The sequence below is a fragment of the Zingiber officinale genome, chromosome 1A, assembly GCF_018446385.1.
Source record: "Zingiber officinale cultivar Zhangliang chromosome 1A, Zo_v1.1, whole genome shotgun sequence".
NCBI lineage: Eukaryota > Viridiplantae > Streptophyta > Magnoliopsida > Zingiberales > Zingiberaceae > Zingiber > Zingiber officinale.
In genome coordinates, this window is record NC_055987.1 from 169,025,156 (window position 1) to 169,097,244 (window position 72,089).

General features: G+C 39.0%; 3 protein-coding genes across 4 annotated transcripts; all 3 read right to left on the reverse strand.

Moving 5' to 3' along the window:
- Nucleotides 1-14,087: 14,087 nt before the first annotated feature.
- LOC122038372 (enoyl-CoA hydratase 2, peroxisomal-like) lies at nucleotides 14,088-38,711 on the reverse strand. Its single transcript, XM_042598092.1, has 11 exons — nucleotides 38,554-38,711; nucleotides 38,445-38,467; nucleotides 38,233-38,338; nucleotides 34,951-35,021; nucleotides 34,764-34,836; nucleotides 31,092-31,131; nucleotides 30,820-30,892; nucleotides 30,598-30,748; nucleotides 15,503-15,573; nucleotides 14,428-14,601; nucleotides 14,088-14,337 (listed from the first exon to the last, which is right to left on the reverse strand). The coding sequence occupies exons 1-11, from the start codon at nucleotides 38,620-38,622 to the stop codon at nucleotides 14,253-14,255; spliced, it is 936 nt and encodes a 311-aa protein (XP_042454026.1). The 5' UTR covers nucleotides 38,623-38,711; the 3' UTR covers nucleotides 14,088-14,252.
- A 1,247-nt stretch (nucleotides 38,712-39,958) lies between these two features.
- On the reverse strand, nucleotides 39,959-43,318 carry LOC122038373 (protein ELC-like). Of its 2 annotated transcripts, none has more exons than XM_042598094.1 (2): nucleotides 42,000-43,318; nucleotides 39,959-39,975 (listed from the first exon to the last, which is right to left on the reverse strand). In XM_042598094.1, the coding sequence occupies exon 1, from the start codon at nucleotides 43,202-43,204 to the stop codon at nucleotides 42,002-42,004; it is 1,203 nt and encodes a 400-aa protein (XP_042454028.1). In that variant the 5' UTR covers nucleotides 43,205-43,318; the 3' UTR covers nucleotides 39,959-39,975; nucleotides 42,000-42,001. The 2 variants fall into 2 exon arrangements, with proteins under 2 accessions (XP_042454028.1, XP_042454027.1); XM_042598093.1 differs by lacking the exon at nucleotides 39,959-39,975 and adding an exon at nucleotides 41,548-41,905.
- A 1,090-nt stretch (nucleotides 43,319-44,408) lies between these two features.
- Nucleotides 44,409-58,577, reverse strand: LOC122038374. The gene is made up of 7 exons (XM_042598095.1): nucleotides 58,252-58,577; nucleotides 56,335-56,424; nucleotides 56,104-56,184; nucleotides 55,729-55,860; nucleotides 49,744-49,962; nucleotides 46,390-46,482; nucleotides 44,409-44,779 (listed from the first exon to the last, which is right to left on the reverse strand). The coding sequence occupies exons 1-7, from the start codon at nucleotides 58,468-58,470 to the stop codon at nucleotides 44,618-44,620; spliced, it is 996 nt and encodes a 331-aa protein (XP_042454029.1). The 5' UTR covers nucleotides 58,471-58,577; the 3' UTR covers nucleotides 44,409-44,617.
- Between the last annotated feature and the right edge of the window lie 13,512 nt (nucleotides 58,578-72,089).

Here is a 72,089-nt window from a genome sequence, read left to right on the forward strand (position 1 = left end):
GGCACCTGGACCAGCTCCGGGCGCCCGAACCAACTTTTCAACCTTCTTTTTTTCTATAAAACAAAGTTAGTTCAGACAATAAACAATATACAATATGAATTTGAAAGCATCTGACTGTCTAGTTTTGACTTTGAGTTTCACTGAAACTCTAGGTCGAATTGACGCTTACTGTTCCCTCTTCGGGGGACGCGTCCTCACCTACACCTCTCAGGAGAGTTTACCTTTTGCCAGATTGGTCCTCCACGACCGTTTGGACTTTTGCTCATCGTCCGAGACTTTAGGTCTTCATGTTGAACGTTCTCTCCAAGACCCGTCCAGACTTTCACCTGGTCCGCGACCACTGGGATTTTCACTTAGAGTTCTCGACTCTAGGATTTCACCCAAAGTACTCGACCCGCCAAGACTTCACCTTGCCTAACCGCAGTTAGTGTTGGATTAAAAAGAACGCTAGAGGGGGGTGAATAGTGATCATTGAAAATCAAGAATTAAATCAAGTACGCAGCGGAAAGATAACAATGAAAACAACTCTAATAAACCAAATTTTACTTGGTTCGGAGCCTTCGTCGACTCCTACTCCAAGACTCACACGTGAGAATGCCTTCGGTGGGCAATTCACTAATAGTTTGCAAATATTTTACAAAAGTAATACAATGAATGTATAATTGTAAGTGCAGAAGTAAATAAGTATACCAACAACCTCTCAAAGATCTGGAAGACTATGCTTTCAGTTGTTGGAGTTGTGTCACTCTATCATTGGAGTTGTGTTGCTTAGTCATCGGAGCAGCATCACTTGGCCTTCAGAGCTGCGTTGTAGAGTCGCAGGAGTATCTTTGGAGCAGCGTGCAAGAAAGTAATTACAGAAGAAACTTGTTATCCTGTGCTCCTGGTGGAAGGCTCCTTATATAGGCAGTTCTGAGCGCCTGGATCCCTTTCGAACGTCTGACCATGATGTCAGCCTATTCAATCAGTGCACTCTAAGCTGGCAATGAGATAACTTTTGGCATTCCGGGCGCCCGGACCAGTTCTGGGCGCCCAGACTAGCTCCGGGTGCCTGACCCCAATTTTCCAGTAGACTTGTTTTCCTGCAAGTTAGTCCTGTTGGAGGATCGGTGGCCGGCTTGAAGGGGGGTTGGATAGACGGCACCCCCAAATCGATTTCTTCTCTACAATACGTTAGTTGGCGCAAGCGGAAATATAGAAACTAAAACAATGAAACACAAAACGAGAATACAAACGCTAACACGCTCGATGTAACGTGGTTCGGAGATTGCTTGCTCCTACTCCACGACGTGTCCTTGAGGTGGACGAGCCCTTGATCCTTTGGTGGATCAGTCCCCGGCAATCTCCGGCTAAAGCTTCTCCTTCTCGGTGGAGCGAACCTCTCACAAGAGCACTCTTCCTCTTTACAAGATGGAGTTAGAATTAGGAGGAAGAGAATTGTCTTGGGAGCTTTGGGCACAGAATCAGAAGGTTTACAATGAGTATTAGTAACCCCTTCAATGCCCCAAAGCTCCCCTTAAATAAGAGGAAAGAGTTGATCATCAATCAACTCAAACCCTGACACCGGTCATTGGTCCATGCACCGGTCGGTGACTCTTAGATAGCAACACCAACTCTCTTTAGAGCCCATTTTCATAGCGGTCATGTACCGGTCGGTGGTCTTAGAACCGATCGGTGGTCCTAGTCAGCACGAATCATACATGCGTTACGTATTTGGATCGGTCGGTGGTCCCATGACCAGTCGACTGGTCCCAGTACATTCACTCATCTCATCCTTTCCAGAGTCGCCTTTGAAGTCCTCTTCCTCGGCCTTCGTCCCTCAGATGCACCCGAGCCCGCGGCTCCTCTCCGTGCCATCCTTCACGCTGTCTTGAAGTCCACTTCCTTCGGCTCCACTCCATTGCTCCTCGTCCGCGCGGTCCCTCGGATGTCTTCCACACCATCCTTCACCGACTCAACGATCCGAGCCCTTGGATGAGCTTCCCGAACTTGGTCACACCAAGTCCTTATGTGTTCCACCAAGTCCTGCAAGACTCAAACACATATCAAATACATATGAAAGTCTAACTTAAACTCTTTGACACACACATCAAAACCTAGGTCGATTGCACCAACAATCTCCCCCTTTTTGATGTGTGGCAATATGTTTAAGTTAGGCACCAATAACAACTTTGAAAAGTACAAGCAATATGTAAATATGAAGTATAAAACCTAAGCTCCCCCTTAACACATGCTCTTAATCTTAATTTTCAAAGATTTGTACCCAAGTAGATTGGTAACTTAAACCTACCCATTTCTCCCCCTTTGACACCATCAAAATATTGTACCAGACACGTACACATACTATGGTATCAGTTCCAACCAAATATGAACCAAAAATTTGATTTTAAAGACCAACAGAATGCTGAAAGGCTGGTACCAGTCGACTGGTATCTGCACCAGTCGACTGGCACAAACTGAACATCAATTTCAGCCTACGGCAGCCAACTTCAGAAATCCATAAAAAATTCTAGAAAATTCGAAAAATCATGAAATTTTGAACACTTATTTCTTATAATGTTCTTTAACTAAGAAAAATATGTTTTCATGAAAAGTCAACCTATTTTCAAAATTTTGACCAAGTTTCAAAAATATCGAAAACATGCAAGTTTGTATCAATTTCAAGCTCAGTTTTGCAATCATATGTTTTAAAATAGCTAGACCACAGTAAATAAAACATAGAATTGTTTTCAAAAACATTTGAAATGTCCAACTATGATCTATGGGCAAGATGTCCATTAATTAAACATTTGCTTTCCCCATAGTTGGCCTATGATCACTAAACATTGATACACTTCATAACTCATCAAAATGCCATAAGCATAAGTGAATTACTTGTATCATCCTAATATCTCACATTCATAGTTAGAAAATAATACAAATCATTGTGAGATAAAAGTAACATCTACTTAGCCCTCTTGATCATAAATCTCTATCAAGGCTAAGTCCTTCCCCTTAAGGTCTCAAGTCAACCATATAGGAAAAATTTGAATTATTGACTTCCATGGTTGACTTGCCATAAAATCCTCTAACCCTTGAGGATTGATTTTGGTACCCAATAGAAATTCTTTCTAATTGGGTTGACCAAGTACTCTTTGGGGATCCATTTCCTATCTATGGTTTTTGTCTTGGATTGCCCCCTAGCAAGTAGACAATGATAGGTCTTTTCATTATTTTGTTCATTGTATCCTATCCCATTTTTCTTAAAACTTGCCCTTTGGCTCCCAATGATCATATATAGGGTTTTAGAACCAATTTCAAATTTTCGAAGGGCTATGGTGAGGTATTCTACCTTTTCCCTTAATTTCCTATTTTCCTCTTCTAAACATGAATCCTTTGAACTTGTAGAGGAAGCATGCAAATCATTATCCCTAATAGGCATGGATTCTAATTTTTCTTTAAGCATGCAAATGTCATTTTTCAAAGATTTGTTCTTTCTTTTTGCCTTAAACAAATCATCATTTGTGCTTGAAATAATTTTAATTAAAATATGGGGAGGAAGATTATGTACCTCACTTACCGAGAAGTCCGAATCCGATGATTGACCTCCCCCTTCACTTGAGCTCCCCTCTTCATCTTCACTTGAGCTCCTTCCTTCTTCTTGTTCGGATGAGGTGGAGGCTACATCATCAATCCCCATGAGAGCAAAATTGACTATGTGATGCTCTTCTTCCTCCGATGATGATGAAGGATCATCCCATGTTGCTTTTAGGTTTTGAGCCTTCTTCCCTTTTTCTTTTGTCTTCTCCTTCTTCTTCTTCTTCCCTTCCTTCTTTTTCAAGAGAGGACAATCATCTCTTATGTGTCATTCTCCTTGGCAATTGTAGCAAATTATCTTCCTTGTCTTACTTTTGCTTCTTGAGCTTTTCCTAGCATGAGATTTGTTAGATGAAAAATTTCTAAAAGCTCTTCTCATTTTCCTTACCATATACGCCTCTTGGTCACTATCCATTGAGGCACTTGACTCCTCGGAATCAGAAGATGATGGAGATGGAGCTTTCTTCTTCCCCTTTCCCTTGTTTGCCACAAGGGCTACTCCTCTTGATTTATGAGCTTCTCCATCCAATCCCTCAACTCTTGTTTCATGAAGCTCCATTGTTGAGAAGAGTTCATCTAGAGAGGATTTCTCTAGGTCCTTTGATATGTAGTATGTATCTACAATGGAACTCCAAGTTGTGGATCTTGGAAAAGCATTTAGGGCTTTTGTAATCACGTCTCGATTTGAGAGTGTCTCACCTACACTTGTTAGTCCACTAATAATCTCCTTAATTTTACAATGTAAAATTGATACCTTTTCTCCTTTCTCAAGCTTGATATTATTGAGTTGAGTTCGAAGGAGGTCTCTTCTTGCTAATTTCGCTTCCGATGTTCCTTCATGAAGCTCCACTAGCTTTTCCCATAACTCCTTAGCGCTTGAGTAGGTTCCAACCCTTGTTATTTCTTGTTGAGGAAGGACACTTTGTAGATGATGTATGGCTTTAGCATTTGCTAAATGTTCTTCCCTTTGCTTCTTGGTCCACCTTGTTTTCTCAAGTATCTTATTGTCTTGATCTCTAGGCACTTCGAAACCATTTTCCATGATTAGCATTATGTCAAAATCGGTTTCGAAGAATACCTCCATTCTCCTCTTCCACCAAGAGAAGTCTCCTTCGAATTTGGGGGGATGAATGTTTGAGCCGGCCATTTGATGATGTTGTTCTTCTTGGCGATTAGTCCGTTGAAGAGCTTCCTCGCTCTGATACCAATTGTTGGAGGATCGGTGGCCGGCTTGAAGGGGGGTTGGATAGACGGCACCCCCAAATCGATTTCTTCTCTACAATACGTTAGTTGGCGCAAGCGGAAATATAGAAACTAAAACAATGAAACACAAAACGAGAATACAAACGCTAACACGCTCGATGTAACGTGGTTCGGAGATTGCTTGCTCCTACTCCACGACGTGTCCTTGAGATGGACGAGCCCTTGATCCTTTGGTGGATCAGTCCCCGGCAATCTCCGGCTAAAGCTTCTCCTTCTCGGTGGAGCGAACCTCTCACAAGAGCACTCTTCCTCTTTACAAGATGGAGTTAGAATTAGGAGGAAGAGAATTGTCTTGGGAGCTTTGGGCACAGAATCAGAAGGTTTACAATGAGTATTAGTAACCCCTTCAATGCCCCAAAGCTCCCCTTAAATAAGAGGAAAGAGTTGATCATCAATCAACTCAAACCCTGACACCAGTCGACTGGTCCATGCACCAGTCGACTGGTGCTAGCCGTTAGGCAACACCAACGACTCTCTTTAGAGCCCGTTTTCTGCCAACGGTCTTAGAACCAGTCGACTGGTCCCCGTAGCCGACAAGCACAGAAGCATTCTGTGAATTTGGATCAGTCGACTGGTCCTATGACCAGTCGACTGGTCCCAGTACATTCACTCCTCTCATCCTTTCCGGAGTCGCCTTTGAAGTCCTCTTCCTCGGCCTTCGTCCCTCAGATGCACCCGAGCCCGCGGCTCCTCTCCGTGCCATCCTTCACGCTGCCTTGAAGTCCACTTCCTTCGGCTCCACTCCATTGCTCCTCGTCCGTGCGGTCCCTCGGATGTCTTCCACACCATCCTTCACCGACTCAACGATCCGAGCCCTTGGATGAGCTTCCCGAACTTGGTCACACCAAGTCCTTATGTGTTCCACCAAGTCCTGCATGACTCAAACACATATCAAATACATATGAAAGCCTAACTTAAACTCTTTGACACACACATCAAAACCTAGGTCGATTGCACCAACAAGTCCGAGGTGATAAAAAAAATTATACTACCCTGCAAAACAAAGTTAGCATAGTATAACAAGTAGAGTATTAATTAGATTCTGTCTCTTCAAGACTAGAATCTAGTCAAGATCTCAACTTAGATTTCCCAAATGAATCTAAGTTGGATCAACACCGACTGTTCCCTCAAACGAGGAACACGTCCTCACAAAGTCACTCTCCTCCAATGACTTACCTTAACTTACCATCTTGTCAGACATTCGGTCAGCTCATCGAATTGTCTAGACTTTATGCCAGCTATTCGATCGACCCGTTGACTTAGCTGGACTTTCCTGCAGCACTGAGTTAGTACAATAGATAAAACAGTAAAGTAAGACAGTGTTAACAGATTTCAAGATTCGTTGGTTCGGTCAACCACGTGCGATCAATCGGAAACCAGTCAATCACATATAACATAGGGTTACCTCCCCTAGGGCTACCCAACTTCACTCACTAGGACTTTCATTGCCTGGCTTCACTCACTAAGACTTCCACCACCTAGCTTCACTCACTAGGGCCTGACTTCACTCACCAGGACTTTCACTACCTAGCTTCACTCACCAGGACTTCCACCACCTAGCTTCACTCACTAGGGCCTGACTTCACTCACTAGGACTTTCACTTCCTAGCTTCACGCACTAGGGCCCGGCTTCACTCACCAGGACTTTCACCACCTAGTTTTACTCACTAGGGTCTGGCTTCACTCACCAGGACTTCCACTTTGTCTAACATCCAGTTAGGACTAGTCACTCAGTAGACTTCTCACCTGCCTATCCTTTGGTTAGGACTTATCTTTGCTAGTCATCTAGTCCTGACTAGACTTCTCTCTTCTAAACATCAAGTCGTGTTTGAATCAACCCTTGGTCAAATTGACTAAACTTAGGTATATTATCAAACGTCGAAACTCTAGAGGTCGATTACACCAACAATTAGGACTTTCCATCACCTAGGGTTACCTCCCAAGGACCTAGGGTTATCTCCCTCTAGGATTTTTCACCTTCCTAGAATCCATTAGGATTTTTACTTAAGAACACTTAGGACTTTTCTATAAGCTCATTCAACCTTGTTAGACAACAAGTAACCTTAACTTTGGACCCTTTATCATAATCAAAACTTATGTTTGATCATCTGGTGCTCCCTGCACCAACATCCATGACGTGACTCCGACGATCGAGCGATATGACTCCGACAACCAAAAGCACTACCCTCCAGATCCTTAAAAGTCGTCGGTATTATAGCACTTAAATTACTTGTACTTGTCATTTCTATATTCAATATTTGTAAAGATTTTTGAAACTATAGTGATTGCCCAACGACAGCAATCAACGATCGCGGATCTTGGAGTAGGAGTCGTCACAGGCTCCGAACCAAGTAAAACTCGGTGGTGTTAGCTTGGTTGTTTTCTCCTTCCTTATTTCTTTTCCGTTGCACGTACTCTTTACGCGAACATTTTATGAAAGTATGAAAAGTCACGAGTGTTATTCACCCCCCCCCCCCTCTAGCACGTCTCGATCCTATAGTTTGGATACCGGTGTTGAGGAGGCGCTAGACTTTGGTCTTCTTGTGCACCTCATCGATGTGATCCTTGCGATGAGGATTAGATCTGTATTGACAGAGACGACGATGAAGAACCTACAATGTCTCGGCCAGAGAGAAGAAAGTGAAAGGGATTTGTCGCTGATTGAGGTTTGAGCGGAGAGAAAAAAGTGAAAGGGCTCAGGGGGATCACGATGAGATATGAATCCCTAAATTTTATAAGACTATTAATGGTGTGCTCTTCTACTTTGTTAGTATTAAGTTTTAATAGTGCACGTCGTACGCCACAAAAAGTCAGTGAAGAGAAAAAGAGGAGAATGTGATCGGGTGCGATATCCGATAAAAAAAGACTTTTCATAGCATAGTTTTGAGCCTTGTTAACATTTTATTTTTAAAGACATTTTTAATAGTGCATTTTTACACATCATTAATGTTTAATCTTAATAGTGTACATTGCATTTCGTCAAAAGTATATTTGACAGCATATTTTTTTGCACGCTGTTGTTTAAAAAAATATAATATTATTCGTAGTGCACTTAATTGGGTGCGTCGTAATAACTATTATTAACAATGACCCTAATAGTGCGTCATTGATAATGCATTGAGAAAAATCATATTTATTGTAGTGAATGTTTTTCTCAAATGATATTTCCCTAATTTTATAACTCCCACCATCCTCAATGAATTTAGCATTATACGTCTCGAAAAAGATTTTACTTATGGGGTTGAAACTTAAAGCCTCTTGAGTTTTTAGAGTATCCAAAAAAATAATAGCTAACAATTCTTGAGTCTATTTTCTTTTGTTAAGCTTATAAGGTCTAGCCTTAGCTAGACAATCCCAGACATAATAGATGTCTAACACTAGGAGTTCAATCTATCCACAACTTGTGTGAGATTTTTGTTGTCGCCTTACTAGCAAATTTATTGAGTAAGTAAACCGTAGTTTTTGCCAAACTGGCACAAGTGACTCCTCGTTCATGACATGATACATCACATCATCCATAAGATAAAGCCTAATTGTTGCCACTACCTCCGTATGAAGTTCTTCCCAATCCGATCTCTCCATGCTTTTCAGTTTCCTTTCTCCTAGCGTCTTCACCATGTCTTTTTGCACTAACAAGTTCTTGACTCTTCTCTGCCATAATCCAAAGTTTTTGGTTCCATTAAACTTCAATATATCAAACTTCACAGAAGTCGTCCTTGACATATTGAAGAAATATGCTAAAACAGGAAGTGTCAACTACAATATTATCATAAATATTTTATCCAATTACTTTCTAACAATATTGCAAAGAAAGTCCAGAAATTTTCTTATTATGTAATCTTTTTTGAAACACAAATAGGAATTACTATGACTAGGAAGAAGTCAAAAAAGTCATACAAGGATGTGAAAAATCATCCTATAAAGGCTTTACTCCTTAGATGAAGCATTTACTTCTGCTAAGGCAACTATATGCTCTAATTTCTTTATAAGTACTTTACTTAAGGCAGACGAAAATTTTTAGTGAGACAAAACTTATGATCAGGCAACTATTGAGCCGGAAAAACAAAACATACAATCATCAAACCTAATCCATAGGCCCAATAACTTGACTTTTCCCAACTTAAAGAAAAGGGCTAGTACTTTATACCAACGAATTTCAGAAGCAGTACTTCTAGGTTTCCCCAATAGTATTCCAGAAGACATTTCTATATATGTACGCAGTATGGTAGAAAAATTAACTTTTCAAACATAATTATCTCAATTTGCTCAATCGATTAAATGATTGACACAGAAAAGTTAAGAAGCCATCATATTTTTATGTCAACATCAATGATTACTCTACTATTATTGGGAATAAATTACAAGGCAAATCATATATCATTGGAACATGGATGTCTAGTTTCCAATAAATGAAATGGTGCTCAAAAATAATATTCCTACAAAAAATTATGGACATTTTGATTGAAGCCTATTAGGCTGGAAATGTTGTTCGAGAAAGACTAATAATAGTACTCACGACAAAATAAATTGCTCGGGAAAGACATATTGTTCGGAAAAGACAAACTGCTCGGAAAACAAATTGCTCGAGAAAGATATTGCTCGGTATGTTGTTTAGGAAAGACATATTGCTCCGGAAAAGCTGGAAATCTACCCGGGAATTCAAAGATTAACATACTACTCAGGAATTGGAAAGAATCAACTAGTTTTGGTATTCTTGAAGATTTTCTTGGTACTCACAAGAAAAAAAGTTTTTAATGTCTTGCATGTTTTGTTTCATTATTAAACACATTTTTAATTTTCGAGGCTTTAGGAAATATAAATCGCATTTAAAACAATTTAACCCATTTTGGAGGGTTGTTCTAATTCTCCCTTATAAACAACCATCATTTGTATTATTGGGCAGATGATTGTTTTTCAGATTAAAATGTATTTGAGATTTTAAGCTTGTTAGAAGATTTATCTTCTTGTTATCTCTCTAAACTCTTGTTCTTAGAGTGGTGAGTATTGAGTGAGTTTTGTGTTATCTCCTATTTCTCCTACACTTTCCGGTGTCAAGTTAGTATCAGAGCTTTGGTTCCCAATGGTTGGTCGTAGAAGACAAAGGCAAAATGGTGATGATCCTGTAGCTCATCAAAGAGACCTTCATGATATCGAGTTGGATGACTTGAGGAGACAAGTGCAACAACTCGAGCAATGTCTCGCACTTGGCGAACCTTTGAAACATGATGTTGAGGGTCATGGTTCAGAGGCGGGTTATGCTAATCAAGAAATGAGTTTTAATCCATTTCATAGTTACAGAAATGATGATTCCAGTGATAATGCATCTCGGAGTCGAAGGTATCGAAGGAACAATGTTCATGAGAAATCTTTTGATTTTAAAGTTGACATCCTAGGTTTTGATGGAAGAAATGATCCTAATGAATTCATTGATAGGATCAACTCTGTTGAAAGAGTCCTTGAATTCAAAGAAATTTTAAAAGATTGTAAAGTGAAGTTTGTTGCCATTAAGTTGAAGAAATATGCCTCTATTTTATAGGAGCATCTAAAGAAGCAGCGAGCTCGTGATGACAAGCAAAAGATTCAAACGTGGGACAAAATGAAAAATGAGTTGTGCAAGAAATTGTTGCCAGATGATTATCGTCAAGCAAAAGGATCTATTCGTCGAAACATACATTGCTGAATTTGAAAATCTTATGATGAAGTGTGATATAGTGGCGCTAGAGGAACAATCTATTGCTCAATTTCTTGGAGGACTTCAATATGAGAGGAACAAACTTCGCCATATTGGACTTAGAATGATGTCTGTATTAGCTCTCAAGGTGGAAAATAACAAAAAGAGTCAAAATAGTTTGGCGGTTGTTTCTCTTCAAGTGGTGGTGCTTCTAACCGAGGGAGAACATCTACTTCAAAGAACACCTCCACATCAAAAGGTTGTTGCAAGCAAGGAGAACAATGCAGGTTTTGTTAAACCAAATGGTCCTAACAATAAAAAGTATGTTTCAAATGGAAGGGATATGGACACTTTGCTGTAGATTGCCCCAATTGTAGGATTATAACTCTTGTTGATAAAAAAAGATGATGAGGAGCCTTATGAGGCAGCACCTATCTAGGATGAATATGATGAAGGAATGATTATTTATGATCATAGAGAATCTTTGGTAGTACAACATAGCATCACTGCTACTTATGTTAAAGGTCATATTGTCCCTTTCCAAGTGCAATCTCTTCTCCAAGAATTTCAAATTGTGATACCAAAGAAAGATGGTGCGCGACGTATGTGCATTGATAGTAGAATGGTGAACAAAATCACAATCAAGTCAAGTACCACTTTCCTATCCCTCTACTCGATGATCTTTTTGACCAACTTCATGGGTTCAAGATTAGTTCCAAAATTGATCTTTAAAGTGATCATCACACAAATGCAACAAGATCGATGATAATGCTTATAAAGTTAAGTTGTCCATTGGTTATGGTGTTTCCACAACTTTTATGTTGCCGACCTTTCTCCTTATATTGAATCTAATTTTGATTCGAGAGAGAATTTTTTCAACCAAGGGAGAATGGCACAGGAAAGTTCAAAAGTCATTAGATTTTTGTGTCAACTTCAAAGATTAGTTTGCTATTATTGGGAACAAATTACAAGGCAAGTCATATATTATTGGAAAGTCATAGATGTCTAGTATGTAACTAATGAAAAATAGTGCTAAAAAATAATATTTTTACAAAAAATTATGACTATTTTGATTGAAGTATGTTAGGTTGGAAATATTGTTCGAGAAAGATGAATAATAGTACTCAGGAGAGAATAAATTTCTCGAGAAATAATTGTTCTGGAAAGATTGCTCGGGAAAGACATATTGTTCAGGAAAGACAAATTACTCAGGAGGACAAATTGCTAGGGAAAAATATTGTTCTATTGCTCAGGAAAAATTAGAAATTTACTTGGGAATTCAAAGATTAACATGTTACTTAGTAATTGAAAAGGATCAATCAATCTTTGGTATTCTTGAAGATTTGTTTGGTATTTACAAGATAATTTTTTTTTTAATGTATTGCATGCTTTGTTTCATTATTAAACACACTTTTGATTTTCAAGGCTCTAGGAAATATAAATCGCATTTGAAATAAATTGACTCATCCTAGAAGATTTTCCAAATCTCCCCTATAAAGAACCATCATTTATATGGTTGGACAGATGATTACTTTTGAGATTGAAATATATTTAAGCTTTTGAAATTGTTTATCTTTTTATTATCTCTCTAAACTCTTAGGGTGCGTTTGGTTCAAGTCATCATGTATAACCTTGGTTATGTGATTACCAGGTAATCACATAACCAAGGTTATAAGGAATAAAATATAATCAAATGTTGTTTGGTTCAACTTAGGTAATGCAACAAAAACTTGTTTGTTTGAAGGTTTTAATTAATACCCTAGTTTAATATTTTGCCGTATTACCCTCAGTTACAAAACCAACTATACATAATATTATTATTATTATTATTATTATTATTATTATTATTTATTTATTTTTTTTTAATGTTTTTTTACTTTTCTTTTTCCTGTATATTTTTTTTTCTTTTTTATGTGTTTTTTTATTTTTTAATGTTTTTATATTATTTATATTTATATTTATATTTTTTTACATTTTTTAAATTTTAATTTTTATTTATTTATTTTATTTTTAATTTTTTTTTTTAAATTTTCATAAATTTTTTTAAAATTTTAAAATTTTTAAAAAAAATTTAATTTTTTATAATTTTTTTTATTTTTAAAATTTTTTAATATTTTTAAAATTTTTATTTTTTTTTATTTTTAAAAATTATTTATTTTTTTAAAAAATAAAATTTAAATTTTTTAAAATATTTTTTTATTTTTTTACATTTTTAAATATTTTTTTACATTTTTTCTTTTTTTTTTCATGTTTTTTCTTATCGGAGGATATTTTTGGTAAAAAAAATTTGTTAATCCCGGAATCAACAAAAAACTTAGGGGGCGTTTGGTACGTGCGTTTTCCATTTTCATTTTCTGGAAAACGCGCGTTTTCTGAAAAACGGTATTTGGTTTGCGTTTTCCGTGCGCGTTTTCTAAAAAATTGACTATCGTTTTCTAGAAAAACAGAGAATGACAAAAAGTCATTTTCTGTTTTCTAGAAAACGCGCATTTTCCAGAAAATAAAAATGAAAACGGTGCAAACCAAACGCACCCTTAGTTTTCTGAGATTTTCTGATTCCGGACTGCACGACCCTTTTGCTGACATGTTGGGCATGGAACATTACTTGAAAATCATCGAATACCTAAATCAAATAAGGTTTTTGTTGATAACCTTGGATAGATAATCAAAATTATCAAGAATAATCTCGAACCAAATACACCCTTAGTGAATTTTTTAGAGGGGTAAATATTGAATACACTTGTGTTACTTCCTATTTGTTCTATGCTTTACGATGTCAACGATGCGTTGAATTAATAATAGTTGTATTGGTGTTGTGGATCTTCTAGGTGGGGGCGTTCTTCGGCGCTGGCGGCGCTGTTCCACCAGCACGTGTTGAATTCGCTGGCGTTCAAAGACAAACCACGGCGAACTGACAAATACCGACTTATATGTGAAGAAAATTTATGTGTCAATTATTTAATCAGGAATGTTTCTGGTGTGGTGTGATATAGCCGATGACATCAAGGAATTGATTCGGTGTTCTTTTCTTTTTCTCTCGTTTTTTTCCCCCTTTTTCTAGCATTTCTAAATGTTTGTATGTTAAGTTTGACGTATTATGCATCCAATTATATATATTTTATATGCTAAAAAATATATAAATTTGCTTTGCTGCTCTCTTGTTTCGTCGGGTTGGTCAGTTGGCTTCATGGGGTTGGGCATGTCACGAGGTAGAACTCATCCGTCGGGTCGAATGGACAGGTCTATTTGTTGATCAAGACAGTTTAGGCAGACAAGGTTGTGAAATTGAGCTCTTGTGTGGTATGATCGAGCAGAGTGAGTTTGTCGACACGGATGAGCTTTGTCGACGAAGTGTTCAAGTCGTGATTACTCCTCTGCCTCTCCCCCCACAAATGCTCCACTCTCCCCTCCTTGCTCCTCTGTCTGACTGCCAGGAGCCTTTCCATGGGTAGTCTTTTGACTCTTTTCACTATAATTCTCCACTATCATTCAGTATTCATACATATTCACAAAGATCGAAATCTCTGGAATAACCTAGTAACATTGAGTTTTTTTTTCCTGACAATAATATAAATACTAAAAGCAAATGGACTAGCCATGAGACCAGATGATAAAGGAGTTATGGTACAAGATTATTAGACAGTGTATCCACCGATTCTCAATAGGAGTTAGGAATTTTCAACATCAACCAACCATTTAAAGAAACTGTAGTCCATGTTCATCATGATCTCTGGAACAGATTCTACAGGGAAGAGTTCTGCTTCAGTAGCACATAACCAGAGAGCACAACTCGATTTCGCTCCTTCACCTTTGTCTGATAAATAGCTCTGCAAATGCAAATTCAGTTTGTGGTTCAAGTTTGATGTGTACAAAGATGAGCAGAAGAGGAAAAAAAAAAGGAGCCAATGGAGCTTTACGTCGAGCCTTCAAGCCACATTTCTGTGACTAGAGTTTCTCCAGGATATACATGCAAAAGGAAACGACCAAAGATGTTTTTAACAGCTGTTGCTTCCCCATCGCAAAAGGAGCTTACGATGGCTCTCACCGCAAAGCCAAGAGTACATAATCCATGAAGTATTGGGCGTGCAAACCTTCAAAAAGTGATTGTGGATTGACATTAGAAAATTGCAGCACAGCCTCAGAACAGTAGCTAGTTAGCAGCAGTTTGGAAAATATTGAACTTTGGAGATGAATAGAATTACTCAGCCAAAACGAACAAAAGCTCAAAGATGATTGAGATGGGAAAAGCAAACTAAGAATAAAATGGAAAAGAGTAAGACAATTTGGTCCCCAGGAGTAATCCCATTACATCAAATGATCAACTACCTGCTGCATGTTAAAGTGAATTTTTACATGTTCATTGCAATAGAGGAATTCTTCTATATTTGTTGTCGCACTTGTTTGGCTAAGAATTTGAAAAGCAATTTACAAAACATCTAATGGGAGGTAGAAATCCAAAATGTCTACAGAAAAAAGAGCGGGCTCCATTTAAATGCGTTCGCAAATCCCTCTAAGTAAAACAACTAATGAAGAACAACTCTAATCACTATTTCTTTCTGTTCCACAAGAGAATAGAAGTCCTAAGGTACCCCTATTCTTAATTTGCTAAAGTGGAAATATAAATCTTGGTGCCCAACTGAGCCATTTCATGTTTGTTTAAAATCTAAATCCTATAAATAAGATGTTCATCTTTTTGTCCGCCACATTAAATCCCAAGGGGTATTTTGACAAAGTTGGGGGAGAGTGGTCGCACAGGTGAAACAAGGTATTATTTTAATCTTCTAAATGAAGGTGTCTTCTTTAAGTCAAAGGTGTCACTATGTTGAGAAGCATTCCTTTAGTGGAAGTTACCACCTTTATGAATGTTTTGAGTTGTTGGTCAAAGTGGCATGCTAGCTCACTTTCTGCACACGAAGAGGAAACAAGAAAACAGGAAACAGCAGAAAAAATAATAATGCCAGACCTAGAAGGCAAAATATTTTAATTCCTTACCCTGCCACCTGTGCAATCATCGGGTCTGAATGAAGAGGATTATAATCGCCTGATAGCCTATACAATAGAGCCTGCAATTGGATCATAAAAGAGACTATATAAGTGCATCAAACAGATCAAATTTTCCAGTGAAATCTAGTAGTTACTATAACAGAGAAGGATTCAGGAACTAGCTAAAAGGCAGAGCATAGTCACTGAAACAGTGACACTGCTGAGAATTGAGTGTCCAAGTCTCCAGTTTAGCATAAAGATGATGGAGAAACAAGAAAATATACGAGGGATATAAATACAAAATTTATATTGTAGTGTTGTGGGAATGTAACAAATGGAAATAGATTTCATAAAAGCATAAAATCCTAAAAGATATGGCTGTACTGTTAAGCTCTTCAATATTGGAAAATTGACTATATATATATATATATATATATACAACTCCTGAATGTAGGTGTAAGACTCCATATTCATGTAGCAACGGTTTTCCCAAGATGAGGAAATGTATATAACAAGGTGTGAAATACCGTTTCGTGCCGCCCGGCACGGACTGTTTTTATCGTTCCGCCGGGCGGCCGAAACGGGCACGGGAGGCATCCCCGTCTCGGCGGCGTCGGAGGAGACGCGGGACGCCTCCGTTGGAGCCGGAGGAGATGCGGGACGCCTCCGGCGGCGTCGTGCGCCACGCCTTCCGCGCCGAAGGCGTCGTGCGCACGGCTTCTGCGCCGCCGGAAGCGTCCGGCAGGGTCGCCAGACGCTTCCGGCGCCGTCGGAGGCGTCCGGCGACGCTTCCAGCGCCGCCGGACTCCCCTCGCGGGATCGCCCGCGCGCGATCTCGCGTTCTACCGCGCGATTTTTATTCTTTTCTGTTTTTAATAATTTTTTATTTTATTTAATTAATTTAAAGAATTCCCAAGGATATGTGGAGAATGTGTGATAGTTGGAAGAGGTTTTATAAACCCTAATTAAATTATTCTAATAAAATATATATTTAAAATTAAAATAAATTAAATAAATTTTATTAATTAATATTCTGAAAAATTAATATTTTAAATTTTATTTAAAATTTTAAAAAAAATATAATAATTCTTATTATATTCTAATATATTTTTTATTATTTTAAATTTCATTTAAATTTTTAAAAAAAATTCTAAAAAATTTTTAAAAAAATTCTAATATATTATATTTATATTCTGTTTTTTTTTTATTTTTTAAAAATTTTTTACTTGATATTTTTTACTATTTAAAATATATATTATTTAATTAATAATTAATTAAATGAATAAATAGTTAGTTTATATAATTATTATTAATATAAAGTAACATCTTGTATTAATTATTATTATTATTATTATTATAGATACTTCTATTTAAATTTGAATTATTAATATATCAATTCTATTTAAATAAAATTATTTTTAATTATTTTTCTAATAATATTAAATTATTCAATAATTGAGAACTTATAATAAATCAATATACAACTTATTTTTATATACATAATAAACATATTTATCTTATAATTACTATAGATAAATAAAAAATACCGAAACTGTATCGGCACGGCACGATACGATACCGAAACCGTATCGTTCCGGTCTGAGACCGAAACCTCGGCACGGGTCGAAATTTTAAATCTTGGTATATAATCTACAAAATATAATCTGGTTAAGTTTCCAATGTTTCTAAGGTATCATATGTTTCTATAGTTGGAAACCATCTGTGTTGTTTACCTTTAGTCCATCAAATCGTATATGTTAGAGGTGAGATTAATAGAGTTGTTCTAGGAGGCATAGTCCCACATTAACAGTTTTTTATTTAGAATTTTATCATGAGTATATATGCCCATGTAATGGATATCTCATTAATAACATGCAATAAAATATTTTATCCTATCCCCAATGAAAGCCCCCTCCTAAGTTTAGGATTTTCAATAAGAGGTATCCACTAACCTCCTCATCTCTTCCTTTGCTTGTTTCTAGCCACAACACAGCAAGCATAGCAGAATGTCAACCACACACCTTGATTTTGAGTCCTACTACACTAACTCGAAGCACCAAGTGCGACCTCCTTCAAGATCTCCATCAAGGGAGCGGGAGCAGGAGCGGTTCAATCCTTCTCTAGACCAGCTCAACATCCTGGAGACCACTAATGCCAGATGTTTCTGACACCTTCCCCAGAAAACCATCACAACTTGCAAGACAGCCAGAACCAAGAAGAACCAAGAGCAGAGGACCACAAATCGCCCAACCACATTCCCAAGCCATGAGGGTCTTGGCTTCCAACCTCCATGCAAGACTATATGAATTTTTGTTCTACAACATGCAAGAAGTGAATCCACCAAAGATTTCTCTACCAGTGCGCCCTGTCTTCTTAATTCCAGATTGAATTCTTGCTGAACCCTAAGACACCAGAGGCAATGTGGGTCTGGCAAACCATTGTGTTCTAACGCCTATCTAGATTTGCTCCACTAACTCCTTTCTTCTGGATTCCCTGGCACCATGCTAAAAAAATTGTGGAAGAGAGGAAGGCACAACCAAGGTCTATAACTTCCAGTTTGACCTTTGTGTTGGATTTTAATCTCTTTAAGGTGGGCAGTGGGCTTAATGTAATTTGTATATGCGAATATGAACCGAACCAAACCGAACCCATTGAAGTTATCTATGTCTGATTTATTGGGTTTCGAGTTATTAGATGCGAGTTATATGTGTAGAATCCTTCAGCCCGATCTGTTATTATCTATGGGCTGATAACATATCGAATCTGCTATATAAGGGAGAGGTCTCGTTGGATTAGGGCATCTTGACATCTCTTTCGTTCCCCATAGATGAAAAGTTTCAGTGTCGTCACCCTAATTCCTCCGGAAGACCATCCTCTGCTACTTCTTCCGCAGGATTACGGATTTCTTGGATGATGCTTTACGACAATGTCTCTTCCGCAATTAGGTTATATCGTCGTTATTACTGTTTTTAATTCTGCTATGCCATGCCGATTGATGAAACTAGACCATGTTCAAGTTTTCTCTGTTACAAGTTCCTTTTGGTTCCTAGAATTCATGCGGTTAGGAGAATACATAATCTATCAATTGGTATCAAAGCCTGTGTTTCATCATTTGCATGACAATGAAGTTAGGTTTTTCATCGATATGTGGCTTTCCATGCTAGATTAAGTTTTCCTAGTTCTGATCGTTGAAAGAAAACCTAGGATAGGCCTGGTTTTCTTGGTTTTTCATATGTCACGAAGAACACGAAAAACAACGGTGAACCGCTGCTTTCTTTGTGGAAAACCACTGCGTTTAATATAATTTTAGGTCAAACTGCGATGATGTAATCAATTGCCTTAGTCGGATAAACGATTACCAAGCCTAAAATAGCGAACAAAATTGAAGGGAATCGTTTGATCCGATCGATTAGTTGACACCAATATATTGCATTGATTCCACAATTGATTGGCATGACAAGAACGAACACGGGATCAATTTTCAATCGATTACAGGTTCGACTGCTGCCACCAATCGATTGGTGATTATCACCGATCGCTTTGAGGTCGAACACAGAAGCGATTGGAATCGATCATGTTAATCGATTGAAACTACCAATCGATTAATAAATTTAAATCACAACAGAATCGATTAGAATCGATCAACCTAATCGATTGGTGTTATCAATCGATTAGGAGTTTTATCCAATCGATTAAATAGCCTTGAAGTTGCGATGGGATCGGTTTAATCAATAGCCAACTCGATTGAAGACACCTTTCACTAATCGATTGATTAACTGGCGATCAAGCACAGAAGGTTTTGAGATCGATTGACAGGTCAATTGGTCATTACTGATCCATTGCCAAGAACCACCAATCGATTGATATGTGTGAAGTCGAACACAGACTGTAATCGACTGGCGGGATCGATTGGGTGATACCAATCGATTGGCTCACATCATCGATTGATTAATCGTCCTGAAGTTAGATAGTAGGTCTTAAATCGATTGAGGTAATTGATTGGGTGATACCAATCGATTGTCATATGGTATCAATTAATTGATAAGCTTAATTTTAAGTTATTAAAGAAGATCAAGTGTTTATCTATTTAGTTAAAGTTCCTAGAGTTTTCTTGAGTATATTTACACGCGTACTACTAAACTGAACTGTTGTGTCAATCCAAAGGAAGACACATTAGGTAGGTTTAGTGCATGTTGTGTTAGTAGACGTATATCTATGCTAAAAGTAATTCGTCCAAAGGAAAATTACTTTTATGCCATATATATATTCAAGGTAGCTTATAACTAAGTAATAAAATATTTTTGTTCAGATCATGCACAAAATGTAGCAAAAAAAGGAAGATATTGTGTGACAGATTAAGATTGTTGTACATTATGAACCAATATATAACTCATATAAAGTGTCGAATTATGCGCACAATGGGTTGACCCAAAGGAAGGCACATAGTGTGACTAATTAAAGTTTGAATTATATTAAAGAATACTGCTAACAAATTACATTTAGTCCAGAGGAAAATGCAATGTTGTATTTGGTATCTCATAAGAAGCTCATTCATATGCATTTATTTGCGTAATTTTATGTTTTATTATTTGTATTTATATATGTTCTTGGCCTTAATTAAATCATGAGATTATATTATTTTCTTTTTTATTTTCAGTGCAATTAGTAATTGCCAGCATTAATAACATCTCCACATTAACTGGTTCAAATTTTGTTGAATGGATAGAGTACATTATCATAGACTTAGACTGTACTATGCATTGAGACACAATCGTCCTGCACGCCTGACTAGTGTTAGCACTATAAAGCAGAGGATTGAATTTGAAAAGTAGGAGCGATCAAATCGCATAAGTTTAAGTATGTCTATTCTGACACCAATTAAAGACTCAATAAATGTGAGAGAGGATGCTAGGAGTTTCCTTAGCCAATTAGCAGACCGTTTCGTGGCAAGGGAAAAGGTCGCAATTATCAAACTTCTTTCGAAGTTGGAAACTATACGGTATAACGACAAAGGAAACATCAGGGAGTACATTTATGGAGATGTCCAATATCGCCACAAGTCTGAAAGCACTAAAACTCAAAATGTTGAGTCTATGTTAGTGCATTTTGTCTTGATGTCTTTGCTTGCATAGTTCACTACTCTTAAGATTTCTTATAATACTCAAAAGGAAAAATGGACATTAAATGAGTTTATAGCTCAAAACGTGCAAGAGGAGAGACTGAGGCGTAAGGCACCTGAAAGTACTCACTTAGCATCTAATTCCCAAGGTTCGAGCAAGAAGAGGAGGATCAACAATAAAGGAAAAGGAAAACAAACTGCAAATTCTAAGAGTTTTAGCCATAAGGAGCACATGAAATAGGATAAGAAGTCTACTTATGTTTTCTGCAAGAAGAAAGGTCATATGAAGAAAGACTGTCACAAATACGCTAATTGGCGTGTGAAGAACGGTAAACTTCCCAACTTTATTAGTTATCAATGCTACTACTCACATAAGTGTCACTATATAGGAGTCGTCTTCCACTTGATTGTGAAAGATACATCTATACAGGAAATAAAAAGAAGTTGATTGGTGTTTTTAGCCTTTATTTAAGAACTGATGTCTTTCTGGATTTAGAAAATATATTTATTGTACCGTCTTTTCGACGGAATTTAATTTCAATTTCTTGTTTGGACAAATCAAGTTATCCTTGTTTGGAAATGAAATTTTTAGTATTTTCTTTAATTCAGTGTTGGTTGACTATGGTTTCTTGGTTGATAAGCTTTATAAATTAAATATCATAACTCCTACGGCTGACAATGTGATTATGCATAGGATGAGTACTAAACGCAAATTAACTAACGAGAATTCATTCATATTATGATAATGCTTAGAAAGGCTAATGTCACATGGAATTCTCGATACCCTTGACATGTCAGACTTTAATGTCGACATAGAATGTGTTAAGGGGAAGACAACTAACAAAAGAAATAAGAGAGCAAATCGATGTAGTGATGCTAATATGTATGGATATTTGTGGCTCATTCCTTTGGCATTTGGGAATGAACACATATTTTATTACCTTCATGGATGATTACTCTTGATTCAGCTATCTATACATTATTTATGAGAAGTCTCACTCTTTGGACATGTTCAAAATTTTAAAAGCTAAAGTTGAAAATCAACTAGATAAGAAAATTAAAGTCGTTCGATTCATTCATGGAGGTGAATATTACGACGATATGATGAATCAAGTGAACAACGTCTATGACCTTTTGTGAATTACCTTGTTGAGTGTGGGATTGTGCCTCAGTATACCATGCTTGGTACTCATGGTCAGAATAGTGTAGATGAGCATTGCAATCATGGTTTAAAGTGCTGTGCCGAAATGGTCGAAACGGGCGAAACGTCTCGTTCCGCTTGGCGATCGACACCGGCACGACCCCGGCATCAGACCCACGACAGGTGTGACATGTTGCACGACCCAGTGGTCATAGCGGAGGCGTCGCTCGACCCTGCAACAATAGCGGAGGGGTCGCATAACCCTTCCGTTGCCGCCGCGAAAGCATCGTGCGACCCTGTGGTCACTGCAGAGGGGTCACACGACCAACGTGGTCGCGCCGAAGGAGTCACGCAATCCCCGCGACCATGGCTAATCGCGCAACCCCGTGACAGCGCCGAAGTCGTGCGGGCTCGCGAGTGGTGTCGGATTTCAGATTTTTTTTAATTAAACTTATGTTAATTATTTTAATAAACTCCTAGCTATGATAGAGATAATCTAAAGAGACTTTATTAAACCCTAATAAAACTATCTAATTAATTTTATATTTCATTTATTTTAATTTAAAAATTATAATAAAATTTTTATTTATTTATCTATTTTCATATCTTTTCCTTTTTTTAAAAGATTATTTTTTATCTTGTTTATTTTTAAAATATTTATGTTAAATATTTTAGTTTTTAATTAATATATTTTATATTTAAAAAATACCGAAACTATATCGGCACGGCATGATACGGTACCGAAACCGTATCGTTCCAATCCAGGACCGAAACCTTGGCACGGGTCGAAATTTTAAACCTTGGTTGCAATCGTACCCTAAAAGATATGGTAAGAAATATAATGACTTACTTCTTTACCTGAATTTTTGTGGGGGTGAAGCACTCAAGATTGCAGTTTACTTATTTAATGCCTAGTAAGGCAATAACTAACACCCCATTCGAGATATTGACGGGTAAGAGACCTAGCATTAGACATTTACATGTCTAGGGTTGTCCAGCTAAGGCTAAACCTTATAAACCTAGTATAAAGAAACTGGACTTAAGGATTGTTAGCTGTAATTTTGTGGATTACTCTGAAAAGTCTAAGGGGTATAAATTCTATGATCTCTCTAATAGATCCTTCTTCAAAACGAGACATACCAAATTTATTGAGTACAATGGGAGTGATAAGGTCTCCAATGCAATTAGAGGATCCTTCCACTCAAAGTGAGATATTGTCTCATATTGATGAGCAAGTACCTCAATTACCGTAAGCACAAGTGTCTTTAAGGCGATCCACTAAGGATAGGAGATCCATGATTTCTCGTTATTATGTTTATCTCCAAGAGCATGAATTTGACATAGGGGTTGGAAAATGACGTTGGGGAACTTGTCGACTTGCCTGAATGTACGAAACTCGTTGATTGTAAATGAATATTTAAAACCAAGCGATTCACTCAGAAGGAAAATATTGATTACAAGACTTTCTTACCGGTTTCAACAAAAGACGAAAGACTCCCTAAGGGTAATAATGATACTTGTAACTCATTTTAATTTAGAGTCACACTAGATGGACGTAAAGACTGCATTCCTCAATGATGATATTGAGGAATATATATATATGGTGCAACCAGAGAACTTTGAGTCTTAGAATTCAAAGCACCTTGTATGTAGATTAAAGAAGTCTATTTATGATTATCTCATTTGGATTTAAGGAGAATCCTATTGAGCATATATGTCAAGTTTAGTAGGAGCAAGTTTGTCATCCTTGTTTCGGATGACATATTATTTGCGAACAATAATAAGGGTATGCTACATGAAACCAAGTCATTTTTATCCAGTTATTTTGAAATAAAAGATCTTGATGAAGCATCTTTGTTTTAGGCATACAAATATGTCTTAATCGTTCAAGCAACATTCTTGGATTATCACAAAAGACCTATATTAAAAAGGTGCTTATAAGATATGACATGCAAAACTGTGCACCTGATGACCTACCTGTGTCCACGACTTGAACTTTAAATAAAGAAGATTGAACAATTCCCTTATGCGTCAGCTATGGGACACCTCATGTATGCACAGGTTTGTACACTACCAAATATATTATTTATAGTCGGGATGTTAGGTAGATATGTAAATAACCCAGAACCATCGGTAAAGAGAGTGATGCAGCATTTGCAAAGAACTGAAGGACATATGCTTACGTATCAAAGGTCAGATCACCTGGAGGTGATTGGATATTTAGACTTTGATTTTGTTGGATGATTGGATAGCAGGTCACTTCAGGCTATATTTTCATGCTTGCTAGAGGGCTATATCTTGGAAGAATTTCAAGCAGACACTAGTAGCCACTTCTACTATGGAGGCAAAGTTGTTAGCATGCTATAAAGCATCCAACCACGAGATTTGACTACGGAACTTCATCATAGCACTGCAACTCGTTAACAGACCATTAAGGATCAACTGTGATAGTAAAGTCGTAAAACTTTATGCCAAGAACAACTGCAGTTCGTCGAAATCCAATCACATCAACATCAAGTTTATAACGGTTAAAGAAAGAGTTCAGAGTCGTGATGATAGAACACATCAGCACAAATTCCATGTTTACAGATTCACTCACCAAGGGCTTGGTGCCTACGGTGTTTCATGCGTATGTTGTGGATATGAGAGTCCTTATGGAAGAACTCATCTAGTAGGAGTCTATATGTTAATAAAGACAAACATTATTTTGATTATTGTATGCACTTAAAGTTCAAAACATTAATGAATATTTAGATGTTTGACACTCTGAATAAAGCATTATAATTTACTACTACAGTTTAGTATTTAGTGTTTGTAAATATGATATAGATTCTTTTTCGAATCATAAGGCTTGGATCATTATTTGTTGTTGCAGTTTGTAAATATGATATTGTTTAGCATAAAGTATTTGCAAATATGATCAGACCCTTTCAAGTCACTTCAGGACAAGTTGAAAATTGACATGTACTGATCATTTCATGTAATTTCCATACTATACATCATCTTAATCTATGCCATTAATGACATTGGTATTATGATTACTCTTAGGACTTGTTCTAGTCATATACACTATATAGTAGCTATGACATCTATAGTCCTATACTAATAAAGTTAATAAACCAGATTGTTTACAGGAATATTATATCAACTACAGTTATACTCATATATCATATACAACTCACATACAGTCCAAGTAGGAGATTGTTGGATTTTAATCTATTTAAGGTGGGCTTAATGTAATTTGTATATGTGAATACAAATTGAACTGAACCCGTTGAAGTGATCTAAATCCGAATTATTGGGTTTAGCCCGATCCGTTATTATCTATGGGTTGCCCGCTATATATAGGAGTGGTTCCCGTTGGATTAGGGTCATCTTGACATCTCTTTCTTCCCCATTGACGAAGCTTTTTGGCACCGTCAGCCTAATTCCTTTGGAAGACCACTCTCTGCTACTCGTTTCGCAGATGACTGATTTCTTGGATGACGCTGTCTCTTCCGCATTCAAGTTATATCATCGTTATTAATTTTTTTAATTCTATTATGCCATGTCGATTGATGAAACTAGATCATGTTCAAGTTTTCTCTGTTATCAATTCCTTTTGGTTCCTAGAATTCATGCGGTTAGGAGAATATAGAATCTATCACTTTGAAATTAGCGGTGTTTCTTGTATATATGCCATTATCGAGCTCATCATCTTCTCCATCTAATAGATTTGTATTAGATTCTAGAACCTAGCAGGTTCTTCCATCATTAGGGGATCTCATATTTTTTTTTCAGTACATTTTCCTTTTTTTCTTTTGCTGCTTCATATTTATTGTCCTCTTCTGAAGTGTTATGTTCACATGTTGATGAGCCACATCAACCATAGGACCTTTATCAAGTGTTCTCCTTCTTGCTTATTTAGTCAATTTTGTGTTGTATGTCCTATAGGAAGAATCCAACTACTATCTCATCTCCATTCTATTTCCTTTGTGTATAGCATATATGCCACCTAAACATCAGTAAAGACCTGAACAATGACAATGTACTATTTTCATGTTGTCAAATATAGCAAAGGGATGAGCTGTGCTCTCTATCTCCTGTAAAAATCAAAACAGAGAAAATGTTTATTATCATGTTGCTAAATGTAGCAAAGTGCCAAGCTATTTAACGTATCAACTGATCTATGTATGCTGTAGAAGCCTCAAGTATTTTCCTTTTCCTTCATTTATTACATCCTGACGTAATTCCTGCTCGAGGGAGAAGCATACTCGAGGAATTAGTTTTAGGGTTATTTTTATTCTTATTTAGTTCATTTTTCTCTCTTTATTCTCTGTGTCTCTTTGTCAACATGATTTGAGATCGAACATTGGCTGTGCACTCCGCTATCTCCAATTTTGTTATGCATATGTACAAGTTTTGTGTTTTTGTTTCACTATTAGTGTTCCTACTCTTTCTTCATTTATAAGAATTTTTCTAATTTATAAAATAGGTTGGACATAGATAGTATCTATGCACTTGCTGGAAGAATAATTTTTCTCCTTGAATTTGCAGAAAAAGATTTGGGACAGTTTTATCATTGAGTCTTTATATATGATCTGATCAATGCATTCTTTTTAGTAACCCTAAAATTCTACGCCATGTCACTTACACCTTTGGTTCACATAATGGAATTGATAGGGAATAGAAATTATTCCTAGAGAATGGAATCAGAATATTCTTTAGTTTACTTTGTCGATAGGAGGAACATTTCCATTTTTATATTTAGTTTATAGAAATATTGTAAGTAATAAACAATAAATAAATCAACACATTGATAGCCATCCACCCCAAGTAAAACACAATGAGACTCAAGTAGGGCTAATAAACCATAGATCCGCACAAGTTGCTTAGCCCACTCGCTCTGGCCACTTGGTTGATAGGTTCTGTAAGACCCATTTAGTAGGAATGATCAGTGTGTGATCTGCTTGGTGTGCTCAATTAATGTAGTCAACTCGGTCTGCCGGATCTTGTCTGCCCATACAACACACCCAATTTGCTTGGTCTGTCAAGCTGTGACCTATTTATCTCCCTATGGCTGGCTCAATCCAATTCAGTCCAGTCCCACCGGGCTTGCTAAAGTCCAGCTCGCCCAGGCTGTCCAGCACAATTGACCTGTCAAGTACACTTAGCCCACTTGACTACTTTATTTGTTGTATAAGGAGAATTAAATAGAGTACATATATGCAAGGTTTAATTTATCATTCTGAGCTGAGTGAGGTATCCATCCCTAACTAGATAGATATAGACATATAGTCTGGGTGTCATGTGGGCACTCAAGATGATAGGTGTCAGTGCTCCTAAGTCTGAGGAACAAGTCAATAAGAAGAAGACACTGAAGAAGGGGAAGGAATAAAAAAAAAAGAAAAAGAGCTAAAAGATGTGATCCGTATGACTTACCTGGTGAAGCTGGAGGACCTAGTCATGCTCAAGAAGTGAAGAGATAGAGATAAATGGCTGAGATAGAGAAGAAGCAGAAGTATGGTTTTGAGATGAAGTGGTGGCAGTGTTTTGAGATGGAGAAGACGAAGCTCAAGAGGAAGGGGCCTTTGTGTCATTTTGTGTCAATTCTTCAGCAAAACAGTTCATATTGCAGGTTTCAAGCGTCTGGGAATATATATAATTTGGAGAATATAATAGAATTAGGTAGTTGGAAAATGTAATGAAATAGTTAGGAAGCATGATCAAGAAATAAAATTCAGTGAGAATTGATATTCCAACTTTATTTTGTAACCAAACATTAGAATAGTTGTTCCGCTGGAGTTTTTAGAGAATTCCAGTGAACCAAATCCACCATTAGTCAAAGGTGTATTCCCAATGAGCTTATAATTACGGGACAAAAGACTAAAAACCCAAAAACCACAACACAAAAGATGTCATCAAAGGCTCTGTTTTCATATTACAAATTTTATTAGTTGAAACTTAAAAGCATTTTGTAGCGTTCTTATTTAGTTTAGCAAGTAGGAAATGAGCCCATAAACTGAGCCTTGAGGCAATACTTGATATTAGACTACTGCAGGGATTAAAAACTGTACAACTCTTTGGTGTTAATAAAAGTAACCTCCAGAACTCATCCAAAAAAAATATGGAGAAGCAACCTAGAAAAATGAGATAGGCAGATTGAAGTAAAAAAAAAAATGGCACGAGGAAAGAGTAGAGGAAATATATAATGTTTTTTAGTGCTTTGATTGATCTATCTTCAATTTTCCCTAATGGTCCCATGATCACTAAGAATAACCTCAAGTACATGACAAAATCATAAACATAGAAAAGAGAAGCAACCTAGAAAAATGAGATAGGCAGATTGAAGTAAAAAAAAAATAGCACGAGGAAAGAGTAGAGGAAATATATAATGCTTTTTAGTGCTTTGATTGATCTATCTTCAATTTTCCCAAATGGTTCCATGATCACTAAGAATAACCTCAAGTACATGACAAAATCATAAACATAGAAAAGAACGCTAGAGTGGTGAGATAGGCAAATTAAAGTGAACAATCTATTCGGTAAAGATTAGAAAAAAAAAATGCAGACTCTCTAGTGCTTCGATTGGTCTGTGTACAATTTGAACAACTCTTCCAAAATTGCATAAAATAACCCCATGAACCCAACCCAACATATACGTAGAAAACCAATCAAGATCTGACCAAGTGTAAAATGTATCAAGTAACTAATAGATATGGAGATTATATTTGAGGTACTTATCAAAATGCCTCAATGTTTAATAGATTTTGCAAAATGCCCTCAGGTTTTAATTAATGTCAAAGCGCTGGTTTCCATTTTGTTATCAAAATCTCCTCTCCATTAACAAATGAGTAAAGGCAGCCCGATGCACGAATCTCCTGCCATGCGAGGTCCCAGGGAAGGATCCATTGTACGCAGCCTTACCTTGCTTTTTGCAAGAGGTTGTTTCCAGGATAGGATTCGAACCCGTGACCTTTTGGTCACATGGTAACAACTTTACCGTTGCGCCAAGGCTCCCCTTCTCCATTAACAAATGAGTAATTTAAGTAATAGCCCTCGAGGCTTGGCACAAATGGTAAGTGCATAGTAGTGCGTCCAAATCAGATAGGGTTCATCATCGCCTGCGGAAAATTCCCTCCGTGCACTCGCCACCTATTGTTCCTATTGAACCTCCCTCCATCAACGTCGGGTTGTTAAAGTGGCGGTTCCACATTTTGAGTAATTTAGGTAATAATTTAGAATGATAAAATATGTATTGTAATTTAGCAAAATGGAAACCTTGGTGGATGTTTTGACATACTAATAAGCTTAAGGGGGAATTTTGAAAAATATCATTATTAATTTTGACATTTTCTTAAATGCTCTAAAACATGCCATGCATGTTATTTGTTGTTGCACATTCATTCAATGTGTGATTGTCAATCATGCGCCACACAACAAATACATCCCAATACGCCATCTAACATGGTTAACCTTGACCCACCCACCCCACAACCCGTCTTCCCATTGTTCTCTCTCTCTTTCCTCCTCTCATCACCTTCCTGACAACCTTCTTCACATTAACAATGCGTGTGCCACCTCACTGCCTCCACCTTCTCCTCGTTCAATTCAACAACTTCCTCAATATAGACTTTTCGTCTCATCGATAATCTTCATTAACATCCCCCCTCATTGACATCCACACTTCCGCAATAGTCTATGCCTCCACCTCTATGAACTTAGCAACTTACTCAACCTCCCCTTGGTTGAAACACTAGTTCTCCACCATAGCCACCTCATAAATTGCCTCTTCAATAACCTTCCTCAGCACAACCAACTTGTTAACTCCCTCAATAACAGCACCTCCACCTCATCAATACCTATGCCTCTGGATCCTAATATGTTGTTATAGACCTTAGATACTCAAGGTAACGCATTCATAAATAAAAAATTGCATCAATGCTTATTACCAAGATACATATATAACCCATTTTTCCAACAAGAAGCATGCATCCTTCTTCCCCTACCATGGAAGTCAACCATTTCTCTCATGATCACAACCAACACTTGCCACCTCCTAAAACCACCACAAGCACTAATTTCATACAGCATTCCTACTATAGAGGTTGACATCGCCACCATTCTTGTGGATCATCACTCCAATCCGACATCATGCCTAGAAGCATTGACCTCATCTTCACATTGACAGGGGCCTATGAGGCCCTTCTGCCGTTCATCACTCCAGCTCAACATCATGCTTCATATCATGACTAGAGTCATCAAGCTCATCTTCATGCTAGAAGGAACCTATGAGGGTTTCCGGATCAAGAAGAATCCTCAAGCCACTAGTTATTTAAATTGAGTCTCACAAGCAATGGTTATTCCATGCGATTTGCATCCATAGAACTGCCGAAGCCCACCCCTTTGGTTCACCAAGACCACAAGGATAGTGACTTCCAAAGGAGGGAAGGGCTCTTCCGTAAGTACTACCGAACTAAAGCTGAGATCTCATTGTCCTCGGACTCGGTCTGGCACCCTGCATGAGATAGCATTGGCAACAATGGCAATAATTAATGAATGTGAAATCACAGAGTAATCTACAATTCGTGCTCCACAAAGAATTATTTATACAGAAGGAAATGATACAATCCCAAAAGTATACATATAGAATATTACAAAATATAGAAATAAGAACTAGAAGCATAAAATGAAATTTAGTATGCATAATATAAAGAAAAGAGATCTTTCAAAAGTGAAACAAGAAATATGCTAAGTAAGGCATGTTGAAACTATAAGAAGCATATCCAATAAATGGCAGTAGAGTACAAACATCACTATCCTTGAAATATAAAGAATCTATATGGAACTTCAAAGAAAAGCAACCTGAGATAGTTGGGTTGTTTCTTCAAAAATTGCAGTAGGCTGATGTTTAGGAATTGAAAATCGAGAAGGTTGACTATCTGAGTAGGTTTTGTACGAATATGGTTGTGATGCGCTTGAAAAACCTCCAGAACCACGCAAGTATATTGAACTCCTACAAATAAGCAAGTGAAGATTTAGCTATAAAGTATCAACATGTTAGCACATACAATATTGACCACTGACCTGTTCATGCACAGCACTTCACCAGACTCTTTTATGTAACTTGTAGTTTCAAGCTCAATTATAGTTGCTTTTCCTGTATCAGGTTTATTTAAATAAGTTCCAATTTTTCAAGAAAGAATATCCAATAGAACTGAAGATGGATATGAAGGAAAATATCACTTTTTCTGCAAGTCGGCAAGTACATTAATACAATTTTGCTTGTAGTTGACTAGTTTCAATTGAAGAAAACAAAACAGTATATAGAATAGAAGTAAAAAAGGAGGACAACAGACCTTTGTCATGCAAGCCAGCAACTTTGAATTGGTTGAGAACCTGGAGCAAATAGAGAGTAAATTACAGTATTAATTAAGCAAATTAATTCATACAAAATGGATTACTCAAACAACTTGGAAACGGACATAGAAACCGAAACAATGTTCTTGAACTTTTAATATAAATGAGGTTCAGTTATTTGAAAAGTCATAAATAGGATATCTCAAGGAAAGAACATGCCAAATGTTAGATAAAAATATCAAATATAATCAAATCCAAGGCATACATAGTGTCATGCCCAAGTATTAGATAGAATTAGTTTTGTCTAGGGGCATAAATACATGAATTGAGACTTTATACAACAACAAAATAATATCCATCTGTCAACTTGGTATTAGAGTGGGTTCCTCTCCTGGCCAGGTTTTTCTTCCTTGATCCCACAAGGAAGATATGACAAGTTATTTCTCGTGGTGCAGCTCCGGTCCACAATCATAAACCCTAATTCTCTCTCTCTCCTCTCTCCACTATCATAAACTTTTTTTTCCTCCCCTCTCTCCACCATCATAAAACTTAATTTTCTTTTTCTCCTCCCTCCAACCACTATTGAACCAAAATGTTCTCTCCCCATTAATAATAATAAAATATTTCATTCTCTCTTAAAAAATATGAGTGAGAGAAAGAAGAGCAACAGGAAGAAAAAGGTGATCTTCAAGTTTTCTCTTTCCTCCTCCCTTCTATTTATCTCAAGGATCATTAGAATTCAAATTTCATTAATCATCTTTTGTTTCTTTTCTTTACACTAGTCTTTGTGCAATCCTAAAATGATATTAGTTGTTGTCGTTTCAAAAATTCACTCCCTCTCTTAGAGAAATTGGGTTTGTAATTGTTCTGCTAAAGTGCTTTTGATGACCAAATTGTAAAGATGTTTACCTTTTAAAATATTGCCAACATATAGAATATTAAATTGTATCTCATATTAATAAAAAAATAAATGTAAAAATATTTTAACTTATTAATTGATAATATTTATATTCTAATTGATTATTATAGTATCATTGTTTTACATAAAGGGAAAAGTACTCTCTAGGTAATATTTTTACCGAACACAATAGATAGTGATATTGCTTTCCCGAGCAATTTTGAGATCTAAGTAAACAAACATTACACTACTTCTACACCATGCACTTACTCACAAAGTTCTTTCTCTAAATAAACTTTTGAAATACAATGCCAAATTTGGCCTAAATCTCTTCCCAGCTTTTCTCCTCTTAGGGGTGAGTGATTGGAATCACTATCCACAACACTTTCTTCATTCTTTGTGCATTTTATTCAGGTCTATCTTTGACATCCTTTTCTATGTAATATCTAGCTTTACTCAGTTTCGCAGCTAAGATTACCATCTCATTTCAAGAGTAAATGTTGGAACCCTAATTTATTTATTTTATTAATCCTAGACAGTCTCCCTCATTTTTATCTTTGTGGAGCCTTTTGTAAAGGCTTCAAATTAATCAGGGACTATAATTTAGACTCATTTTTTGAGTCACTTGTGGAGCTATGTGCCTAATCTACAATTTCTTCTAGTTGCTTTAGTTTAAACGGAGATATGGAAGAACATTATATCATATCATGTCCTTTGAAGATTGTCACTCTCTTCACAACCATAGTCAAGTCATTGATTCTTTGAGGATCAATTTAGAGCCTTGCATCTTCATATCTTTGCACTAGTATCATTTTTTTTTTGTTTTACTTTTATGGTCGTTAAATGTCTTAGCAAATTTTATATTTTTTATCTAGTTTATGTAATAAGCTTGACATTGATAATATCTAAGCTCAAGTTTGAGGAATGTTAGATAAAAATATTAGATGTAATCTTAAGGTATGTCTATCCTTATTCATAGCCATATGTTTAGATATAATTAGCATGTCTAAGGGCTATAATACATGAATTATAACTATATATCAACAATATAATAGTCCATCTATCTGAACTGTAGAAAGTTGTGGTTCTCTCCTTATGACATGGTAATAGAACCTAGAGAAGAGCCAACTACATTGTGTTTGTTATTGACAAGGATTTAAGAAACATATAAATCTTACAAGAGAAATCATGAAGTTAATATGTGAAATCAATTTGGAAAACATATTTAATAATACTCACCTATCTATCTATCTATCTAACTTTCCATATCCTCAAGTAACAAGGCCCAAATGTCTCCATAGACTTGGGTGCCAAATCAGTTTGTTTAACAGAAGAATTTACTCAAAATTGAAAGAATAACACATTTTAACATTGTACACAAAATTGAAATTTTTACCCAAAATTGCATTGCATTTCCCAAAAGGATGAAAGAATAATTGCTTAGCTCTCAAAAAATATGATGCATATCATATGCCAATTAGAGTTGCCCACAATAAAATACTAAGAGCATCCACAATGGATGTGTTATTGGGGTGTTATAACACCCCTTCAATTTGAACGCGTTCAATCAACGGGTGGCCTTGTATTTTTTTCCATTTTATTTATTAAAATATTATAAATTTTAAAATTAAAATTGAATATATTAAACATCTATTTTATTTAATAAATATATTAAAAAATGCTTAATATTATTTTTTAAAAATAGTAAAATTATTTTTTTAAAAGTAAGATTATTATTAAAAATTATAATAATAATTTTAATATTTTAAAATATATTTAAAATATATTTATTTAATATGATATAATTTTAAGATAATTGAGTGGACTGTGTAACCTATAAATAATGTGTTAATATTAAAAAGAATGTGGATGAAAGAGGTATGTTGTTATAATGAGTATGTGAACCCTGCTTTTTGATGAGGTGGTGGGTATTATAATGGAAGTGGGTTGTAGATGCCCTAAGGAATACTTGTAGGGTTGAAAATGCACCAAATGTTCATAAGAAAAATTGGTATTCAGCTAGGTAAAAGCTTATTTATGTTGATTAAATATATGCAAGATCAATTAAATAATCAAGTATAACCAACTCATTAAACTAAATGAAAAGGGTTAAACACGTGCTCAAGTCGTTAATGTTGGTCAATAGAGATTGTGAATTATTTGTAAACAATGTTCATGAACAATATCTACGAACAAAGCTTGTGATTCATGTATCGACAAAGTTCCTATCAAATTTATAAATAGAACTGTAAATAACAAAGAAGCTCTTAAAAAGAACAACTTTAGATACTCACTAGCCAACCAAACAAGCATAAGAATGTAAAAGTTTCAAACAACCTCAAATTAAGAGTTTGATAACATCTAAATAAACCATGCTCGAGTTAAGCTCAAACTTAAAAGAAGAAAACAAGTAAAGCTTGAACATCTGTTTCAACAACTTGGTTAATTTTAGGCCCACTTTAGCATAGCTCAATTATCTTATCAATCCATCTTGGATTACACAAAACTTGATTCGACTTAGATCATTTACAGCCCTACAACTTGTGCCCTCAAGGCTCAAGTACAATCACAAGAAAAAGTACCATCATGCCAAAAACATCTTACAAAGCTATTTGAGGGACTGAATAACAGGAAAAAGGTACACCCACACAAAATCCTCTACAACTATATGAACAAAGCATTAAAAGGAAAATGTACCATTGTGCAAACAATTTTGCAGTTATTTGAAGGAAAGAATTACAAAAAGAAGATATAATATTGACAAAATTCTTACGCAGCTGTTTGAAGGAAGAGGCCGGTAGATTTCTATATAATGTTGACCATGCAACAGAAGCCTAGGATCATATCTGTAGAGAGTGTAACATCTAGCTTATGAACCAAAAATCGAGGATATCTGTATGGATGCTAAAAGGAAGAACTGTAATGCTACCAAGGAATTATTGTACATAATAATTACTCACTGCAATCCATGAATTCCTTCAAGTCCAAGACCTCTAGAAAAAGGAAACAGGGCAGCAAAGGTAGGAAAAACCTGCAGCACAATATTTAAACATTGATCTAATAAAGTTATTAAATTAAGCCATAACAAACATAGATCATAGCAGTTATGAAGTAGATTTCTCAAGGTAAAAATAAAAGTAGATCCAGGATGATATTGAAGTAACAAAATTGTTATAACATTGATTGTATATAGTTACTATCAATTAATGTATATATAACTACATTTATAAAACTATGTCTATATGTAATTAATTATATATAAATAATTAATAATTATATTACATATACTTAGTGTGATCGAGAAAAGGCAAATCCGCGATCACGACTCTGCCATGTAACGTGACTCCTCCGATCACCGTTACTCCACTCTCATGAGTTAGCTAATCACCGTTACTGGATTATTGTTCCCTTTCCTCCGCACCTCTACCTCCCTTGGTTCTCCATAGCCACACCTCCCTCAATTCTCCATAGTTACGCCTCCAGGAATGTCTTCGTCAACTTAGCACTATCGATTCTTTGCTACTCCCCTGTCCCTCTAATTCTCAATCACAACTTTGTCTAAATGAAATAACTTTGAGGAGGAGAAAGAAAAAGAAGAGTAAAACTGTGAGGTATATGTATGTGTTGGAATGGACGGTGCTCATATCTTGGAGCAGGAGAGGAATGATGTGCACCGGTCATGCTAGGCAGCATAACTCACTACCTAAGCATGTGAAGATCAACACTTGTGGGCTGGGAATTTTAATTGTCATGGCAATAATATTGAAATGAATGACAACAATATAGATTCGGGAGAGATTATGAGTTAAGAGTTTCTTTTCTTGGATGGATGACTTAAAGGACAGATTAGGAGCAATGGATAAGTTAACAAATGAATCATCTTTCCATTGTTTTCTTATGACTATAAAGAGAGGAGAGATTTTTCAAGGTATGAATTTGAATGCCCATCTTTCTTGACCCAAAAGGCCTTTCAAAACATGGAGAAGGAAGAAAAAAAACTTTTAGAACTCATGGAAAACTCAAGTGCAAATTTTAGAGAGAAAAAGAGGCATTTTAATATACCACAACCACGAAGCCTTATCCCACTAGGTGGGAAAGAGTCATTTTAATATAAAAATATATATCTTGAAAAAGGTTACAATCATGGTTTAAAATCTCGATCGCCGAAATTTCAATCTCGGATCAGAACGACATGGTTTCAATACCGTATCGAGTCATGCCAATATGATTTCGGTATTTCATAAATATAGAATATATTAATTAAAAATAAAAAAATTAATCTAAATATAAAAAAATACAAAAAAGAAATAAAAAGAAAAAATATGAGATCATAACATTTTTATATGCCAATAAATAAATAAATATTTTATTAAAGCTTTTTGAAATTAAAATAAATAGTATAAATATATATATTAAATTAATGGAATAATTTTATTAGGATTTGATTAAGCTTGATTATCCTATTTATATCTAAGAGTTGATTGAAATTATTAACCTAAGTTAACATCGTCCTCGCGTACTCGTGAGCTCGCAGCGGCCGGTAGTGTCAGTATTGGTCGTGGTTCCGATGTCGAGCGGTAGGTGGAACCGTAAATTTTGGTCGTGGTTCCGATGCCGAGCGGTAGGTGGAACCGTAAATTTGCCCGACCGTAAATTTGCCCATTTAGCCCTGCATGAAACAAAACCATGGTTACAATTAAGCACCATGTGCTTTGCACGCCATGAGATTATGTGAACACATGAGAGTTCATGTGCAACTTACACACGTAGTGTGGTGTAACACAGTGTTACATGGTCACAAGTCACACACATGCAATCAACACTAATGGGGCACACAAACACACATGGTAAACGAGGCTTACATTGTGTGTATGAGGTGCAATGTGGCTATTTGTTTGAGTGCTTTGCAATTCACATCATTACAAGATGCAATTCACATCACTTAGACCACAATGTGGAATGAAAAATTGACTTCTGGATCGCGATAATTTGATTTCAACTCAAGTGGTGTGACTCAATGGTTGTGAGTGAACTAGTACCTTGAATAGTGTAATATGAATCGTCCAAGTAATCCAATGGCATATATAAAACTTGGATGGGTGCAACATGATAGACATAACGAAACTAGGGGTTAAAGACCAATCTACACAAGAATTAGGAGTGGGTTAAACATACTTCAAATCCTTTCCTCATGGCAAGATTCTTCTTCCTCCTTGTTGGCATGTTCAATCACGAAACTTAGAATCTGACGAATGAATTCTAACAACCTTATTCTCAAGCAGGGTGGTCGTTAGGCTTTCTTTGGCGGTGCAACTCATAAAAGGGTAGTCAATCCAAATTCACGAGACCCAAATTGCACAATTGGTAAGGGTGAAATAAGCCATTAGGGAAGCAACCACACATTTCAAGATCATCAATTGCTGTAAGTTTATTTCTAATTTAACAACCAATTTATACCATTAGAAATTGTTTAGAAAATTATTTCTCTATGCATACTTGTCCAAGAAAAGAAAATTGTCCCTTCCCTCAACTTTTTGTCTTTCTTATAAGTCTATCATTTTAATTTATCATCTTTCAAAGGAAACAAGAGCAAATAAGACATCGATGAGTATTAATATATAGTGGGTGAAAAGATCATGCGGGCATGCCAAAGCAAGCATGACAAGATAAGTTTGAAGAGTGCAGGAGATAACGAGAGATCATGAAGACACAATAAGTGGAGATAGTAAATGAGCTGAGACATGGAAGAGAAAGAAATTTTGTGCAATGATAAAGTAGAGAGATGGGGAGGGAAAATCATGATAAATCATGATATACATCATGCTATGGTCTCTTCCTTGATGTTAGATGGACTAGAACATTATGAGGCAAACCTACAGCTCTGGTAACAACTAAGAAAAATAATACTTTGCAATATTACACTGAAGCATAAGACACAAGGAGAAAGTTACATTTCATAAGAGTGGTCACATAGTAAGGATATCATTTATATTAAGTAATAATATATCATTATGAATCAAGAAGGTACATAACAAGGAAATTTGACTTTTTCCCCTAGGAAGTTCATTACCAAAGGTTATACGCCTAAGAATTAGCATATTCACAGAGCAGAGAAAAACAATTAATAGGACTTTTTCCAGAAAAAGTCACCAATGCAAAGAACTTGTGAATTAAACTAGAAGGCACAAAATTGAAAATATAACTGGATTAGTGTGTGTATGTATAAAACTTCAATTTTTGACCTTGATGAACTTTTGTCCACTTTTATGGTAAACGTAGCTGAGTTCCTTCTCGTTCACCGCGTCTCCAGAACAAGTTCCGATGCCTAGAGCGTAGAGCGCTACATCTCTATTAACAATAACAAACAGACGAGGAAGAAAGTCAAACGAAATGAAATGAGCGGATTTCATGAAGCGTGAAGGAGGCAAAGAATCCGAGAGCTTCCGGAACAAACCTTTCTGTATAGCAAAACGAGGTCTGCGAGAAATAAAGGAAAACGAAATAAAAAAAGGGAAGAAACAAAGGGCATAACCGAAGGGCAACAGAGCAAGACGGAGAAGAACCTCGGAGAACCTGTGGGAGATCACCAGTTCGGGATCGATCGTGGAAGACGAGGGATTCGAGATCACCATGCCTCAGCCTCGTCGAGGAGCGACAGATGGAAGGTGGGCTTCGAGAAATAAATATCAATCAAGGAAAATTAACGTGTCTCAATTTTCAACTCCAGCTTACTGGAGAAGCACCACAATTAGCACTTGAATCCAGGTTAGGTTACCATGTCGTTGTCCGTGCTGAATACAATTCTCTCTGAAGTTTTACACATGAATATAATTTACAAAATTTGTTTCGTAAATATGGTTCGAATTATCTAAATTTATTTATTTATTTAATTTTTATATATAATTAATTCACATATCAAATTTCCTTTTTACGAATGTTTGATTTCTTACGACCTTATAACGGTGGATGAAGCCTCCGAACAGTGATGCAACAGCGGACACTTTTAGATTCCCAATTATAAAAAGACAAGTCTCAGCTTCGCTTAATTAATAAATAAAATTTTTTTTAATGAACGATTGTGTGTTGTACATACTTTTTAATTTATCATAAAATTTTAATTTTTCTTGTCTATTTTTTCCTTTCCTTTCCTTTCCTTTCCTATTTTCTCTTTTCATATTTTCTCTTATCAATTAAAGATGATAATTTTCTCCATGAATTTAAAGTCCCTGTGAGAAAAATCAAAAACAAAGACAAGTTCTTTCCTTTCCTTTCCTATTTTTTTTTTCATATTTTCTCTTGTCAATTAGAGAGATAATTTTCTCCATGAATTTAAAGTCCCTGTGAGAAAAATCAAAAAGAAAGACAAGTTTGAAAAGTCTTTTTAAATATGGATTCTGATTGAGAGATTTTTTTCAAATTTCTACAATTGAAAGGGTCCTAATTCTTAAATCCGTCCTCATAATAATAATAAAAATAATAAAATTTAATGTTTTCTATTTATTAAATGGATTATTAAATTAATATTATATATATAATTAATATTAGTATTTATATATCATTAAATTATATTAATAATTTTATGAAAGAGTTAAAATTTAAAAATCTTTTTACTAAGTCAATGAACAATTAAAAGGGAGATTAGGAAGGAGATTTAATCCCTATAAGTTCGGGGATTCCATGGAATTGGGAACAGTAGGAGATATAATTCAGGGCTAATTATCACCAACTAGTTCGTCGAACTGCTGTTGAGAAGCATAAAACATTAGCGAACCCTATCATTTAGCTCATTTTCTAGTCAGCTAGTATATTTTAGTTGATTGAAATTATATTCAACTAACAGAATCTAATCGCTAATCGTCTCTTAACTTGATTTACAACCACTATAAACTATGCAGAATTTTAGAATCGAAATAAGTAAAGCATTGGATAATTTACTCTTGACTCAACAGATTGATACATGTCTTAAGCTTGGTTACACTCTGAACCTGTTAAAAGCACTTCACTTGTTACTCTTCAGTTAACTTCCATAATATAAAGTAACAAGCTGATAGTTAACCACAACCTTAATGCAAAGTCCATCAAGAAGTTTCACTTTCAACCGAAATATATTTCGCTTGAATATTCATTCAGCTTGATCCAGTAGAAAAATCTCTATCAAATGAACTTTGATAAATCAGGAAAATAAAAAAATAAAAGAAATTTTAATTGACAAAGCACATAAATCAACGCTCATCCATCATGAATTTCAACCGCTTTGTTCGTACCGAATGCTTAGTTTTGCTAGCAATAATCAGTGAGGTAAAGTTCTGTGCCATTTAACTAAATAGTAGTTTAACATACGAATTTTCTGAACTCAAATGAGAAGTAATAAATCGAACTAATTGTTATAATCATCCAGCAGTGATCCAGCACCTCTACTGCTAACTTCAATTACTTGATTTTATTCATAATCATCATTGAAGCAAGGCTTAGAGCTATTAGATCCTTGTGGATAAAATATATAGATCATGGTCTAACTATTTCAAACACAGATTTCATGCTCGAAGAGGTGTAATTTAGTTCATGCAGGTAGGTTAATTGGATGAGAAGATAGATTGGTTATTGACTCAAATGCAAAAAAGAATCTAACTTATTGAGTCAACAAAATGGAGCTATTAATAACTGTTAACTTAAAAGTGATTGGCTCTTAATATTTGCTGTAAACAATATCAGTCTGTGTGAAGTTGGCTACCAAAAAATATTGATCAGGTAATAGAAGAGCTTTAGGCATGATAACACAACAAATTCCCATTTTATATCACAAAGCTAATACTAAGAGAAGGGGTGGGAGGACGAAGTAAACCAATCTTTAGAATGAGGTTTTCATAGTTGTAAACCTGACAGAAAAAGGATATGTCCAAACAGTCCAATTAATACGTCTAAATTTCTACAAGGGAACACCTGCAGCAATACTTTTAAATCTCTACTATGCAAACATCAGCAGCAGCTGCATTGTCAAATAATTGCAGGTTGACAGGATCAATATAGACGTTAGATATTGCAGGTTGACAGGATCAATATACACATTAGAATGGAGTTGGGTAGTTGTGACTTTTGGATTTAGCTCAAAATTGGTTATTGAATAACATGATTAGCCGAGGTAAGAAAGTCGTAATTGATTGCCATGTGACCCAGAGATCCATCAAAAGGTACAAAAATATGGGTCAAAGAGGAGAAATCAGAAATCAATGAACACAAATCTGAGAGTTCACTATTCGTTTTGGTGAACAATGATCAACAAATACAGATCCATAATGCTTACAAAGGTGGTGTATCACTATTGACCAAGGAACAACTTTTTGCAAGAAATAGTGACATGCTCAACTTATATGAATTGAGATACATGTTTTGTGTTAATTTTCGATTAAAACATCATGTAGTAGTGTATCACTCTTACATCCAAACTCTAAAAAACAAAACGCAATTAATGTGCAAGTTGGCATGCAATTAGGCCACTAAGAATAAAGGCCTCCATCAATAAGCAACAACAAACGCACAGGAAAAAAATCCAGTTCATAGATACAGAAACATAACCAGAATTCTTATATCAGAAATAATGATATCGTTGCTTGACAGATCCGTGAACAATCTCAAGTCTTTAACATAAAATATGAATGAAAAAATTACACCGACTGACTCTACTAGGAATGAAAAATAGTACACAGGTTAAACTTTCATGTCTTATCCACACATGAGAGGATCAGGATAACATATAAATTCCCAGAAACACATATCATGCACTATCAAGGAGGAATTCAGAAAGAGAAGAGATGTTGTACTAATGAAGCATTCTTCAACCGTCAAAGCTTATATCCCCAACAACAGATTATAGCATTAACTCCATTAACATCTTTGGGGCCGATGAGTTGCCCTTGACTATGAGTGGATGGTATCAGTAAAACCAAACTAGGAAATTCCAGAAAAGAATCACACAAGGAGAAAAGTGTGCAGGCTAAAAGTCACCACTGACCTTCATTGGGAAACATATTGTTGCGTCCTTGAAGCCATACTTGTAACCTGGGCATGAACCAGAGTAGCACGACCTTTAGCTGCTGTCGCTCGGTGAAAAAACTGCTCCCTCGACAATGTCCTCACAGTCCTCAGATATGAATCGAACGGTATTGCCCCTTCCTGAACAGCCTTGTCCAGAGCATAGATTGTGTCCTCTATTGCTATGTCAGCAGCAGTGCACTCCGTCATCTGCCTTGACAGGCCATCGACAGGCTCGAAGACATCATCCACATCTACCCCCTCACGACAACGCCGACACAGCTCCTCATTCTCTCTGACCCACCCCTCGAGCAAATCCGAATTCATGAGAACAAGCTGCAGCTGTTGCTCGAAGCCCTCCTTCTCCTGAATCATTTCCTGGAGGCCACGGCTGAGATCTTGCTGCCGCCTCCGCAGTTCGGCCTGTGTAGAGAAGAGGCCCTCCATCTCGGCCTCTTGAGAGTGGCGCAGCGTCGCCATGTCAGCATGGACGGACTCCAGGATCTTGGAGATAGCATTGCGGCGGTAGACTTCAGAGGGGTCCTCGGTTGGGCGAGCTGAGAAGTGGGCCTGCGTCGAAGGGGGAGGAGGAAAACGAGTAGGCTCGCCACCACCGCTTCCATATGGGGATGCAAAAGAGGGAGAGGGGGAAGGGGCGGGAGGAGAGGGCGTGTGGCTCGGGCGGGTGTACAGAGGGGGATCGATGCCGAAGAGGTGGGAGAGGGATCGGACTAGATCGACGAGGTTGGAAGCAGGGTAGACCCAAGAGCGGAGGTAGGGGACCGCGTCCTCACGGACAAGGCCGGAAGGGTCAACGAGAGAGTGCCCAGGCTTGACGAGCATGTCGCGCGTAGGGGTGAGGTAGACGGCAGGAGGTCGGCGCGGGTAGGACTCGAGGAGCCAAATGACGACGGGAAGGTGGTACACGGCACCGCGGAAGGAGATCGGCATGGTGCCCTCGCCCTGGAGGAGGTGTGCGGAGCGGCCGTCGTTGTGCGTGAACGAGGAGGCGCGTGGGCGGAGGGAAGGGAAGGCCCCCATCACGGCGACCAAATGCTGGCGGATGTGCCACTTCACGTCCTCGGCGTAGGGCAACGCCGACGGTCCCCGTTGCGACAGCGAATTCGTGAGGAACTGCTGAACTTGCTGGATGTTGAGCTCCGAAGTCGGCGGTTGAGGAGCCATCGCCGCCGGGCGGAGGGAGGCGCGAACGCTTCCTTTTCCTTGATCGGTCGTCTTTTCCTTGCAGAGGAAGGGTTTGTTCGAGATCGGTGGGCGACGAACCTCTCTCACCTTCGCTTTCTAGGAACGACTCTTCGAGTTATCGGATCAAATTCGAGCTGAAGGGAAACCCGAACCAAATGGGCCTTCAAGTCCGAGTCCAACCCAAACAAAAAGGATATTTTAGTTATAACTTTTTTTTGTGTGTGTAGATAAATAATTATTCTCTAAAAGTTGATATTCATTTGTCATGAATAAGGGTGATATTTTTAAAACGTCAAATACAGTATCTATTTTTAAAATATCTTTAATTCAACCCAAATTAATAGAAATTAAATTATTTTTTTTTAATTTAATTAAAAATAATATACATATAATAAACTTTGTACTAACTTGATTAATATTACTTAATTTTGATAAAAATATTTTAAAATGATTAAAATCATAATAAAAAAAGTAAATGGCTACCAAAAATAGTAATAACTATTAATTAGTTGTTATAATAATTTTATATTAAGTAGTTTTTATAATATTAATAATAGCTATTAATTAGTTGTTACAATTATTTTTTATATAAATTTTTAGTCAAATTGAATCTTTAACATAAAAGCATTTTCATTATAAGAAAATATAATAGAATACTTTTAACTTTTAAAAAAACAAGAGATACTCTTTTCATGATTTTACTAATTAAGAATGAACTTTTAATTTTTTTTTCCTTTTAAAAAAATACAAATTCTAATACATTAGACATTTTTTTAGAATTTATTATTTGAAAATATATAGATCTAGTAAATTGTTTTCGTGGACAATTTGTCTTTTTCTTATAAAATTATAAGGACATGGACTTTCATTGGTCAACTAATTTGTTCCTGAAATACTTTATGAAAATTTCACATTTAAATATTGTAAATGTTTTTTAAAAAATACTAACTAGAATTAATATATTGATAACTAGAAATATCTGCCAGATTATTGAAGATAAACCAAGTTAGAGGGCTTTCACTTATTGTCATTAAGATTAAACTAAATTACAAAGTCTCTAATTATATAAACAGGCTAAGAGCACATTCTACAACATTGAGTATCACCACACGCAAAAGTTATTTTGAATGCCAACTCTTTTAGCATTTGTACTTAAATTGCTACAAAAAAAAAAATTATCCCATAGAGGAACAAAAAAGATCAAATTATTAACTGTTGTACGTCCAATCTCATTTGTAAATTTGTATCTAAATAGTATCTTTTTCCCCCAAGGCCCATCCTTACATGGAATGTTCTATCGGTGTGAAAGATAGGCCGATACATTATTACCTTGGTTTTGGATGATTTGCCTTGGAGGTGCACATTGTTGGCTTTCATGAGTTTACAGCAGCTTCATATGTCCTCCCCCGGTGGTAACTCTGCAAGCTTTGGGGAAGTGCCGAGGACTCTTTCCATGTCGAAGCGAACTTCAATGTTGCGAATACTGTACCCGACTACCATCAGCCAATAAAGCAGATTAGCGAGTTGGGGAGCGCTTGTTTCTGTCACTGAGGTCTGAAAGAGGCAAGAGTAAGCTCTGAAGCCGAAGATAAATGTATCAAGAAAATATAACCTTGCCAATAGAAGCAGTTTTGTGATATTTGTTTACTAGTTATGTTACTAGCTCCTAAATTTTCCAAATTGTCCTGCTGATTGCAGTTCATTATGATTTGAGTTTAATTTATCCACTAATTTTCACTACAAAACAAATCATAAACAACCACCAATGTCTAAAGTTTCTCACTATACAATTATTTATCATTTTGTCATTGGAGTGATAGTATTCACCACTGTGAATGCTGTTGTTACATGAGAGACAATGCTTCATCATATAGTCAGCTACCCATCCACAATATGATGTTTCCTTTAAATAAGAATTATTTCGCAATGATTTAAAGATAGGAAATGATGAATTGTCTGGAATCGAGAGCTTTAACTATTTAGAATCATTTTTATAAAACGAATGAAGAATTGAGAGAGATGTCTTACATAGAATACAGGCAGAATGATTGAAATAAAAAAGAGCGTCGGGTATTTTATATGACCGTAACTTAAAGGAAAGTTCTATAAAACGACAATTAGACCTACTATGTTATATGGAGCTGAATATTAGGCTATGACTCGAGCACATGAGCAAAAAATGAGAGTTGTAGAGATGACAATGTTAAGGTGGATGTGTGGACATACGATGATGGACAAAATAAGAAATAAAAATATTAGAGAGAAAGTCGAAATTGCATCTATTGAAGAAAAACTCCGAGAGATACGTTTAAGATAGTACATGCATGTACTTAGATGGTCAATAAATACTCCAGTTAGACAATATGAAACTATGACAAACACACATATCAAAGGAGGAAGAGAAGACCAAAAAAGAGTTGGTTAGTAACAATAAAATTTATTTAAGTATATAGATAATGATATAATAAGAGATAGAGCTCAATGATATAAAAGAATCCATATAACCGACTCTATCTAGTGGAATAAGACTTGGTTGTTGTTGTTGTTGTTATAGTATTTCACAATGATTTGTGTGAGAGCTAGGATGTGGTGAGTGTTGCACATTCATTCATACATGTTACCTCATACATGTTACCAAACAGGAGCAGATCTATCCTGAAGGGAACTAGAAATTTATATCCACGAAAACCTTAAGAGTAGTTTTTTTCTTCTCTGTAAACTTGTGTTTCATAAAAATCTCTAGATGAATGCCTAACAGGAGCATAATAACTCTAAAAGTAACAAAATCAATTTCACTGATAAGGACAGAGGTGCACATTCTCAACTCCTTAAAATGCACGATATGATCCATGGGACATGTGAGACAATATATTAAAAATGAGCCTATCGAAACAGTGAGAGAAGTGATAGGGTTCATAGCCTCCAACAAGAGCTTAGTTTTAAAGGAAGGCCATCTGGGAAAGAGAATGGATCTTCTCTTCCTCTTGCAGTTGGAAGTCGTGTATGCTAGAAGCAGTTTGATCAACCAAAGATACAAGGGTTGTAAGAGAATTTCATGAATGAAATTGATCACGCAATGTAATACTACACCAAACACGCACATGTAGATCTGACCGTGCAGAATGAAACATGAAAGATATCAAGAAATCATAAACAAATCTAACCTTCATTTGTGCAGGATCAGAAACAGCCAGAAGGCGCTTTATAAAGGTATTCATAGCAAAAACAACATCTTCTCCTGCACTGCTTGTCAGCTCCTGCAGAAAGTGATCGTGCAGATACTTAGCATATTACAAAGAGTAAATCTTAAGACTACATAACCTCTTAGAATATTATAAAGAGTCAATATTAGGACTACAGAAAACCTCAGTCTCTACCAGATGCAAGGAACCAAAGAGTCAACTCGAAATCCATCTTAGGTCATTCAAACTACTGGTGCATGTTTTGAAATTCGACCATGTAAATTGGCATAATAAGGGACCCATTGGGCCGAAGCATGGCCCTTATGCTCCCTCCCTTAAAATTGAGTTGATGATTGTAGTAGTTCTAATAGAAATTCCCCCTAACTGAGAAGTTTCAATGTACAATTAGTTGAGCATAGTTTTTTCAGACTTGCAAATATATCTCCAACTAAACTACACCATATTTCATGATCAAATTCATTTTCATTTATTGTAGCTTATCTTTCATTTTTTTCTGCAATATAGCCTCTGGCAAAACAGGATAAGACTGTACGCTCTTCCTTGGGACCCATATTGGCAGAAGTTTCAAGCATCGGGCTGCCTATTTTTTTTACAAAATGTGTGGACATTAGTATGGTAGTTTTAATTAAGAAAGAGGTAATGCACCTCTCTAGTCTATCCTACATAATTTATGAGAAAAATATAAACAAAAACACTGACTTGTTGACCCACCTTGTGACATCAGTCATGCTTTGAATAAAACTGAAACATAAATTTATAAATAAAAAATAAAAAAGATAAGAGACTCACAAAAAATTAATTGAAAGTAATTCAGAAATATGAGGAAAAAATATAAACTTGTAAAATATAAATTCTCCAGAAAAATACATAAATTCTGGTATTAAAATATTAGGACTTGATCAATTAGAAAGTTGAAATAGGGCAAACACATAGTTAGCCAACATATTGTGTTATATAGTTAAGTGCTGGCATAGAAATGTTAATGGACAATCAAGCTACAATCATGTAAAAAATAGTAGTTACCTATTTTGGATTCCACGCTACCAACCCCTACCACAGTAGATCAAAAATCCATTAAGATCAATCGTATAGGCAATGTTACGAGTGGAAGATGGGTGTTTGATGTTAATAATGTGAATTCCCATAGCTGTTAATAATGCCAACTATCATTGCTAGCAACTAGTCCATTTCATGTAATATTTCAAACAAACAACAACAAATTGTTATTCAGAGTAGGCTATAGGAATTCCTTCAATTCGGTAGTTCATATCTTGAGTTAAATAAAAGACATTTAAATGCCTTTCATTTTATTAAATCATCTATTGTGTACGTACCTCTATCCATCGTCTTCATATTTCCAGTAAATAACAAAAATAGATTATCATTCTGTTTGAGTGACAAAGAGACAAAGTGTTGGAACTCCGTGGTAGTTTTGATATGATCAGTCAGGTTGAGTTAGGTCCTGTTGTGTTTGACCCTTGTGTCTAAGTGTGCAGGAGCTTAGGAACACAAGTCGAGCGGAAGACGCAGCTAGCGAGAAGGATGACATGGAAAGGGAGCGGACAGGCTCGATGAATCCAAGGGACGAGGTGCTGCGGAAGAGTACATTGGTGGGCGAGAAGGGCGTGCAAGACGTTCCGAGGGACGAGAAGCCGGAGCAGAAGCCTGCTCGAGGAAAAGACCGAAAAATGAGTCCGGGTGAGCTCTATTTCGGATGGCCGCAATCACCCAGGCGATCAGAGCAGTAGAAGAGCGAAAGGAGGCTGGAATTGCTGTTGGAGGTGCCTTCAAAGTTAATTGAAGGCGCCCCCGCACCTTCACTGTGGAAGGCACTTTCGATGAACAATACGAAGACACCTTCCAGCCCTATGGAAAGCGCTTTCGACCAGGCTGATTTTAGTCGTTGCCAAAGATAAAGCTTTATCCTTTGGTGTTTTGCTGGAGGCACCTTCCAACCCTTTGGAAGGCGCCTTCAAACCACGTATAAGATTTTCTAGGGGCTATAAAACAACTCATGTATTCTTTTCCTAGCAATAGTAATTAACGAGTATAAGAGGCTTCTCTACCTTCACCGAAGGAGAGTTTTAGAGCTTTCTTTGTCCTTAGATTAACAACCACATAGGTTGTAACCAAGTAAACCCTGCGCCTCTTTCTTTATTTTCTTGTTGTTTATTTTAATTATACTATTGCTGCTAATCTGAGTTGAACGGACGAGAAAGGTGTTTGTTTTACTTTTTGATAGATAAATCCAATCCCCTCTTGCTGGTCCTAACTGTTCCAACACAAAGTAACAAAGTTCCAAAGTAGCTTCAGTTGTAAAATTGTCGTGATAATTAATATTGTCTTATAGAATTACTTTTGTATAAACCCCACAGGCAGCTTCAGTTGTATAAAGTTGTTTTTTTAAGTTTTTAGTATGACCACCTAATCTATCAATGGCATGAAGGCAGAACCAAAACAGTATAGATAAGCAGTTAGCCAAAAACATAAAGTACTCAGAGACTGAGGCAGGCATTCATGTCAGTCCAAGGGCACAAACAACCCATCTATTGTAAGGAACCTAAATTTGATAGCCACCTAATTTAACAGGTTTGTGACAGAATAGATTGATTTATATATATACAGGAATCATGACAAAACTAATTACCAAAACTTGTTAAACCATTTGCTGAGATTAACTCAAATATTATATTCTACTGTATTCCACAAACAAGGTGGTTCCTCTAGCATACAAAACTAATGCAAAATACTTTTAGAAAGTTGTTGAAAATTTTGTGGGATACCCATAAATGAAAATATGAAATATGATGCTTATATAGACGGGAAACAAATGAATGCCAGTTGGGTGTATTTAACAAGAGAACAGTGTGTGCACACCCGAAGCTTTACTTGTGGAATGTTTGGCAAGAGGGCGAGTATGCACAAATCCAAGGAGGTAGGATATCTATTAGATAGATTAGTAGAACAAGAAAAATAGAAATAGGAAGAAATGCATTGAACATGAAGTAGTTATGCGCAATTCTAAGCAACAACGTGCCATTACATGTAGAAGAATAAAGGTAGACAAATATTCAAGAAAATACATGGTTCATGACAAGGAAGCAAGTGTTTAGTTGTGTCATCCATTGGGCATAAACATTATACACCAATAAAATGTAGATAACAAGATGCAAAAGTAGAAAAACTTTGCTACAATGAAAGGTAAATTTTGCAATTAAGTCATAACAAAAAGCACCTAATGGTACACATTTTGAAATATGTTTTTTAACAGAATTTCAGGAGTGATAAATAGAAAATTTGATAAAATAGTTATACCTTTATATTTTGAGGTTCTAGGTTTCGTAAGTACTCCATAAGTTCATTGTGTCCATTTGAAGACTTCTTTGCAACTTGACGATTCAATTCCTCTATTTCTGCTTCAAGATATTCTATGTATTTTACAGCATCTATTTTTTCAGGACCAGTTACATTGTTCCATCTGATAACTTCTCCAGTCACCTTTTTCTGTGTACCAGGTGCATGATCTGAATCCTTCTGCACCATTTTAAGAGGTAAATTATATGAAAGATCAGTGGGAAGATTTCTCTGACAAAAGCCTTGAGACAGGGAAGAGATGAAGCAAACAGTTAGCATGTCAGTAAACTAAAAGTAAAAAAAAAAGGACAGCCCGGTGCACGAAGCTCCCGTCATGCAGGGTCCCGAGGAAGGATCCATTGTACGCAGCCTTACCCTGCTTTTTACAAGAGGTTGTTTCTAGGATTCGAACCCGTGACCTTTTGATCACATGACAATAACTTTATCGTTGCGCCAAGGCTCCCCTTCATATCAGTAAACTAAAAGTAATAATAAACAATTCATAAGCATGCTTAGGTAAAGCTGAACTCAGGTTAAAACTTCATAAAGGTATCTGGCTCAGGTTTCTTAAGCATTTCCAGAGATAAACCTGAGAAAGTTAAAGCTAGGTTCAGCTCCACTTGTTGCAGCTCTGCATGACAATAGCCAAATCCTAATGTCATTAAGAGACTATTCATGAGTTAGTTTCTAATTGGATTGAAAAAACACTCAATAGTTATAAATGGTTTACAGAATCATTACAAATAGAAATGTTATACACGCCAATTAATTTGGAAATAACCATAATGTTGGAAATCCTGTCATCATTAAAATCAAAAATATAAAAATCAGAAAAAATAGGAAAGGATCATTTGTCAATTATTAGCTTTAATTAACTTTAATTAGTTTCCTTATTATTTAATTTTCTTTTCATTAGTTTCCTTTCTATTGTAAATTCTCTCTATAAACAAGAGAGTGGTCAGTGGTGTACCTATTCTTTTGTATAAGAAATTATTTCTTCCTCATTTTCTAAGTTGGTATCAGAGCGATGTCAGAAGTCACGTCCGAAACCACTACAATCCCTGCCACTATGGTAAAACCTTCTGAGACCCTGCAACACCATTCCAACTCTCATTCAATCCAGATCACCAGCATCCTCCTAAATGGTGACAATTTCCTTCGGTGGTCGCAATCCGTCCGAATGTATATCCGTGGGCAAGGAAAAATCGGTTATATCACGGGTGACAAGAAGGCTCCTGCTCTTAATGATCCGCTGCATGCCATATGGAATGCTGAAAACTCCATGGTTATGACATGGCTAGTCAACTCCATGGAGGAGGATATAAGTACCAATTGCATGTGTTATCCTACTGCAAAAGAGTTGTGGGATAATGTTAGTCAGATGTATTCTGACCTGGGTAACCAATCTCAGGTTTTTGAATTGACTTTAAAGTTGGAGGAAATGCGTCAAGGAGATGATTCTGTCACAAAATATTTCAATTCATTAAAAAGATTGTGGCAGGATCTTGACCTCTTCAGCATATACGAATGGAAATCTGCTGATGAATGCAACCACCACAAGAAAACCATGGAAGACGGTCGTATTTACAAATTTCTTACTGGTCTCAACGTCGAATTTGATGAAGTACGAGGAAGGATTATTGGGAGACTTCCTCTCCAATCCATTGGTGAAGTATTTGCCGAAGTCAGAAGAGAAGAAAGCCGAAGGAGTGTCATGCTCGGAAAAAGGAGTACTAGTGAGTCAGTTGAAAATTCTGCCTTATTTACTAATGCTGCAAATTACCAGCGCAGGTCTGATGATAAGCCCCGGGTTTGATGTGATTTTTGCAACAAGCGTCACCATACATGTGAAACATGTTGGAAAATTCATGGCAAACCTGCCAACTGGAAAAATAGCAAGCAAGGAGAGAAGAATCGTGGAATTCCTACCACAAATGAAGCCGACACAGGTCTCTTCAACAAAGAGCAGATGGATGAACTCTTGAAACTGATAAAATCCAACTTCTCATCTCGTATTCCTAGTGTTTCCTTGGCACAAACAGGTAGCAATCCTAAAGCTCTCCACATGTCTAAAGCTCTCTCTTGTTTAAACTACTCTCCGTGGATCATAGATTCTGGAGCCACATACCACATGTCTAGTTGCTCTCACCTATTTGATACTTATTCCCCTTGTTCTGGAAATGAGAAAATTAGAATTGTCGGTGATAGTTTTTCACCTATTGCAGACAAAGGACTTATCAAACTGACTGAACAATTTAATCTCAATTCTGTTCTTCATATTCCTAAATTAGCCTGCAACCTCTTGTCTATTAGTAAACTATCTAAAGATTCTAATTGTCGTATTATATTTTTTGAATCACATTGTGAATTTCAGGACCAGAACTCGAGGATGAGGATTGGGCGTGCTAGGATGATTGAAGGTCTCTACTACTTGGATGAAATACCTGTTAGTAATAAAAAAGCTCAGAGTCTTAACAGTATTAGTTCAAACTCAGTTCGAGAAAAAATAATGCTATGGCACTATAGACTAGGACATCCTAGCTTTCCTTATCTAAAAATCTTATTTCCAGAATTATTTAAAGGCATTGATTGTTCTTCTTTACATTGTGAAACTTTTTTTTTTGCAAAATTTCATCCTTCAACTTATTTGCCAAAAAATTACTAGGCCTCCAAACCTTTTTACTTGATTCATAGTGATGTTTGGGACCCATCTAAAATTACTACTCTTTCTGGAAAAAAATGGCTTGTAACATTTATTGATGACCATACACGTTTATGTTGAATTTATCTAATGAATAAAAAATCGGAAGTGAGAAATTTGTTCAAAAAATTTTACACTCTGATTGAAAACCAATTTCAAACCAAAATTTGTATTTTACATTCTGATAATGGAGCAGAATATTTTAATGAGCACTTGGGTGATTTTTTGAATGAAAAAGGTATTTTTCATCAATCCACTTCCCGAGATACCCCTCAACAAAATGACATTGCAGAACGAAAAAATAAACATTTACTTGAAGTAGCACGTGTCATGATGTTTTATATGAATGTTCCTAAATATTTATGGGGTGAAACAATTTTAACAGTCTCTTATTTGATAAATAGGATGCCTACTAAGGTGTTAGAGTACAAAACATCTCTTGATTGTCTTAAAATTTTTTTTCCTGAAATTAGATTATTTTCTGATTTGTCTATCAAATTTTTTGGATGTACTGTCTATGTTCATGTTCCATGTCAATTTCGTTCAAAACTTGAACCACGTGCTATAAAACGTGTATTCTTGGGTTATTCGTCGAATAAAAAGGGGTATAAGTGTTTCGATCCTCAAACCAAAAAAAAAATTGTGAGCATGGATGTGCCCTTTTTAGAAACAAAATCCTATTTTTCTAAAAATTCTCTTCAGGAGACGACAAGTGAAGAAAAAGATAATTTTTTGGACATTTCTAACCCACTTCCCAATATCATTTTTTCCGACAATCTTGAAAATAATCACCCACCTCTAGTGCTTAGTGTTGGAAACTCTCAATCAGGAGGAGAAATACTACAAACTGATCATCGTGATCTGAATTCTGAGCTTCAGGTTTATACTAAGAAGAGATTTCATCTGAAGAATAAAGACTCAAATGTCAAGCCTGCACAACACCCGTCTGAAAAACCGAGTCTGGCTTCGAAATTTCAGGTAACCCTATCACAAGTCCAACTTTGATTCCTCTTATTGTGTCTAATTCTTCACCTACTATTCCCGATCTTGATGTTCCTATAGCAATTAGAAAAGGTGTTCAAAATTGCACTAATCATCCTACTGCAAATTATCTTTCCTACCAAAGACTGTCAAAAAAACATAAAGCTTTCACTTATAGGATTTCACACTTGTTTGTTCCAAGGAATATACAGGAAACGTTGGATGATCCGAGTTGGAATTTAGCAGTCATGGAAGAGATGAATGCTTTAAGGAGAAGTGACAATTGGGAGATAGTTAATCTACCCAAAGGCAAGAAATGAGTTGGGTGTAACTGGTGTTTACAATAAAATGTAAAGTTGATGGAAGCATTAAAAGGTACAAGGATAGATTGGTGGCTAAAGGCTTCACTTAGACTTATGGGATTAACTACCAAGAGACCTTTGCTCCAGTTGCTAAGATAAACTCTATCAGAATTCTGTTATCTCTTGCAACAAATTCAGATTGACCTCATCAACTTGACATTAAAAATGCATTTCTCAATGGTGATCTAGAAGAGGAGGTGTTCATGAGTCTACCGCCAGGATTTGAGAAAGGACTTGGTAGTGAAAAAGTGTACAAATTAAACAAGGCATTATATAGACTTAAACAGCCATCAAGAGCATGGTTTGAACGCTTTGGAAAGACTGTTATTAGTTATGGTTTTTTGCAGAGTCAAGCAGATCACACAATATTTTATAAACATTTAAAAAGGGGTAAAGTTGTTGTTTTAATTGTTTACGTTGATGACATTATCTTAACTGGTGATGATGAAACAGAATTAGCAGACCTAAAGAGGAGACTTGCAAAAGAGTTTCAAATTAAAGATCTAGGAGCCCTTAAGTATTTCCTCGGAATGGAATTTGCAAGGTCCAAGGAAGGTATATTTGTTAATCAAAGAAAATATATTCTTGATCTCCTTGGAGAAACAGGTTTGCTGGGATGTAAAATGGTTGAGACTCCAATTGAGCCTAACTTGAAGTTACAAGCTACTAGGGCTGAAGAAGTAAAGAACAGGGACCTTTATCAAAGACTCATAGGAAAATTGATTTACTTGTCTCATACGCGGCCTGATATCGCTTTCGCAGTTAGTATGGTAAGTTCATGCACTCACCAGGAGCAGAACATTTCGAGGCCGTCTATAGGATATTGAGATATTTGAAAGGAACTCCAGGAAGAGGTTTATCATTCAAGAAACATGGACATCTTCAAGTCGAAGTCTACACAGATGCAGACTAGGCAAGGAGTGTTATGGATAGGAGATCAACATCAGGCTATTGTTCCGTTGTTGGTGGGAACCTAGTTACGTGGCGAAGTAAAAAACAAAATGTGGTAGCCAGAAGTAGTGCTGAAGCAGAATTCAGAGCTGTTGCCCATGGAATCTGTGAGGTAATGTGGATCAAAAGAATTCTTGAGGAATTGAAGCTTTCTTTTTCAACTCCTATAAAGGTTTATTGTGACAACAAAGCTGCTATTTCCATAGTTCATAATCCTGTTCTTCATGATCACACAAAGCATATATAGGTGAATAAACATTTCATCAAGGAGAAAATCAACACTGGAGTAATATGCATGACATATCTTCCAACAAATGAACAATTAGCTGATGTATTAACGAAGGGACTACACAAGAAACAATTTGATAAGTTGACTAGCAAGCTGGCTATGGAAGATATCTACAAACCAACTTGAGGGGGAGTGTTGGAAATCCTGTCATCATTAAAATCAAAGATATACAAATTAGAAAAAATAGGAAAAGATCATTTGTCAATTATTAGCTTTAATTAGTTTCCTTATTATTTAGTTTCCTTTTCATTAGTTTCCTTTCTATTGTAAATTCTCTCTATAAACAAGAGAGTCGTGTACCTATTCTTTTGTATAAGAAATTATCTCTTCCTCATTTTCTAAATCAGAATTTGTCTAATCATGGTGATTTTGTTTGGCATGTCAAGAAACTGAAAATCCTTTAGCTTGGCTTCAGTTTCCACCCAATCAACAAAAATCCTTCAATTATTCTTCTCATCTAGCTCTATCCTAGAGAGGGATAAGTCATTCAAAATATTCAGAATTTCTAGATAGACTGATGTGAAAAAAGTAAGAAACAAATGTCATATAGATCGGTAACCCAAAAGCATAGTCTGCCAAACTAAGTATAAAAAGTGAATGCATTCTTGAGACAAAGTAGATATTGCAAGAAATAACAACATAGCAATGATAAGAAGACTCACATTTTTCTCTTCTGGATCAGGAAGGGAAATCTGTTCTACACTTTGCTGCAATTCCAAACGGTATTGTGCATTCCTAAACATGTAACCAGTCATCAAAACACTATACATAAGTTGTGCCAGGTTTTCTGCTACCTGTAATTAGAACAAAATACACAATACTCAGCAATAAATAATCACTTTCATCACTTCACCAAACTATCGAGATTACAATTACACTTCGCTAGCATGTCTAATAAGTAAAAGAATAGTAATTTAAATGAAAGCATCAAGTCATGACTGCACAAAACTACAAGGTTGTCGACATGCCACAAACACTTTGTTAAGTATGCTGATGAGGAAACTGAAAAGGAAATTTGAAGAGTTGCAATACAGTACCGTAGTAACAGTTACTGCAAAAAACTGAGGCGGAAGTGTTCCTATCATATTGGTCACAGTTTGACGCATGGCATCAACAACCTTCAAGAGCAAAAAGAACTAGCAATGAGTATAGAACACACGTGTTAACTGGATAATATGACTGAATTTCGAACAGTTTACAAATGGATCTGATAGCTTCATAAGTTATATAAACAAAAGTGTTTTGTAAAATAATGGATAATGGGTTACCTGTTGTGGTGCCCTTTTCATAAATAATTCCATAAACTCAGGTTGAACATTTCTTACATATTCCAAAAGAATGTCCCTCCGACTCTTTGGCTAAGAATATTCAAAAAACAGAATTAATCAAATTCAAAAGGCATGCACATATTACAGCCAATGTTCACTTTACATACCCAAATCATTCCTTATTGAATTACGAACCACTTACCTAACAGCACAGTTTCAACATGTATATTGTTTAAGAAACATAAGTATTCACTAAACATAAGAAATTAGAGAGATTATACAAATTACACCTTCAAAGATGAAAAAAAATAACTTTAGCTATAAGGTCTGTGTATTGTTGCCAGAAGTGATAACCAATCTAACCTCATAATGCACAGCAATCATAGCACCAAAAGTTTGGTTGCTCAGAAGAAAATTGCAGTGGATATAGACACAGGCAGCCATGTTAGTACCCATGGAATAGCTTGTATTTCCAAATAAACAAACCATGTACTTGATGGGCCAAAAGTTGTTTAGTGAATAAGGCAACTACAAGAATACACTCACGTATTTTAAGAGAAAAAAAAAAGATACTGATATATGAATGCAAATACAATGTGATAAAATCTAAATTGATAAAAATCCTAAGATAAAGCAACAGTGAAAATCATTATAAAAAAAGTTAATGTACTGACCATTTTATCACTTTCAAAAGCTCAAGGTGACCTGAACTCTTGTAGTACATAGGTCTATCATAAGAAGCTTGTAATATTTGATGGTTCACACTGAATATTCTATGGAAATGAGTACAATGACATATGAGACACACTTCTGTCATGACATCTGGAAGGTAGACAGATAACTTTCCATTAGATTGCCACACTATTTTTGTCAAGACCTGAGTCAGCTAAACTTGGGACAATTCTTGGTACTTTTGTATCAATTTTGACTAATGGTGCAACAAAAAAAAAAACACAGATTTGTATACATATAATCTAGCAAATAGCAACACAGTAGCAAAGTTTGTTGGCTCGTCTTCCCCTCTTCTCTTTTTACTGATTCTTTGTTTGACTGGAGTTTGCTACTGAGTATAGCTCCTCTTCCAACAATGTACTTTTGTTGTTGCTACTACCAATGGCTTGTCTTTTATGAGCACTACAATGTTTTCTGTCACTTTGATGAAATATATAGAACCAAGTAACTCAGTATGAGATTGGATCCCGATTCCATTATCTCAGTGTTCATCTATGATCTAGTAAAGAAATCAAGTTGGATTGATAGACTTCTTAGTGACGAAAGTCCAGATGCAACACAAAATAACTGAAAGAGTCCTAGTGGACTCCTAATCCCACAAAATGTCTAGGTGCAACAAAAGTCAAAGTCATGAATGCAGGCGTTAGAATACACTTCTGTTATTAAGCCAAGATGACCTAATAATCCTGCCCACTTGCAGAAAGAATAATGAGAAATTTTTTTCCTTTGCAAAATGCTCGCTGTCGCTATAAACAGCTTTAGTTTGAATAGTAGAAAGGGAAAAATAATTGTTTCCTACTCCGATAAATGATTAATTATTGTTACTTATCCCATTTTCTTACCAAATATTCATTAAGAAAAAAATGTTTTCTGAACGAATAACAGGACTAAAGGGAAATCTTCAAAGAAGTAAAACACCAAAAAATGTATTGCACACCAAGATCTTTTATTGTCGTATTCATCAACAGCATATATTCGTCCAATGCAGACAGGAAGGCATACATAATCTACCTAGGCAAAACCCCTACTTCCACTGCTAACACGGCAGCAGGATCCCGAAAACAACGATCCCAAACATTGATAGGAGCCAAGACGCAAGGAAATTCGAGTAAAGGTCACGGAAACTAAAACAATCAACTCGAAACTCCCAATTCACAATCAATAGCAGAAGGGGACAAAAGATACCAGGTTTCCATTTGAGGGCTTAGAATCGCCACCGGAGGCGACAGTGTCGGAATCCTTAGCACACGCGAGCCTCAGACGGTAGCTTTTCCTTCTGTTCACCGGAAAAGCGAGCGACGGCGGCAGAAGTGAGGGAGAAGACGGAGACGAGAAGCAAAAGCGCGAACGGGAGGACGAAGAAGAGGAGGCAACGACATGGTGCGAGGAGAGAAGGAAAGACATACGAGCGCTCTGGCCGCTCCCTAGCTGACTCTCCCCTCTCGCGTGCCCACAATGCGCTCACTCTTTCGCCTGGGCTGGGAGACGACAAGGCAAAGGCGCTACAGTCTCCACCTATAAGACGAAATAAGAACGTATGTGCACCGTTGGATCGTGGATTTGATGGCTGAGATTGCGTCATCGATTAGTGGAGGCTTATCCATCCCAGTTAGGGTCCTAGACCAGACTACTCTTAAAACAGTATTGTTCATTTTCCTTGTAATCACCGGTTTATCTTGGTCCTACTTATTTAGCACAATTTACTTACAGTAGATTGATACGTAAACAAATTTTTGTATGTGTTATTAAATTGTAAAAAAAATAATGACTAAATTTATTTATAAAAAAATAAGACATTCTTTTATTTTCTGAATTATCTTGCTAGTATAAAGTTTAAACAATTAACTTCATTTAATCCTATAAAATATCTGCTCTTTATATTGTACCATTTATAGATCAAATAGAATTTGAAGGACAGTCTTGAAAACATGATTTAAAGTTCAGTGTATTTATTTTTTTCTTTCAAGTTTGATCTTGTTTTTGGACACTAACCTAGTAGTACGTAATTCGGTCAGTAGCTGATCCTTCGTTCTCCCTTCTCCTCCTCTCAATTGCCCTTTCTCTAGACACCACCTCCCCACCGACCCCGCAGGCTCCAGCGCCGATCATGCTCTCCTTCTCCGCTTCTGCCTTCTTCCTTCTCCTCCTAACTAAAGGCCTTTTTCTTCCACCGGTCCAGCCGATGTCCCGACCTTCCGCCGTCGCCGTCGCCGCCTCCCCACTAACGCCCGCAGGCTCCACTCCAACGCCAGCTCTGGTTGCTACAGGGTTAGTCTCCATGCGACTCCCACATGCTCAAGCAAAAGATTGAGAGAATTAGCATGGAATGGAGGAGATTTGGGTTGGTGGACTAAAAAGGATGGGAGCCGATAAGGGGTGCAGAAGCAGAGGAGGGGCAAGAGGAGAACAAACAACAGAGATAGCTTTTATTTCTTGCTGTCGCTGCAATAGTTGTAATTTTTTTTAGAGTTGTTGCTGGTGGTCTTGGCATAGCGGTTTGGTCTTTGGTGTGTACCATTTGTTGTCACATCTACTTATGATTACTAATATAATTCTGCATTCTCTTGATTTTGTTCCTCTTGTTATTTCATCTCCCTCTTGTTTGAATTGCAAGTTTTATGGAAGAATTTTGATCATTTCCTTGACCTTTTATCTGTTTTAGAAAAAAGAAAAAACTAAGATCAATTGGGTTGGCCACACCGAACTTAATCCAGCTGCAAAAGGCACTAAGTTCCTAAAAAATTAAGTTCCATCTTTTCCTCAATCTTGTTTCGAGTATAGTTAATTATAATAATAAGCCATGTGTTGTGTCGATCAAAGAGATTGGATGAAAATAACTTGAGCAATAGTCTATAAAGATTAACAAAACATTGCCTCTTCGACCACAATGATATCAACCTCGCTCATCAAATCTAGCCAATTCGATCATGCACATTAACTCGGTCATCGAGGAGAACAAGAAGGTACAAGAATGTGTATGTCTGTATCAAAGGATATAAAATGATCACAAGAACCCTAAAAAAACAATCAATTAATCATAACACCATTCAAAACCTTCTCCAGCTATTTTTACAACACATTGTATCTGCGTCACACAAGATTAAGTTCTATAATGTCGTCTAGTTTTATAGATTCATGTCTGGTCAATAGATAAAAGATAAAAGCGGATAAAACAAACAGATTGGTAAATAATACACACAAATACAAAAACAAATAGCACATACAAAAGGGCATGAAACAAAATAGGACAATAGATACAGAAACTCATTTATCCACCTGACATAATAAACAAATAGCAGATAAAAAGTGATGAAACAAACAACTACACAAAAATCACATAAATACAGAAGGGGATGAAATAAACAAAAACACACAAATCACATCATTGAAGAATATAAGAAAGAAATCATAATTCATGTACTAAATAAAATAATCGTAACTGAAACAATGTTTCATAATTCATGTACTAAACAAATTTTGCCAAAAAGCAACCAAAAAGTTCACACTTCATTCGCCTTCACTAATGAGGATCCTTTCTTTTTTTCCTTTTAGCTCCCAATCCACATTCATTTTCAGATACCGAAATATTTATGTCAGACATTATCATGAATTTTTGCCCTCCTTGTACAATTGACTTGCATGATTCAATACTTTGTGATCCGGTGGTAAGAGTGGGGTCCCGTACGGGGAGTTATCGAGGACACGTGGAAGGCGGTCAAGGCGGTCAACTCATGCGGGTGGTCGGGCGGAAGATCGCTTGGCCAATCGGGGATCAAACTTAGGTAGCGCCCGATTGGCGCGGAGATAGTCCGACTGCGGGCCGGGCTTTCGACGCTCATGAGTTCACATATGATGGCTGATACGCCGAGCGTCTGATCCGCTTGGCATAGCCGCAGAATAATGAAGTCAACATTTTGTCCGAGTATAGGGCCGAGCGGACTACCCGCTCAATCCAGTATGCGTCCCCCCCCCCCCCCCCCGAACGTCAGCATGGTCGAGTGGCTCTCCCGCTCGGCACGGTAGCAGACAAAAGATGCAGAAGAAGACAAAGGGGACAGCCGAAGATGCCCTTCTCGAGACACACGCCGCCGACAAACAGCATGGTCGGCGGCCAGACCGGATAAAGGATAGTATTGTAGAAGTTTCTACTGTCACGTCAGGGATATGCTCGGACAATTGAGGTATGGCATCAGGCGTACTTTTCTGACACGACCATTTTCAGGTATACCTTGAGGGGCGTGCACGCCTTGGAGAGCGTGCATGCGCCCTCGCGGAGCCCTATATAAGGGTCCTCAACCTTTGGCGGAGGTATGCATTCTCATCTACTGTAGTTCTTGGTCTCGTTGGAGAGCGTGCATGCGCCCTCCCGGAGCCCTATATAAGGGTCCTCAACCTTTGGCGGAGGTATGCATTCTCATCTACTGTAGTTCTTGGTACTTTTCTGACACGGCCATTTTCAGGTATGCCTTGAGGGGTGTGCACGCCTTGGAGAGCGTGCATGCGCCCTCGCGGATCCCTATATAAGGGTCCTTAACCTTTGGCGGAGGTATGCATTCTCATCTACTGTAGTTCTTGGTCTCGTTGCTCTGCTTCTACTTCATCTTGCCATTGCCTGACTTGAGCATCGGAGGGTCGTCGCCGGGAACCCCTTCCCGGCTCGGCTTTGTTGTAGGCTCATCCGAGGTCCACGTCGTCAGCCGGAGACAGCAGAGAGCGCCACATCCCCAGCGTCCGTCGACTCATCGCTCAGACAGGATCAAATTAGCGTCGTTTGTGGGAACACACCTGAATCCGAGCAGAGAAGATGGAAGGAGCTGGACGACCGCACATCGTGACGCTCTCACAGGAGGAGCTCGACGCTCTAATCGAAGCAAGAGCAGCAAAAATCGTAGAGCAGCAGCAGCAGAAGGCGTTAGCCAAGCGGCTGGCACAGCAGGCGACCTTGGTGTCAGGCGGCCGAGCAGCTCAAGAAGATCGATCGAAGCAGTACTCCACTTGGGCACAGAATAAAGGTCAAACCGGCACACCAGCAGACATGTCGGCCGCCCCTATTCCATTTCATCGGGTCCTGTTCCAAACGTCGTCCGAATTAGCTCTAGCCAACCAGGGATCATCTGATGAAGCCCCCGCTCGGGACGTCAGGAAAGGCAAAGCGCCTCAGACCGAATCATCTCCCGAATGGATCAATCGCCAGTTCTCCGAGGCGATCCTAGAAGACCCGCTCCCAAAGCACTACGCGCCCTCTAGTGATCGGGGAATACAGCGGCACAACTAACCCCGACGACCATCTCGGTAAGTTCGACAATGCCGCTACTCTCCACCAGTATACTGACGGAGTTAAGTGCCGAGTCTTCTTCACTACACTATCCGGTTCGGCGCAACGCTGGTTCCGAAGATTGTCGGACGGATCAATTAGGAGCTTTAAAGATTTTCGAACGACGTTTCTCTACCACTTCGCTAGCAGCCGACACTACCAGAAGACTAGTGTCAGCTTATTCTCCATGAAGCAAGGGTCGAGGGAGACTCTCCGAGCTTACATACAGCGCTTCAACCAGGCGACAATGGATATATGCACAGTCTCATCCGAGACGATGATGCATGCCTTCACCCAGGGCCTGGTCGACGGGAATTTCTTCTGATCGCTCATCAGGAAGCTGCCCCGCGACTACGACGACATGCTGAAGAAGGTGAACGAGTACATCAACGTGGAGGAAGCTCAGGCAGCTAGAAGAAAAGAAGCGCAGTCCGAGCCCCTGCCTTCGGTCGAGCAAAAGCCAGTGGTTAGCCATCAGCCGCCGAGAGGACTCCGCACCGATGGAGCACGTCCTCATCAAGAAGCCAGGTCGCATGCCGTCCAACATGTAGCGGCCGAGCAGCCCAAACAAAAGGGAAAGGTATAGACTCCCATGTTTTGTTCACTGCACGCGTGACTATCGGACGCTCGACCCGATCACTCACCCGGCACCGAGAAGCTACCGCCGTCGATCGCCTTCACCCGATCGACGACACGGACCCCAGGGCACCGGACGACGAGTGGCCAGGGAGTCACCTGAGCGGCGCCATCGACACCAACCGAGGGTCAGTCCTCAAGCCTCACATGAGCGAGCCAGACCATCTGCTTGGGAGGAGGAAAATCGAAGCAACACTTCTCGAGGCGAGATCAACATCATTGCTGGTGGGCCCACAGGAGGAGATTCTAACCGGGCCAGAAAGTCACACGCCTGGCAACTAAGGATCCATGCAGTTGGTTGCAGTCAGGAGCAAGCACAAGGTCCCGAGATCAATTTCGGGCCTAGAGACCTGGAAGGAGTCGAAGTGTCGCACGACGACGCACTCATCATCCGAGCGGTAATAGCAAATTTCACTATTCATCGCATATTTATTGATACAGGAAGCTCGGTAAACATTATTTTTAAGAAGGCTTTCGACCAATTGCAAATTGACTGAGCCAAATTGCTTTCGATGACAACCCCGTTGTATGGATTCACTGGCAACGAAGTTCTATTGGTCGGCCAAATCAGGCTGGATATCTCACTAGGGGAGGAGCCGCTTCGGAGGACGCGGACCACTAATTTCATAGTGGTCGATGCCCCCTCCGCCTACAATGTGATATTGGGGTGACCGTCCCTCAACGAGTTCCGGGCGGTCGTCTCAACTTTCTGTCAAAAGATCAAATTCCCCGTGAAGGACCAGGTGGGCGAGGTCCGAGGGGATCAGCTGGCCGTTAGGCGATGCTATGTGGAGATGGTCTGAGCTGAGTCGCGGATCGCTCGGAAAGCCCCGTGCCTTGAGGTAAACGCCATAACCGAAAAGCCTCCAACTTTAGTTATGAGGAAAAGGAGGAAGTGCAGATCCAGCCCGACCGACCGGAAGCCACAACATTTATTGTATCTGACTTGGAGGAAGGCTAGAAGGGGGAGCTGGTCGAGTGTCTACAGCGCAACCATGATGTCTTCGCGTGGTCAACACACAAGCTGCTAGGCATCTCGCCGAGCGTCGCGCAACATGAGCTCCACGTCTACCCAAATGCTCGACCCGTGAAGCAGAGGAAGCGGGACTTCAGCGCGAAGCAGAACGTCATCATCCAAGAGGAGATCGAATAGCTTCTGGAGGCCGGCCATATACGGGAGGTGCAATTCCCGAGCTGGTTAGCAAATGTGGTGCTGGTCTACAAGTCGGGTAACAAGTGGAGGGTCTGCATTGACTTTCGGGATTTGAATAAGGCGTGCCCGAAAGATTTCTACCCACTGCCCCGGATCGACCAAATGATGGACTCAACCGCTGGATGCAAGCTGATATGCATGCTGGATGCTTATCAGGGATATCACCAAGTGTCACTCGCTCGCAATGATCAGGAGAAAGTAAGCTTCATTACGGCGGACGACACCTACTGCTACAACGTAATGTCGTTCGAATAGAAGAACGTCGGCGCCACGTATCAGCGGCTCATAAATAAGGTATTACGAAAGCAAATCGGGCGGAACTTGGAGGTATACGTGGATGACATCCTGGTCAAAACGCTCCGAGCGGTCGACCTTTGCTCAGACATAGAGGAGACGTTTCGTACGCTGAGAAAGTACGGAGTCAAGCTAAATCCGCAGAAGTGTCTGTTCGGAGTAAAAAGCGGGCACTTTTTGGGCTATATCGTCACCGAGCGGGGCATAGAGGTCAACCCCAGCAAGGTGAAGGTACTACAGGACATGCCACCGCCTAGAAATTTGAAGGAAGTGCAGCGCCTTACCGGTCTGATAACAGCTCTCTCGCGATTCATCTCCAAAGCAGCTGATCGGAGCTTGCCCTTCTTCAAAGTTCTACGCCGAGCCACCAAATTCCAGTGGGATGAAGAATGTGACCGGGCGTTCGAAGCTTTGAAGGTTTATCTGAACTCTCTACCTGTATTAGCCAAGCCGACTATCGGCGAGCCGCTCAGCATCTATTTATCATCAACCGAGCATGTTGTTGGCTCGACATTGGTACGACCGGACAACGAAGAACAACTGGTGTACTTTCTGAGCCACATTCTAAAGGATGCCAAATCCCGCTACACTGGTCTCGAGAAGATTACTTTTGCGTTAGTTCTCGCTGCTCGGAGGCTCCGACCTTATTTCCTGGCGCACACGATAATCGTTATGACGAACAACCCTCTAGGGAGAGTCCTCCTCAACCCAGAGGTGTCCGGACGGCTGATCAAATGGACGATCGAGCTTAGTGAATTCGATATTCAGTACTAGCCCCGCACGGCAATTAAGGCGCAATTCTTGGCAGACTTCATCACTGAAGTGCAGAATCCCGAGCCTGAAGCTTTATAGAAGATTTATGTGGACGGGTCATCCACTCGACTCGGGAGCGGCATCAACATTCTGTTAATTTCACCACAAGAGGAGCGGATGCATCTCTCCGTCCGGCTGGGTTATCGTGCAACTAATAATGAAGCGGAATATGAAGCCCTCATAGCTGGACTGCAGGCTACTCGGTATGTGGGGGCAAACCAAGTGGTGATATACTCTGACTCTCAGCTTGCCGCTCAGCAACTCTCGGGAGCTTTTGAGATAAACAATGCGAAACTCAAGCTCTACGTGGAGGCCTTCGAAAAGCTCAAGACCAACTTTGGCGAGGTTGTCGTACAAAAGATTCCCCGAGCAAACAACCAGGCGGCGGATGAGTTGGCAAAGCTGGCGAGTTCAATAACGCCAATCGACACGCAACAGCCGATCGAGCAGGTATCCTTAGTGGCTCACATTGATAGAATGGAGGGCCTCACGTTCCCAAGCGACTGGAGGACGACCATAGTGGATTTTTTACGGTCAGGAGCTACTCCATCCGACCGGGAAGAGGCACAGCTGCTAAGAAGGAGAGCCGGTCGATTCACCCTCATCGGAGATCAGCTCTACAAGAAGGCTTTCTCCCGGTCACTACTAAAGTGCGTTAGCGCAGAGCACGCAGAATATATACTGAAGGAAGTGCACCAAGGATCTTGCGGGGGACACCCGCAAGGACGGTCGTTGGCAAGGAAGATCTTGCTGGCCGGGTACTTTTGGCCAACCCGCAAGGAAGGTGCCGCTCGGACTATCGCCAATTGCCTTTCCTGTCAGAAATACCACAGCTTCTCCCATCGACCGACGGAGGAGATGAAGACGTCCGTGGTATCCTGCCCGTTCGACCAGTGGGGCATGGACATCGTGGGACCCTTTCCTATGACGACCGGGCAGCGGAAGTTCCTATTGGTAGAGGTGGACTACTTCTCCAAATGGGTCGAGGCTGAGCCACTGGCAAATATCATCGAGCAGATGATCAAAAAATTCGTCTGGCAGCACCTCATATGTTGGTTCGGCATTCCAAGGCGGCTAGTGTCCGACAATGGACGACAGTTTATTGGACAGGAGCTCAGAGAATGGTGCGAAGGATATGACATCGAGCAGCACTTCACCTCTGTGGCATACCTGCAACACAATGGACAAGCCGAAGTCACCAATCGGGAAATCCTTCGGATTCTAAGGGTTCGACTCAACCACCTTGGAGGCAGCTGGGTGGACGAACTCCCTGGCATTTTATGGGCACTCCGCACGACCCCTAAGGAAGGAATGGGGGTCACGCCGTTCCACTTGGTGTACAGAGGAGAGGCGATCGTGCCGGTGGAGGTCGGGATCGAATCCGATCGGGTGCAACATTACGACACAGACAATGCCGAGCGGAGGCAGCTGGAGCTTGATTTGGTAGATGAGACGCGAGCTAAAGCAGCTGCTCGGCTAATGACTTACCGACAAAGAATGAGGCAGAATTACAACAAGTGAGTAATCCCCAGAGCGTTCCAGGTCGGCGACCTGGTGTGGAAGAAGGTGAAGCCGGTCGACGATGTGAGTAAGCTGGAGGCTCCCTGGGCTGGGCCCTTCAAGGTCGTTGAGAAGCTCCGATCGGGCACCTACTACCTAGAAGATCAAGACGGATGACGGCTGGAACGACCATGGAGCACTAACCACCTCCAGCCATATTGAGCTGGATGAAAGGTGCGTGATCCTGTCCGAACGCTGAATCAACGGACGCTGGGCACGTGGCGCTCTCCGAACCGATGACGTGGCCCTCTGACTGGCCGTATGGAGCTCCAGTGAACCTGCAAAGAAGTCGGGCTGGGAAGGGGTTCCCGGCGACGACCCTCCGACGCTCAAGTCAGGCAAGAGGAAACTAAGGAGTGGCTCCGAAGATGCGAGAATGCGTAATCGCGTGAAAAACGTACCTCCGGCGAAGTGTGAGGACCCTTATATAGAGTTGTGAAGAAGCTTATGCACACACACCGAGGCGAATACGTGTCCTCTTACCATATCTCAGTATGAGCTTGTCAGAGGAGCTTGCCTGACACCATACTGCTACAGTCCGAGCACCTCTCTGATGGGACAGTAGAACCTTCCGTCATGGGCTTTTGCATATGGGTTAGTCGTCGAACACGCTTGTTGTCAGAAGATGTCCCTCGATGTTTCCCTTGTCCTTTTGTCTCTTCTGTTCTCGCGCCGAGCGTCTAGCCACTCGGCAGTCCCCTCACATTCGACCGGAAGTAAGTACTGATCCGCTCGGGAGATTTCAAGTCATGTGCTCGGATGAAACTGTTCACAGTATTACTGCTTGATGCCTTCGGCCGAGCGGGCTACCCGCTCGGCCATACGACCCTGTTCAACATGAGCGTCGGAACCCCGACTCCCCGTCGGGGTGTCTTTGCTTCCGTTTGGAACTTTCGGTCGGTCGCCCCAATCTCTATCCGCTCGGCCAAGCCTCTGGTTGACCTCTTACCTTTCAACCTCCACGTGGCGTTGACTCTGCTTAAAAGGGGGGTCCCTCATCCTCACTGTCGGATCACTTGCCTCCCCTTCAAGTCTAGTCGAAGGAGGTGATTAGTCCGACTGACTGGATGATTGTTCCGTCGATCGGCTCTTCCAAGAAACCATCCTCCGCTCGGCCGGTGTGGCGGTAACTACGGCCTCAGTCAACGCCACCATCCCTCGGATCTCCTCAGAATTTGCGCTAATCTCCGTCATTAAGGCCAAGCACGCGCTCTGTGCCTCGATAAAGCGCTTATTAAATGCTCTCCCGTGGTGGAATACCACGTGGCATTGCTGCCGTCATCGTACAGCGGCGGCGTCGCAGGCGACGAGATCGAGGCGATTTGAAATGGACGGCCCGATGCGTGCTTCGATTCTCGCAACCTGAATCCAACGGTGGAGGCCGCTTAGGCTCAACCCTATAAAGCCTTTGCTTTCTCCACCTTCGCCGCATTTCTGCTCTCGCGTGCCCAGAAGCTTCGGCGTTTCAGTGCTCCGGCGGCTTCGATTCTCCATTTTCCGGCGATTCAGTGTTCTTCTCCGATCCTCATTCTTCTCCGTAAGGTTCTTCTTCTTTCTTTCTTTGTTAGCCTTGTGTTTCTTGTCGTGTTTTCGTCCTTTGTGCACTGTTTCGTCCATCATCTTCTTCCTTTTATCCTCTGCCTTTCGTCTTTTTTTTTTTTTTGGTTTCGTCCGCTCGGACAATGGCTAGCTCCTCCCAACCTCAAGACCAAACCCTCAGCCCATGGTATACTACCCTGGAGTCGCGCTTCGATCGGCGCGACATCGATATTTTGATGGACTCTTTCGAAATCCCTTCTGATTTTGAACTTATATTACCTTCCCCATCCGCTCGGCCACACAAACCGCCGCGCGGAGCTTTCTGCGTCTTCTGTGACCAGTTCGTCATCGGTCTGCATTTTCCCATCCATCCGTTCATCGTAGAGGTTTGCAACTTTTCGGCGTTCCGCTCGGAAGTCTGGTCCCCAACACTTTCCGCCTTTTATGCGGCGTGGTCGTTTTGTTCAAAGCCCACAATATCCCCCTCCGACCGGAGGTTTTCTATTATTTTTATTACCCTAAGCAGTCCGAGCCGGGCACATATATGTTCCAGGCTCGGCTTGGTTTAGTTTTATTCAATAAACTGCCTTCTTTCAATAAGCATTGAAAAGAATTCTACTTCTACCTTCGTATGCCCGAGCGGGCTCCCTTCCGGACGCAGTGGCAGATCGGACCACCAACCTCACCAGAGCTCAAAAGGTTCAAAACCCGACCAGACTATCTTCATGCCGCAAACATGCTAGCCAGTCTGAGGTTTAACATCAACAAGTTCTTGCCTGAAGGGGTGATGTATATATTCGGTTTGAGTCCGATCAGGACCCCCCTTCCGAGCGGCTTTGGTAAGAATTTTACTTTGTGCATTCACTTTGATTGCTAACTGATTTTCTCCTTTTTCCTTTTCAGCGGACATCGTCATGGAGTCCGTGATGGCTGGCATTTTGAAAAGAAAGGCGGCGGCGCTCGTGGCCGCAGCTGCTAAAGAGATGGAGCAATTGGGCATTCAGCCAGTCGGCTCTAATGAAGGAGAGAGCGAGACAAATGTTAGGGAGTCGACCACTCAGGCTTCTCTCCTGGAGCCAGCGGCTGCCGCAACTGCTAGTCGAGAGCCTTTTGCCCGGGAGGAAGGCTCGACTCAAGAGGAAGAGCGCCCCCTCCGTCAAAAGAGGCGCCGCACGGAGACACCACTCTGCTCGGCTACATCTGCGGTCCATCCCGCCAAGCGGACCACCGCGGATTCCCGAGGCAAGGCTCAAGCTGTGGAGGCTATTTCGTCCGATCAGACCCCCTCCCAATTGGATGCGTCCGCAGACCCCTTGGAGGCTATACCCGTCAGCTCCCTTCCGCCCGCTCCTCGCCAAGTCCAACGTTCAACAATTTTGTCCCAGTTTTCAGCGCCGGCCTCCGATCCTTCCCCGGGTTCCGCCCAGACGACCCCCGGTCGGCACCGCACCATCCGAGTTTCTTTGCATCTTACCACCAAGGAATTAATGCCTGAGGCCGCTCGGCCAACTGCGTCCGAGCACATGATCACAATGAAGGGGCCCTTAGCTGAGATATGGGTCGACGCTCAGGCGCGCGTCGCAATGATTCCCCTCAGCAATTTGGCCAACAGCCACATGCAACAGGCCACGGGGGTAAGTTTATTTTTTCAAGTCATTTATGCATTCTTTCCGATCGGCCATTAACAATCTCTCTTTTGTCAGCGATGGGTGGAGGAGATTGCTGTCACCAATCGGCTCGCCATGGTGGACGAGGAGCTCAAAAGGCTACGGAGTTCGGGCGGCGCTCCTTCCCAAGGCCCCTCATATGTCGAGCTGCAGAAGGAGCTCAAAAAGACCCAAGACTTGTTGGAGGCCGAACGGAAGAAGACGGTCGATCAGGCTCACAATCTGGCCGAACTTGATCGTCTGAACAAATCACTGGATCGCAAGATAAGCCTGGCCACCGAGCGGAAGAAAACGGCTATCTCCGATCTGGAGAAGAAGAACGTAGAGGCTCGGGGGTTGGAGCAAAAAGTTAAAGAGCTGATGGACCAACTGACCAACGAGAAGACTGCCCGCTCGGATGAGGTGATGAAATTCGAGGCTATTTTATAAGAACACCAGGCAGCCGCCGATGCTTCCCAAGAGGCCCTTAAAGAATATCAAGAGGCCGAGCCAAGCCGGGTCGCTGCCCTGAGACAGAATTACATCCGTTCGGCCGAATTTTCGGAGAAAGTTTGTGAGCGGATGTACACAGCTTTTGAACTTACCATGACTGCCACGACAGACTACTTAAAGTCCAAAGGGAAACTTTCTGATTTCGCCACCATTCCAGCTCAAGACCAGGCGACGCTCCTTAGCACCATCCCGAAGGATCTTTACGATTATTTAGAATAGAAGTTTGCATGTTATTCGGCCGCTCGGCTAAAAAACTATCCCTTTTTGTAATTTGGCCACTCGGCCTTATTTTCTTTAATATTATGATATCCTTTTGCTTGCTTTGTCCTTTTGCTAATCAATATGTGTGCCATCCGCTTGGCTCAACAACCCCCGTTTAGGTTCCCTCGCTTCTCCTTGTTATTCATTCGCCTCTCATCCCACCTTTCTTGTGTTCGGAAGGGATTTTTTACGAAGTATTTTGCATAGCTTGTCCGCTCGACTGAATATATCCTGTTTTACAAACGGGATTTCCGCCAGACATTCACGAAGTACTTTTGGTTACTTGACTGATCGGCCAAACGACTCAAGAGTCGACCTCTTTATTGTCTTCTTCCGGGCGGAGGGTTTATAGTCGCCGCGCGCGACTCTTGATTTTTAACGTCGGAGCTCAAAGGTATTCCGCTCGGAGGGTTTATAGTCGCCGACTCGACTCTCGATTTTTAACGTCGGAGCTCGACGGTCTTCCGCTCGGAGGGTTTATAGTCGCCGGCGCGACTCTCGATTTTTAACGTCGGAGCTCGATGGTCTTCCGCTCGGAGGGTTTATAGTCGCCGGCTTGACTCTCGATTTTTAACGTCGGAGCTCGACGGTCTTCCGCTCGGAGGGTTTATAGTCGCCGGTGCGACCCTCGATTTTTAACGTCGGAGCTCGACGGTCTTCCGCTCGGAGGGTTTATAGTCGTCGGCTCGACTCTCGATTTTTAACGTTGGAGCTCGACGGTCATCCGCTCGGAGGGTTTATAGTCGTCGGATTGACTCTCGATTTTTAACGTCGGAGCTCGACGGCCTTCCGCTCGGAGGGTTTATAGTCGCCGGCTCGACTCTCGATTTTTAACGTCGGAGCTTGACGGTCTTCCGCTCGGAGAGTTTATAGTCGCCGGCTCGACTCTCGATTTTTAACGTTGGAGCTCGACGGCCTTTAAGGCTAATTTCAACACTACCGTTAAGCGAGGATTGCCAAATGTGTTATCATTTTGCTTCCTGCATTAAAAGAACACAGGCGACCAAGAGATACACAAAATGAATTACATCAGCGCACCTCTCACCCAGCTCGGTACGGCTGGAGATGATTTGCGCTCCATGGTCGATCCAGTTGCCATCTATCTTCATCTTCTAAATAATAAGCACCCGAGCGGAGCTTTTCGATGACTTTGAAGGGACCCGCCCAAGGAGCCTCCAGCTTGCCATCGTCGCCGACCAGCTTTACTTTCTTCCACACTAGGTCGCTGACTTGG

What these genes read in the sequence shown, in the direction of transcription:
- LOC122038372 (XM_042598092.1), bottom strand. Translation starts at nt 38,622, where the DNA reads ATGGTGATCTCGAATCCCTCGTCTTCCACGATCGATCCCGAACTGGTG. An exon ending in GAAGTGCTGTGCATGAACAG is followed by an intron (nt 30,749 to 30,819) that starts GTCAGTGGTCAA and finishes GCTTATTTGTAG; the next exon opens with GAGTTCAATATACTTGCGTG. An exon ending in ATGTGGCTTGAAGGCTCGAC is followed by an intron (nt 14,338 to 14,427) that starts GTAAAGCTCCAT and finishes TTGCATTTGCAG; the next exon opens with AGCTATTTATCAGACAAAGG.
- LOC122038373 (XM_042598094.1), bottom strand. Translation starts at nt 43,204, where the DNA reads ATGGCTCCTCAACCGCCGACTTCGGAGCTCAACATCCAGCAAGTTCAG.
- LOC122038374 (XM_042598095.1), bottom strand. Translation starts at nt 58,470, where the DNA reads ATGTCTTTCCTTCTCTCCTCGCACCATGTCGTTGCCTCCTCTTCTTCG. An exon ending in TTGCAGTAACTGTTACTACG is followed by an intron (nt 55,861 to 56,103) that starts GTACTGTATTGC and finishes TTCTAATTACAG; the next exon opens with GTAGCAGAAAACCTGGCACA. An exon ending in TAGAACCTCAAAATATAAAG is followed by an intron (nt 46,483 to 49,743) that starts GTATAACTATTT and finishes CACTTTCTGCAG; the next exon opens with GAGCTGACAAGCAGTGCAGG.